Source organism: Phaseolus vulgaris, chromosome 3, assembly GCF_000499845.2.
Source record: "Phaseolus vulgaris cultivar G19833 chromosome 3, P. vulgaris v2.0, whole genome shotgun sequence".
Classification (NCBI taxonomy): Eukaryota; Viridiplantae; Streptophyta; class Magnoliopsida; order Fabales; family Fabaceae; genus Phaseolus; species Phaseolus vulgaris.
In genome coordinates this window covers 49,028,804-49,100,892 of record NC_023757.2, presented here as the reverse complement: position 1 = coordinate 49,100,892, position 72,089 = coordinate 49,028,804, and the positions used below count along the sequence as shown (strand labels likewise).

The 72,089-nt window shown below is 29.7% G+C and overlaps 5 protein-coding genes and 1 long non-coding RNA gene across 7 annotated transcripts; 2 read left to right on the top strand and 4 right to left on the bottom strand.

The window, feature by feature from the left end:
* Positions 1–1,289: 1,289 nt before the first annotated feature.
* Positions 1,290–4,837, bottom strand: LOC137805969 (uncharacterized). The gene is made up of 3 exons (XR_011080287.1): positions 4,704–4,837; positions 1,664–1,859; positions 1,290–1,530 (listed from the first exon to the last, which is right to left on the bottom strand). It is a non-coding gene; the product is annotated as an uncharacterized lncRNA (long non-coding RNA).
* A 12,815-nt stretch (positions 4,838–17,652) lies between these two features.
* Positions 17,653–19,434, bottom strand: LOC137805968 (homeobox-leucine zipper protein ATHB-40-like). The gene is made up of 3 exons (XM_068605844.1): positions 19,272–19,434; positions 18,896–19,188; positions 17,653–17,973 (listed from the first exon to the last, which is right to left on the bottom strand). Exons 1-3 carry the CDS (start codon positions 19,357–19,359, stop codon positions 17,764–17,766), a joined length of 591 nt encoding a protein of 196 aa, XP_068461945.1. The 5' UTR covers positions 19,360–19,434; the 3' UTR covers positions 17,653–17,763.
* A 6,932-nt stretch (positions 19,435–26,366) lies between these two features.
* Positions 26,367–26,861, top strand: LOC137805693 (uncharacterized). Its single transcript, XM_068605632.1, has one exon. It carries the CDS (start codon positions 26,367–26,369, stop codon positions 26,859–26,861), a length of 495 nt encoding a protein of 164 aa, XP_068461733.1.
* Positions 26,862–33,238: 6,377 nt separating this feature from the next.
* LOC137805692 (uncharacterized) lies at positions 33,239–36,808 on the bottom strand. Its single transcript, XM_068605630.1, has one exon. The coding sequence runs from the start codon at positions 36,806–36,808 to the stop codon at positions 33,239–33,241; it is 3,570 nt and encodes a 1,189-aa protein (XP_068461731.1).
* Positions 36,809–44,219: 7,411 nt separating this feature from the next.
* LOC137808374 (NEDD8-conjugating enzyme Ubc12) lies at positions 44,220–47,690 on the bottom strand. Of its 2 annotated transcripts, XM_068609450.1 has the most exons (7): positions 47,428–47,559; positions 47,259–47,334; positions 46,940–47,052; positions 45,297–45,405; positions 44,991–45,069; positions 44,719–44,835; positions 44,220–44,641 (listed from the first exon to the last, which is right to left on the bottom strand). In XM_068609450.1, exons 3-7 carry the CDS (start codon positions 47,046–47,048, stop codon positions 44,504–44,506), a joined length of 552 nt encoding a protein of 183 aa, XP_068465551.1. In that variant the 5' UTR covers positions 47,049–47,052; positions 47,259–47,334; positions 47,428–47,559; the 3' UTR covers positions 44,220–44,503. The 2 variants fall into 2 exon arrangements, with proteins under 2 accessions (XP_068465551.1, XP_068465549.1); XM_068609448.1 differs by lacking the exon at positions 47,259–47,334 and having other exon boundaries at positions 47,428–47,690.
* Positions 47,691–54,332: 6,642 nt separating this feature from the next.
* On the top strand, positions 54,333–56,039 carry LOC137808373 (geranylgeranyl pyrophosphate synthase, chloroplastic-like). The gene has a single exon (XM_068609447.1). It carries the CDS (start codon positions 54,863–54,865, stop codon positions 55,955–55,957), a length of 1,095 nt encoding a protein of 364 aa, XP_068465548.1. The 5' UTR covers positions 54,333–54,862; the 3' UTR covers positions 55,958–56,039.
* The last annotated feature ends 16,050 nt before the right edge of the window (positions 56,040–72,089 follow it).

Here is a 72,089-nt window from a genome sequence, read left to right as displayed (position 1 = left end):
AGATTAAGACAATTTTGACAAAACTAAACATCACACAACCGAAATATAAGTTATATAAGTTTATTACATACCACCAAAATAAAGAGTATCCAAAGTTCAGAGTATTAATTTGGACAATACAACCAAAGCATTACTAAAGTCTTTCAACAAATGTGTGCAATTCACCAAATATATATATAGGTATTTCAACAAATGTGAAAGCATTTACTAAAAAATAATAAACCCTTGCATTTCTTAGGAGTCTTTTTAGGCTTGGTTTGGGCTTCGACTGTTATGATCTCAGATTGTCCCTCTATGCAGACACTGGTATTCAGACTCTGAGCCTCATCTACATGTTCTGATTTGTCTTCAACATAATTAGGGATAGGTTCCTCCACGCTTGTAATTGGACACTCCTCTATCTCAGGTGATATACTTGTTGAGTGATGGAGAAGTTTTTCAAGAATTTGGGTGATCTCTGAGAATTCAGGTCGTAGATTTGGGTCTTCTTCCCAACAAGACTGCATTAATGGAAGTAGAACTTCTGGAAAACCCTCCAAACTAGGCCTCATGTTCTGCACGCACCAATAACAACATAAACATACCAATGTTTAAATAATATCAGTCTCAAAATCTATGTAACGTGACACTATGTTGGTAAAGCTAAAACCTATATTTGAATCACTAAGGCTGGTATATTTTACCTTGCTATGTTTTTCGACAGTAGCCAAACATACTTTTTTTGGTTAAAAAATGATGTAAGAACATATACTTGTTGAATAAGTGCGCATTGTGGTTATTTAAACATATAAAACATTATATTCATACGACATGTTAAAGGACTAATTTGGTAAACACAAGATTAGTATGTCTATCTGAAAATAAACATTTCTCCAATGCACCATAGCATGTAACAATGATTAAATTGAAAAGTAAAAAAAGAAAGAATGATAAGAGAACAAAGTACAAAAAATTAGCTAATTAGAACAAAGTACAACTTTTATATGAGCACCTCATTTAAAAGGGATAAAAATTTATTTAAAGATGAAAACATTTATGAAACATTCTAAAGAAGACTATATTAAAAATGGAAAGGAAGAAAATTAATACTATTATCATTAAAATTAGAACTAAGAGTAACTGGTATGACTTACTTTTGCAGTAGCATATGCAGCTAACAAGTCACACCTTCCTTTAAATGGAGTTTGATTTTTAATTATGGCCCACATAGCCATAGCAAAGCTATGAATGTCTACCCTGTGGTCATAGCATTTCTTTTCTCCTTTCGAAAGTGGATCCTTACTGAATAACTAGTGCATATAATGGAAGGATTAGACATCAAAACACATGAAGAAAATTCTAGTAAGTGGACATATAGATAGTGATGATAGATACTTTTATGCAGAGACAAATATAGCAGAACATGTACCTCAGGAGCCATATATCGATATGTACCAGCCTCAGAAGTCATTTCACCAGATATCTCCTCTCTAGCTGTCTCGAAATTTGTAAGTAAAATTTGCATTTTGTCGTTGCGAAGAAGCAAATTACCTAAATAAGTCATGGATAACTTGTAAGTGAAATTACTCACCTCTTGTACTCCAAAAAAGATATATGAAAATATACAACAAAACTTATAAAAACATTCAAATCATAGTTATTAAGAATAAGAAAAAAAGATTACCAGGTTTTAAATCGCGGTGAATAATGCCATTTGCATGCAAATACTCCATAGCTTGAGAAATATCCAAAGCAAAACTTATGGATTGCTCTAAACTTAGAGTATTTGGATAAATACTCTCTAGGTATTTAGGAAGGGAACAACCTTCCAAAAGTTCAGTAATTATCATCATTCTTGGCTCAACAGAGGCGCCAATAAACTGCAAAATGAGTTTAAATTACATGATACTTGTAGCTAAATTACCTCTCACTAGTCAGTCATCTAGTTAAGCAAAAATGTGTTTAGGATTCGATCAATCTAATATCATTATGACTAACCATACATAAGTAAATCATAAGAAGCAAATAGTATATATGAAGGTCTGTAGTATAGTGGAACAATATATATGTTTTTTTGTAGCAAAATATTTTCTGCAGCATGTTGTTTGGGATTTGACGTATACGAAGATATTTTGAGGAATGTGTTGTAAACTAAACAGGGAACAGTCAGAGTGCCTACACTTCTATCGTGTCTTTGCCTATTAGTGTTTTTGTGGTTAATGCTCCTTTATTCTTAGTGTATGTAATTAGGCCTCTGTTTGTACCAGCTGTTGGGTACTACTGGTGTCATTGATGTCATTTCTATATATACTTTGCTAATTAAAAATAAAAAGCAAACAGTTTTGGGATGGCTAATAATTAGTTAACTATTGAAAAATAAAAACAATTAAATTTGTAAGTAAATGAAAATAAAAAGCAAAAGCTGCATTTTTTTAACTTGGATAGTCTGTTACCACAATGAACTGGTGGAATAAGTCTTATCAGTAAATCTATTACTATATAAAATGGACCATTCTAACCAGAAATATGAAAAGAAATTGGGGCAACGATTATCCATCTAAATGTTTATGCTGAATTTTGTGATTCCTAAAAACTGCTGCTTTGTAGATATCTACAGTCCTATGGCAGGTGAATACATCAAACAGCAAAATTATCAACAAGGTCAAGTGCTGAGGGACTCAGCAAGAATGGCTGCTGTGAATTTTGGGATAATGAACCTACAATACCAGATGAATGCATTCATAGTCTGTGACTTTTTAAAGTATGTAGGAGGAGAGTGCAGGGCTATGATAATATACATAACATGATTGGAAATAATTTTTATGTCCTAGCTTATAAATGAGTTGTTAGTATCCTGTTAATTGTGGTGTTATGTAATTTCTGGCCCTTGAATGTAAATAAGAAGTTTTGTTTGAACTCTTTGTAAATGGATTGGTGCACTCAAATACACGGGTGTATATATTGCTAATAAAGAAAAAGAAATTAAAATAAATGTGAGTCAAATCCAGTGTACATTTAGATAATTTGTTGTGTGTGGTGGAGTGGATGAATCTCTTCCTAATATGTGAAGTGACTTTAGTAGTGTGGAACTTATGCTATATGTGGATTGAGAAATACACTATTCAGCATAACAATATTCAGCATAACAATGGAAAAAATCACTTAAGTCAATTCAAGTTATTAAAGTTATCAGAATTCAGAAATAAAACTTGGGGTGTATGTGGGTAGCAAGTGTGGGGAGATTTGGAACAGATAAATAATATCATTTTTAATGAAAGTAGACTTGATCCAATAGAAATTTTTACTATGATACAATTGAAATCTTGATCTTGAATTACCGGAAATGAAAATGGGATCTCCTTTGTGTGTTGTAATTGTTGTTTGGACCTTGTAAGCTGTTTGAAACTATTAAAAATAAATCCAATTATACTTAAAATTACATCTTGTTAGGTCATTACAATGAGGTAACATTTTTATGGTTGGCTAGAACTATATATGATTGTTATGTTTGTGTCTTTGTACATGGTAATTTGGTTGCGAAAAGTATGTGATATGATGTTTGCAAGTGGAAAACAACATGTGGATTTAGCATGAGGATGAAAGTTGTTATACAAGTACTGGAAAGTGAACAAAATGACAAGGAACACAACAACATAAAAGCAAGGAAAATGCGGTTTGGCCAAATAAAGTTGTAACAATTTGCGTAAGGCATTGCATTGGTGGATCACATGAAGTTATCAAATGATAAATAGAATGTTGTAATAGATAGACTATACAATGGAGGAATTTCCTTAGTTTATGTTCTATATATGTTTGATAAAATCATTATGATAAGAAAGAATATCTTGGGGGTAGTGGTAGTTATGGTAGACGTAGATATGTATTTTTGGTATGGATGATAGATGATATATAATTGATCGGAATATCTTTAAAATACTCTTATTTATTAATTCTTTACTTATTGATAAAAAAAATGTGAGAGGTTGGATGAGATGATTGCTGCTCTAAGGTAAAATGGAAGAATGGTGAGAATGAGAATATTGATTATGAAAGGTCATGCGCTATCTGTGGAGTCTAAGTGAAGGAGAAAGGGTTCAAGGAGATATAAGATAGGTGAAGAGGACGATCAAAATCACGTCCACAAATAAATGAGTAAAGTCCTATGTTATTTTTACAGGGAGGTCACGTGCAAGCAAGATTCACACAAATAATAAAAGACTTGAAAAAAAATTTAAAAGTTATGACTAAAGATTATGAAACATCTTCGGTTAACCTGGTAAAAACTTATTACTTTTTTATGTTTTAGCATCTCTTTTCCAACAACTACATAATTCTTTGTAATTAAATTTGTTTTTTATAAATTTTTTTAAAATAATTAAGGTAAAGAGTTTTTTTTTATCTTAATAAAAATAATAAATAAATATGAAACATTTGACCTATACACATTATGATTTTTGCATAATTCAAATAAATTAGCAAAAAAAAATATCATTCAAATTACAATCAACATATTTTTTATTCAACTTAACAAATTATATCTATTATTGTTTAGATGGACATAAACAGATAATATGGACTGAACTTAGTAACTAAAATAAATAAAAAATTATCTAAGAAAACATTCCTAACAACTGTAGCAGGAGTATTGTGACTCATGTCCTCATTAGGACAAAGAGTACATAGAAGAAGACAGCACTAAAATAAGAAAAGACATTGAAAAGTACCTTTACTATATTTTGATGTTTGATTCTGGATATCAAGTTAACCTCCCGCTGAAATTTTGCTTTACAAGCAGAACTAGCATTTGATGTTTGCATTGGAAGCACAACCTTTATAGATACAGGATTGAATTCATACCTAAACCACAAGCAAACAACAAAACCTAATGAAAAACACACGGTATTTGAAAAAAAATTGTGAATTCAAGTTAATTATGCTTATTGTGCACTTAAATTTTTATAACTCAACTTAAACATGATAAAAGACACCTACACTTTTATAGTTTTATCAGTCAATTTGGTTAGCAGGATAAAAATTTATCCTAATATTTTGCTGGCTTAAATAACATAATACTGGAGAGAAAAAACCTGACACTTAAAACTCTGCAAATTGTCACTTATCTATTGCAATAAAATAGAAAGAATATACAAGGGTTACTTCGTTTCTGCAGTATTAAACAAACGTAAATCAATGACATAAAGACTAAATGCAACAATTGAGTTATAAATGAAGTCAATCAATCTATAATAAATAAACAAGTAAATTTTATAAAAGCTAATGAGTGTGCTCTCACAAGTGCTTAAACCATATAATTCACATCAATCAATTATCATAAAAAAAATTGAAGACGCATGGATGCTAAATATCCATCTCATCTCATTCTCGATACACACAAAATTTAGTGTTAACTTGCTGAACTCTAATCTGCATAAGAATTTACGACCTAATAAAATTGCTCATGATGAAAAAGCAAAACAAATTACACTTAAAAATGTAAAAGCAAAAGCACAAAAGATATAGGTGAGTCTCTATGAAATTTTGAAGAAGTCCCTTATATTTCATTGCATTTAGATACAGTCCAACTCAAATGCATACTAATGACTAGTTTAAAATCCTTCATACCCTACTGGTATCAAATTATATATTTATAATTGAAATTGACTATTTTTTTATCAGCAAAATTGACTATTTGTGATGATATGCAGTGTGTGTTATTAATAGAAGATCAAGAAGCATAACTAATAAGACACCTAACAAAAAAATTTATGGTAACTGATGAGCTATATCATACACAAAATTGGAAAAGAAACCTCGAGGAAACATAAATCCCTGGTTTAAAGAGATTTTCCCTGATACAGAGTTTGCCAATGAGTACAGATAAAAATACATATAACATACATCAATGCTTTATGAATTCTACAAGTTTTACAATGTTAAATAAAATCGCAATATTATTCTCATATTTCGCAAAATTAATCAACTTAGCAAAACCAAACCATGAAAGAAGGTAAAAACCAATTAAACCAGCTAAAATGGGTTAATACCAATGGTTCCCATTGATGGGTCTTACTTAGTAGGCATGATTTCTGATAAGAGTTGTTACCAGTATCCATTGCTCTTTCACACACCTTCATCAGGTGATGGTGAAGCTTATTGACATCTTCAGTAGCCATGGTGTTTAATCATGCTTCTGCAGATGCGTAGACCCTTCAATTTCAAGTCATCGCACATGTATAGAAAGAGAGAAGAGACGAAGAGTTTTTCCTTCATTCCTTCTTAATGAACTGGTTGAGGGATAGGGTTATGACAACAATATTTTCTAATCTATTTTAGCATTATAAAATATATTAAAACCTTTAAAACTCATTATATAAAAAGTAAGAATTACTTAATTCAATTTTTTTATTAAACTCTGATTAATAATAAGAAATATATATAAATGAATATCACAAAATACTATCATGTGAAGGTATTGCATTTGGAATGTTATTAATAAAGAACTTGTTTTAAAAAAGTTTTACATATATAGGTAGGACCGACCCAGGATTCTATAGATTTAAACTATATAATCAAAAGGAACAAATTTAGGAGCAATTATATTGTTTAAGCATTAATAAATTTTACTTTAAAAAAATTAATTATTCGTCTCTTATATAGTAAGTATTAAATATTTTATACAACCTGAAATGTATTTTCTTTTTTATTTAATACTGTCATGATAAAGATACAATATTCTTTGAATAATATATTTAATACTTTTTTATAAAGATGCAATACTCTTTAATTATAATTTTTCTTACAATATCTTTCTATGAAATACAATAAAGGCAAATTCAATTCATCCATGTTACCTCACCATGGATTATTTAAAAAAGTGAATTAAAACAACCCGTTCACTTTTTGGTAAACCAAAAAATAATCAATCTTGTTTAACTCAGTGATTTGAATAGTCTGTTCACTTGAAAATGCAAGTTAAAACTATTTTTTAAAAACAAAATATTAAAATAATTAAACATTTAAATATAAAGCTTTAAATTAATGTTTTTATTACGTTTGCAATTGTATAAGGTAATTTTTAAAAAATTTATAATAGTGATTTTTTTGAGTGAACTCTCTAACTTCATGCTAACTCTACAGTGGATCAATTGACTTTCTAGATATTATCCAATTTCCCTGCTCTATTCTTATCTTCTACTTCCTTACATGATATACTATTTAATATGACTTATATTTGTAAAATATTAAATTTATTTACTTTTCAATAATATTTTCTCATAAGAGAATAAAAAAAGGTAATAATATTTGTAGGAAGGAAGTAATGCTATGCAACAAGATCTATTCTAAGGCAAATGTTTAATTGATAATCACATTCACCAATACAATAGAACAAATTTTTAACGATATCTATTATATATGTTATACATACTAATTTTTAGCTTAACTGCAATTTATTTATTACTAAATTAATTTATCTTAAATTAATATTTATATAAATATTAATTAAATAACTAGTTTGATCTTAAAAGTATTACGGAAAAAGAAAACTATCATCATTGAAAAGGTATATAATAATATTTTTAAAAATATTTGAGAAAAATGAAAACGATTATATATTGATACGTCAGCATAAAAATATCACTTATGCCTTGAAATCATGAAATATAAATTTCTAATCTGCCATATTTGCAACATAAAATAAAACTGAGCTAATTAATAACAGCACCACACACATCCAAGTCAAAATCACTAGCATTAAAGCTAAAAAACAAGTGTCACAGATCAATAAATGAAAATTAAAAAGCTAATTATTCTGGGCATTTTTCAAGGAAAAAGTTGATGAAATGCGTAACGCTTGAATAAGATGGTAGGAACAATATGCAGATAAAAAATATCAACCAAAGAACATGCAGAAACACAAACACAAACACAAAGTGCATATATCTTAGATTTTGCAATTGGAATACCCACCACCCTTTGTAGACGATTGAATTTAACCCTTCTGCGATGGGTTCATCAATTATAAGCTTACGAGTATCCACTAAGACGGTAGGATCTATCTCAAAGACAAAATCATCATCTTCTTTGGTAGCATCATCATCGTCACTTTCAGTGTAAGCGGCACCAAGCATTGATAACGAGAGATGGAGGATGAGATGAGGGTCGGAGAGAGCGACGAATCGACGCTCTTGCGCCATTGAAGCCCCTCTTGTGTTGAGCCACAGAACTGAATTGAAGAGGTAACAGCAACACCAACTTCTGATTTATAGATGAATGACGCAGAGACTATTAAGAAAAACGTGAGCAGCATATAAGGCTTTTGGAAGCATCTGCGGAAACAGCGTAATCATTTGTTTCCAAAAATTGAATACGCTGTAAATCATGATCCTCGAGTTAACTTATAACTGCCCTTTTTTAATGACTACACTTCAACTTACACGTAAAATAAGAGCAACACTGTTCATAACGCTCCATCAACTCACACGCATCTGTGCCCAATTAACCACTGCTTCTGAACTAAAACTCTGAATATGTGTTTTCTTAAATATTCCAGATTAAAGAACATCATAGGTCCAAGACTATAAATTTTATCTTCACTTGTACATATTTAAACCAAAAGAAAGTCATTAAATAAAAAAAAGTGAGATCCACTAAAATTTTAATCAATTTAGAGAAACTGTTGAAAAAAATTGGGTGTGTTTTCATTTTTCTCTAAATGAGTGAGATCAATCAATCTTAGTTTGTTTATTCAATTGAAAAGATGAGTTTATTTATCGACCATTTAATGAAATCAAGTTTTAAATAGTTCATAAATTACTTCGAAGCTTATATAAATCCCCACTTGAGATGTGAAGTTTCGTTTTCCATACTCTCTTAAAATAAGATTGTCTCTTGTGGAAAAAAAATATACACGTCGCACAAAAAAAAGAAGGAATCTATTGTGAAAATAAATGAATATATATTAATAATTATGTATGGTATAGTTAAAAGTAAAAGTAAGTTTATGAGAATTTTCAGCAACATTTAATTGTGATCAATTTATAGGTATAAATAATAAATATCAAATCATATTGCTTTTAAATATTTTATTAAAAACTTACCATGATATAAAATTTAATGTTGAAATAAGACAACAATCTTTTATATAAATTGAGTGAGATTATATTCGATACAAATTGAGTGAGGATTTATTCATTGTTTTTATTAGTATAATAAGCTTTTATCTAATATTTTCTTAGACTTCTTTATTAATAGGTATAGATTATCTATCTATCGTTATCGTTTTTGTTAATTTATGTGATGTCAGATGATTATTGTTACTTGAGGTGTCAACTTAACTGAGAGGTCAAGTTTTATAGTGTGCTTAACCTGAGAACTTTTATAAAAAAGAAAATTAATGAGAATTTTTAAGATTAAAATTTTTACTCTAACTAAAAAATCATAAATAACAAAAGGTTTTTATGCTTCAATTAAATCACACAATCATATTCAACTAATGATTAAATTATATATTATTTTAAATACTAACAAAATATTGGTATTTAAAGTAATTTTTATGATTAATAAAAATTATAAATTAATTTTTAAAATGATATAAATTTTTATTAATAATAAAAACTACTTTATCTTTTTAATTTCTAAAATAATATAATTTAGTTAATATATTAATTTATTATTTATGATCTTTAAAATTAGTTTTTATTTAATAATTTTTTTTATAATCTTGTTTTGAAAAGAAGAACAAACAAGTATAGTGAATCTCCTTGCTACTAACTCACTCCCCACTTTCATTTTTCTTGTAACCTTCACATGTTAGCTCGATCAAAACATAAAAGCAAAGCCACCAAACTTGCTAATTATTTTCTCATACTTATTTATGATATGAAAACATAAGTCCTTAAATAGAGTACAGAAAAAATTAAACTCAGTTTAAATACTTCAAATATAAATACAATATTCTAAATTAATCGATTTTAGTTATGTAAACATTAAATTTGTGTTTGGATTGAGGAGGGGAAATGTGAAAATTTGCGTGCATGGATATGTAAGGAGTTGAGAGGAAAGTGTGAAGAAAGTGAGTGTGTTTTGATTGGGATGTGTTAAACTGTATTTTTGATGAAAGTTAATTGAGATTTGTGAGTGATGTGATGATTGTGAGAGTATTTTGATTTTTTTAAAGGTGAAAAATATAAGATTACAAATTTATCCTTGTCTTTTTAAAAATTGAATAATCAAATATTAGGTATTTTTGTGTAGATTTGGATGAATTAAAATTATGTAAGTTATTTTCAATATCATTGAATAATTAATTTCGAAAAAAAGAAATACGAGGTACTTGACGAAAAATAATTTACATTAAACTTACTAATATATATATAAAAATTGTAAATTTTTATATAAAAATAAATAATTTAAATATTCATAAATTTAAAAATTATAAATAGAAAATAATTTTATATTAAATGTAAATAATATTATTATATTTATAATTATTATTATTATTATTATTATTATAAATAACTATATATTTTTGTATTACAATTTTATTTTATTAATTTATTTCATTTTATTAAAATATTTGTGTCAGCTAAACTTATGTAATAATTAATATATGCATAAAGGATAAAATTGGAAAAACCACGCTGGTGAGCTGACTTTCCCTGACCTTCTCTACCTTTTAGGGGAAGATGATATTTACTGTTCATAAATATATTTTCTCATTCTTTTCTGTGAAAATAACTGGTTCCAAATGAATGATATACCCCACAATTTTTGCTTGTAAATAGTACATCAAACAAACATGCCTTAAGTGTGTATCAATACTCATTATTTAATTCATAAATGATTACTATTCATTATAAGAAAATCATTAAATAGAAACTAGTTTTAAAAGAAACAAAATAATTAGTTATTATATTGAATAAATTAGATACTATTTTATAAACTAAAAAAAATTATTTAAAGTAGAATTTATTATTAATAAAAATCATAAACTAGTTTATAAATTAGTATCAAATTAGCCACCAACTTTAGAATCTAAGTTAATTGATAGCTAAAACATGTGTAACTAACTTTTTCTATTTGGATGATATGGCGTATGAGGAATTATGCTCGTTTTCAGGATAAAATTGAGGTTTTTAGGACTATTTTGGTTATTAAAGATTTAACTTGTCTAGTGGGTAATTCGTCTAAAGCTTCAATGAAGAATGATATGTTCGATTTCAATGTGCTCAAGTTTTTTGGTATTAACACTCGTACTAGTAAAGTTCTACGTCCTCTTCCTATTAGATGGGAGTTTCCTTCATCAGGCTGGGTTAAAATTAACACTAATGGGGCTGCTAGGGGTTATCCAGGTCTTGCCGCTTGTGGAAGTATTTTTCGTGAAAGTATGGGGGAGTTTATTGGAGCTTTCTCTGCGTTTGACGTTCAGACTGCTTTGGTTGCTGAATTTTATGGAGTTATATATGTTTTGGAGGAAGTTCAAAAGTTGGGTCTTACTAATGTTTGGTTGGAATGTGATTCTGCTTTGGTTTGTGCTGTGTTTACTACTAGGACAAATGTTCCTTGAATGTTTCGTAATCGATTGAATACTTGTCTTAATTACTGTGGAAAAATCAGGTTTAGGATTACTCATATTTTTCATGAAGGGAATGCGTGTGCTGATAAGTTGACTAATTTAGGATTTATTCATAAAGAATCTTTTCATTGGTATAATAGACTTCCATCTAGTATGTTCTTAGAATTCTTTATTAATAGGTATAGTCTACCTATGTATCATTTTTGTTAACATATGAATTTTGGTCTAGTCCCCCATATTTTTGTATTTTTTTTCTTTTTCTTTTTTTTAATAATACTTTTTTCATGTGATGACAGATGATTGTTGTTACTTGATGTGTCTAGCTGAGATATCAAGTAGCATAATGATGCCTAACATGAAAACTTTTTATAAAAAAAAAAAAAAACATGTGACATGATTAATTTTTATTAATGTTTTTATTCATTAATTTTTGTTTGTAGTGATCATTGTAACGCTTCCATGATTTAATAAGAAATTTAGAAGATATTAATGCTATTAATTACTATACCATTTAATGAAGATATAAATTGTATTTAATAGTAAGAATAGTTGACGTGAAATTGTATTAATCATAGCCGAGGTATTATTAAATGTAATTATATCATTTAATTTTAAAACAAATAGTCATATTTATTGAGCTTTTAATAAAATATGCTTATTGTTCTCAGGTTTTAAATGGATATTTACCTTTCATAACCTTTTATACCTAAAACTCACTTCACTTATATTTTAATAAACACATACTCCCTTATTCAGGTGATAAAGTGGGGGCAGGTGCAGGGTTTGGTTATATTTTGTTATGGTTTTTAAATTATAAATTTATATTATTTCTATTAGATATTACATTTGTGTCTAATCTCTCCTCCATTGAGTAGAGTAGTATACCGTATCCTTCTCGTTACAGTCAACTATTAATTAAATATTTTTTTTATAAAAAATAGAAATTATATAAAAAAAATTAATGATAGATATTATCTAGGATTTTATATTAAAAGGATATACATATTAAAAAAAATTATAATTATATAAATCTTAAAATAAATTATCAAGATAAAAATTATATAAACATTAATTAATTATATAAATGAGTAAACAATTATAGATTATTGAGATTTAAGTGAATTTAATTGATATTATACAAGTTGAACCGTTGTTTAGAGAGAATAAAGAATTGTGTGAAAAAAAAAAAGAGTTCTTTAAATAAATGAAACTAAAAACCAAATAGAAAAAATAAGATAAATTTTTTAAGTTATCTAATAAATTAAAAGTTTACACTATTAAACACTCAAAATTAATAGTCAAATATTTTCGTGTAACAAAATTAATAGAGTTGTTTTAAGAGTGTTTGAAAATGAATGTTATTTTATTTTATATGTGAGATTTAGTGTAGAAAGGGTGAGAGTATATTCTCTTTTTATTCTCTCTCTTTCTTTTTATTGTCTTAAAGTAAGAAATTAAGGAAAGAGTAGAAAAGTTAGTTTGCATATAAAAAATGACTATTAATATTAATTTAAAAAATTTAAAATAAATTCTTTTTAAAGTAAGTGATATGAAATAACAAAATATTTCATTATACTAATAAAATAAGATATATTAAACAAGTTTAGAATCAGAAAAAAATTATATACACCAACTAACCGTTATTTAAAGGAATAATCTTTATATAAGTATTGATGAAAAAATTGCTTTTGTATTTATTTTCCCACTCATGATAAGGGAATAAACAGTAAATGCATTTGTTATGTATACATAAATACTTAATATTAAGAAAATATTTTAATACGATTTTCGCAAACAACCTTAATTAAATGTTAAATTCATTAAAAACAACAACATATCTCTTTGTTATTACCTACAATACAAAATTGCTCTCAATTTCATTAAAATTATCACACGAATATACTAGATAAAAAAATAAGAATGAAATATTTGTTGAGATAAATTAGCTTATATAAATTAAAATTAAATTTTTAAAACATAAATAAAAAATTCTATAAAATGATAATTTTATTTATATAATGATTTTCTTCTTCTATTAATAATTATGGAAAAGAGAAATCTTTAAACGAATCCTCCATCCTTACTCCCAAAGAAAAAACTTTTAACTTATAAGGTATGGGCCTAAAGCACCGAAAAGCATATTACAATTACAATTCGCAAGGCCCAAATACACATTAAAGGTAACACCTCTAAGTAGACTTATCTTGCACCCTTTTTCCATTCAATAATACCTTTTCCAAAATGAAAAAAAGGTCACATTGATTAGAGTATACATGTTTAGACCTAAATTTTATAACTTTACCGGGACTAAAATAATGTTTAGACCTAAATAATGTTATCTAAAATTAAATCAGAAAACCAATCAAACACGCTTATATTTTTCATAAGGTTTTTTCAGTCATTTAAATGGTAACATAAATATGGATTATTTTTAATAAGTTATTGTACACATGAATAAATTTATCATATGAATAAGATATTATAAACTGGACTTTAAGCCTAACTCAACTCCATGAAATCGGCTTATAGAGTTAAGATTTGCACCAACTTATATACAATGAAAAACTCTAATCTCTAGTCGACGTGAAATCTCCAACATAAGATTGGATCACGACCTAAAAGTTATTTATATTATGGGTATATGAATTTTGTTTGTGAATTAGGAAATTTTGAAGTTAAACTAATAAGACGGAAGCTGTGAGTAAAATACTCTATGTTTTTTGTAGTAAAATACTACATGTTTATATACAGGGATAAATATTATTTTTCTCCATAGTCATTAATATTCTTGTGATTTTGTTTTATGCCTTTTGGTAAGTATTTTCTCCACTGTCAAAAAGAAGTAGAAAACCTCTTGAAATAAGCAACTTAATTTAATCCAAAACTCTAAATATTTATTAAATTTGGTAATAAGGAGCATCATTTTGAAGAAAAACTGAGAAAAAGAACACATACCAAATAAGGAATTGCTTAATCATTACATTCCGGGAAGAAAAATTGAACAGATAAGGTGAGGAAATGAAGTTCGAATTCAATGAACTGAATAGCTATGAGTAGCCCAATAGCATAAAGATCAAACGATTTTTTTTTTCTTTGACTTTGTGCTTCTTTTTTTCTCCTAAAAGGAGGGGTCCTATCATACTAGGATAGGGTAGGTGTCACAAAACACAAAGCATTATTGAAGATAAAATCCCTATATTATTTGAATAATAACCCCTTGCTTCTAACGCTTTGTTATGCATGATTTATTATGTGCGAGGATTGTGTGCATTTAATTAAAGTAATTTGTGATCATTCGTAAAAAATATTTTTGAAAGAGATAATGAAGTGTGAGTTGAGTAGAAAAAAATGGATTTGTGGGATCATGTGATAAATTACTGATTTAGTCTTATATTTAATATTTTTTTTATTTTTTTTATTATTTTACTTTTTTATAGTTATTATTAAAAATTAATAAATGATATTTTAAAATAATTAATATTTTAAAGAAACAATTTATTTTCATTTACTCAACTAGTTTTTTAACCAAAAACATTATATTTTAGAAAATAAATCTAAGATTTTTTTTGACAATACACTAAAAACAATTACCAATATTCATTAATTCAATCAAATAATAAGTTTTCTATTAAAATTTATTATCTTTTCATTAAATTAAATCACCTCATCCATTTTTTCTCTAAATTAATCTTCCACAATTCACTCGTCAATCAAAGAAAGTATAAGAAAAGTTATGAATAAAATAGACACATATGCTTATGAATTGTGTTCCATTTATTAGATATTAATACTTTTGAAACATAATCTACGTATTATCGATAGCCAAATAAACTAGTTAATCTTTTTCAACAGGATGATTATGAGTGATTCAAACTTGATCCATTTGAGGAAACATTCATTACTTACAACTAAGAAGTGTATATAGTTGGCCTCATGATTGGAGGAATGATCCTAAAATGTTTATCCCCATTTGTGGAAAAATGTTAAGGAATAACTATGAAATAAAATTGTGTAGTAAGTGCCGACACAAAGTCTTCTTGCCCATAACACCTCAATTGTCCTGTCTCTGATGTGACTTTTTATATCCTCTTATGTACATCATCAATATGTGTGAAATGTTACTTTCTTCGACCCTTCAAAACAAAGGTGTTGAAAATCCTCGACAAAAAAAATGGTTCTCCAACAACATATATTAATGCAACATTTTGTCAAACTACGACTACCTAAGTTGGATCCTCAAGCTTTTCATTATCAACTAATGGGTGTGTGTATGTGTCAACCTAAGATTGATACTTGTGTTGTATAGTTAAGATGACATTCACTAAGGTCACACTTGAGGTATTTAAGCTTTCTAATATGACAGATCGTCGATTTCCCAAATTGGTACTTGCAAGTTTTGAAAAAGATATGTTTGTGCGTTTTGATCTCTTGGAACATATACCAAAGAAAAATCTTTGAATACGGTGATTAACCTTTCACCATTTTCAAATATCTTGACATGAATGGATCTTTTGCTTGAATTTTTCATATTGCTTGCTCTGTGGCTAATTGTGAGTCACTTCCAACTCCCAAGCCATTTTCAACTCTATGATCAAAGTCTTATACGTCTTATTATTGTTAGCCTTGAAAGCAAAATGCAAATACTTTTCAATTAAAACTCTATATGCTTCATTGACCAAGTTGTAGGAGAGGTGTTACTTATGCCATTAAATCAAAGAAATGTTCTGACTGGGGCTCTTGGTTCAAAAGCGAAACTGTATTATGATAATTCGATCTTCCATTTGATCGTTCTTTTTGGACAAGTCTATTCTTTGTAACCCTTATTTTATGAGATTTTTTTTAATTATTATATTGAAGCTTTGAAAGTAACACCTCAAGTTTGCTCTATCTTTTGATACTTAAGTTTCAATATGTACAATACCATACACAAAGTATATAGATTTGTGTGTGTCTAACATTTATTGAATAATGATTGAATAAATTCATGGATTTGTTAGTAAATGTATATAGGAAGCTCTCTAGGGGGCCGTTGTTAGAATCATGGGTGAGAAAGTGCCTCTTTGAATTTGGCGAAGACTTTCTCACATTCATTAGTCCACACAAATATTTGTTGTTCTTGAAATAATGAAAATACGGGAAGCCTTTATCCGCCACCATTAAAAGTAACATGTACAACGATGACAGTCACCTAATCAATTGTTGTACCTCCTTTATACTCATCAGACACCTCATGCTTATGATCGTTGAACATTTATCTAGATTTTCTCTTGTAATGCACACTTTTTTAGGTTTAAGATCAAATGATATTTATCAATTATTCTGAATAACTTGTCCAAGTCTTCCATATATATATATATATATGTGTGTCTTGTATCATATAATTTTCATAACTGAAAATGGAGAAATACTATCACTCCCATGCTATGTCAGCTAAAAAAACAAAAAAAATACTACCTAGAATTTGTTCCCTTGAAACCAAATTCTAGTGGGAAAAATGAAAATTTCAAACCAAAATTAAGGTAATTCGACTTTTCAAGGACTCAATATTCACTATGAAGAATAAAGAGTGCTACTTCAGGAAATAAATTGGACATGGGTCTACTTGCACTAAAAAAAAAATATTAAGTAGTAATTAAATTTAGAGACAAAAAGTACTTGGTTACTATATTAACTAAATTAGATACTATTTTAAAGACTAAAAAAAAGTATTTGTATCAAAACTGGTTTCTATTATTAAATAAAAATTTATAAAATAATTTCTAAATTGGTATCTAAATTAGCTACTAAGATTTAACTACTGATATTTTAAATTCTAATTTAGTCTCAATTAGTTTTTAAGAGACTAATTTAGAATCTAAAATATTAATAGTTAAAAATTTAGTAACTAATGGTTAAATTATAATTTAAAAACTAATTTATAAATTTTTATTAATAATATAAACGAATTTAGATATCATTAATTTTTTTAGTCTATAAAATAATTTCTGATTTAATATAATAGTAATCAATTATTTTCTTCTCTACTATTAACATATATGCCCTTTCCAAATCATAGTTAGACATGTGCACAATATCTTGCAAGCTACCGGATGAAACAATTTACATGAGATAAGTGAAATTATTTTTACAAAATGATAATTCAAATTATGTACAAAATGATTATTGAAACTATTGACAAAATGGTAATATTAAGGTTGTTGAGGTTGACATTAGAAATTAATCCACTCCATTCCACTGATGTAATGAGTCTCCGGAATGTAAAAGACATCAGCATAATCATAGTCTTCCTCCCTAAACTCTCCAAGAAATGGTGGGTTCACAGCTTCCAGTAAGTGTTTGGTTGAAGCTCTTTCACCACGCTCTTGTAGCTGCTGAATCTCCTTCTTTGCTTCCAAAAGCTGCTCCTCCAGATTCAACACCTATATTTGAATTATCACATTACTTTTCTTATCTTGTTGTGATGTCCTGATATGGAAAAGCTTAATCTCCTACCAACATCATAGTTGGATCATATTCCATAAAGTTTTTGTTTTGTTTTTTTCATCAAGATGCAGTGTATTTGAGCACGTCACGTGGCTCTTATAAGTGCGCATTAAGCATTGCCCAATCTCAGCTCACAAAATATTGTACGTACTTAATCCAAGGCCGAAAGACACTGGCTTTTATTGTACACTAAGGATGCCTTTTGGTGTTTCATGTCAAATCATTTCTCAATGTCTTCTTCTAAAATACTCTCCATTTAATTTCTTTAGAGTAGTGTTTTCCAGTATAATTTTACACAAAATTTTATTTTATTTTGTGGAATTAATATTTTTAATAAAAATATGTGATTGTTCTAGTGTGATGATTGGGGTCTAGAGAAGCTATTAAGAGGATTCTTTTATCTCTTTCTATCGATCGATCGTCTGTCCTTTAAATCCCTTCTTTCCTGGTTTTGACTCTCAGTTAGACTCGAAGATACCTGCAGAAGACACTCCGATGCTCAAGTCAGTAAAAACGTTCGGTATTTGATTCTCATAACACTGTATATGATGACGTACCCGATTATTGGAATATGTACTATTTATATTACCTTTGGTGAACTTTTCTTATTGGATAATGTTAAAAAGTTGGACTATGATTAGAACTGCATTGCTTAACTCCTAATCATGAATTAACTTCGTTAATCTTAATTGAACGTAATTGAACTTTAACTATCGGTCGACTCACTGAGGCGTGACATCATTCCTACTACGATCCATGTAGTGATAAATAAAAATGATTATATACTCCTATTATTTGAACTCTTTAACTTATGGTATGATCTATAGTATTGAAAAGCTATATAGTAATGTTACTTACCCGAGTCTGAAGGTGGCATTTCTGGAGAAGGGTGGTTTCATGAAGATTCTTAAGATTGGAGTACTCTTCCTCCAACTTTTTAGTCTTCCAACGAAAACGTCGATTTTGAAACCATACCGCAACTTGTCGAGGGTCCATACCAAGCTCAAATGCGAGTTGGTCTTTCCTTTCAGATTGAAGTTTATGTTGAATGCAGAAATTTTTCTCAAGAAGATTAACTTGCTCAGCACTGAGCTTTCTCTTCTTGGTGGAGCCCATAACTCCATTTTTGTTTCTCTTGCGTCTTGGCTTGGCTTCGTGAGCAAATTAATCCAATATCATATAATGAATATATATTAGAAAAATGTGAAGCGTTGTAATATGAATGAATAGATACCTTGTTGAGGAGGAGTTAGTTGAGTGAATGCAGTAGGATATTGGTGAGAGAAGAGCCTCATATGGGCTTCAACAGCTCGATGATTCATGATCTCAAAGATGAGTGAGAGATCTTCTTCTTCAAACACTTAAATGTCTACTGAGACACAACAAACAATCCAAGATAACCTTCTATTTATAACCAAATCAAAACCACCTTCTTCCAAATTGCTCCCAACTTCAGTTAAAATTGCAAGTCGGTGCCATTGTACGTTTTTTTTTTCTTATTTATTAAATTCTAAAAAATTGTATTTGTACAATTTCTTGTATAACTAAAATAAAAAGTTAATAATGGGAAACATGTAATTAGATGGCTCGTGTAAAAGAGACAAATTAACTGTGAAAAAAAAAATATGGTATGTACATTATCATTCTTTAATATCAATTATCACAGAAAAGGACAAGTAGGACTAGTTGAGATTGTTTGGATTGAAAGGGAGAGTTAAAAATATATAAAAGAGTGAGAATTATTTTGATTTATGTTATAAAAATAAATAAATCATAATATTTTTCATTTAATTTTAATAAAAATGAATATAAATTAAGAACGATAGATAATTATTAATTGTGAATTAATTAGTTTATAAAATTAAAATAATATTTAAGTTTATTTGGTTAATAACGTTTCATGAATTTAAAGAATAATTAAATTTTTAATATAATTTTATATGAATTTAATTTATTTTATTAGTAAAATAATTAAAATCATTAATATAAAATTAATATTTAATTTATTTATAACATGAAAATTTCATGTAATAAAAAGTTGTTGAATTTTTTTATCACCGTGTTTTGGTTTGGATGAGACGAGGAATACAAGAAGAAAAAATATTTTTAAAATATTGAAATTTATAGAAACGGTTAATATTTATAAGTTGAAAATTTCAAGTAATAAAAAGTTATTGATTTTTTTTATTACGTGTTTTGGTTCGGATGAGACGAAGAATAAAAGAAGAAAAATATATTAAAAACTGAGATTGTTTGAATTAAAAGAAAATAAAAAAAAATTAAATGATATAAGTGAAAAGTTTAAGTTGATTTGATTAATTTAATAAATTAAATTTTTTCATTGGTTATTTTTATTTTTTTTATCCATAAAGAATAATTGGCTGTTTTTATTATTATAGTATAAAGTATATACTAATAAAATATTTACATTATATTTATTAAAATATTTTTTTACTGTAATGAATGTAAAGGTTCAAAATTATTATAAATATCATTTATTATAATTTCAATAGAATTGATTATACTATAAATATTGTATTGTTGGGTTATGCTAAAAGCATATTCGTATTTCTCGGTAAATCCTAGCTACAAAACATAATAAAATTAATGATAAATATCCTACATAGTTTTACTTTTATTTTTCACACTTTCTTCTCTTTTTAATATTTATATATATAATTAGAGAGGCAAGAGGCATTGCAGTGTGTTGGACAGTAGGAGGCACCAAAGTACCAATAAATAATTATGAATCTCACTCAACTTGTTTCCTTGTGATTTAATAATTTTGAAATGGAATGAAGAGAACATGGATAAATATTGCAAGATAAACTAATCGATAATGCTGGGCGTGTTTGTATGGAAGTGGTAACAATATCTCTGTTCTTTCTCAAATAAGTAATTCATAAAGAAAGATATTATCATGTATAATGCAACAAAACCACCCATAACCATATTTCTTTTTTTTACATGTGTCATGGTGTTGGGATCCCAATGATAAACAACCAAGTGCAATTAGCCTTTGGGTTTTTTATATTTAAGAATTTGTATGCATATAATTTCTTTAAACAACTAAGAGAATGGGACAAGGATAAAAAAAAAACTTTGGTAAGCGTTTTAAGGTATATATCACTACAAGAAAAATATAAATCCTAGCGTGATATCTAATTAGCAATCAAAGTTTTTTCTATTAATTATTTAGATTCTAAATTTGGCAGAAAAACTTTGGTGGCTAATTAAACACCAATTTAAAAACCATTTAACAATAATATAAACTAATTTAGAAACCAACATTTTTCTAATCTCTAAAATGATCTCTAATTTAGTCACTATAACAACTAAATATTTTTTATATTTAAAAATTGGTTTTTATTTCATAATTTTCTTATAGTGTATATTATACAAAATAAAGTAAAAAGAATTTTTTTAGAAGGATTATATAAAATAAAGTAAAAAGAATTTTTTTAGAAGGATTTTCTTTTAAAGCTTTTCAAATTTTTAGAGAAGGTAATTCGAGTATTGATAAGTTTATTAACTTAAATTTTTTTTATAGACATAATTTTCTATTGTACAATATAATAGACTACCTTATAGTTGAATTTTAGATTTTTTTTCATATAGATTATTTATGTTTTGTTTTATTTAATTGTTATTTTTTATATAAATTTTAGCTCAATTTTATATACTTATTTTTATATTTTTTCTTTTTTTATATAATGACAAATAATTATTGAAACTGCATTATTATCAGTTTAGCTAATGTGAGGTTTTGTAATGATACATAGCATGAATTTTTTTAAGAAAAAAAGTAAGAAAGAATTGGAGAGATAAGAAAATGAGAAGATGATGGGAAAGTAGTTAATTAAGAAAGAAGTAAAGAAAATAAAAGGGAGAGATGGTGGATCCAACACAAAGTTTATTCTCCTCAACGCATTTGGAAAGAAAGCAGAAGAGGGTAGAGAGCTTTGTTTTTTGTGTTCCAGACCTTTATTTCAGCAAACGCAACATGGACAACATGTGCTAGACTACTACCAGACAAGTGCCAACACGTGATAAAGCTAAGGTTGTCTTTTTTATGTTCAGATATAACCATAATAACAATAATAATAATAATTTCGTGTTCTTTTAAGAGATCTAGTTATTTACTTAACTTTTTCAGTGTTCTTTTTGTCTACGGTGGAAAGATAAATTTTTTTCTTCCATTTTCTTATATGGGTTAGCTTGAAATTTTCTGAATTTTGTTTTCATTTTATTTTCGTTTTCAAGGAAAGTTTATACACTTTTCTCTGGTCTTGAACCTAATTTTGTGGAGAAAGTTTATTATTGTTGACTTAGGGAACTACTACGTATTCCTTCAACTGGGAAGGTACGTCAGGTTACAACTCAAGTAATAAATAAATTAAAACTAAAAGTTAATATGTAAGTAAATAATCAAAATAAAATTATTACCTTTAATTTGAAATGGTAGTATATTATAGAGGATGGAGTGATAATATGCATAAAGTTTCACGTATTGGAAAACTTTACCAGTATTACAATAATGGAGCTTGCGCACTTACCTGTTTAATATTTGTAAACAAAGATACAACAAAAAGATTATGTTATATTATAAAGATAATAACAAAATCTACAATACAATTTCCACGGAACTAATAATAACAATAATAATAATAATAATAATAATAATAATAAATCTCATAAAAGATTAACGACCTGAAAGAAATAAAATTATCATCATTATATAAGTAAAATAAAAAACTTAAAAAGACACAGATTACACATATTCTTTACTACTATAATTTTATATAATAACTTCGTCACTCCATTGAAAAAAATTAATAAACACAGATTACACATTCTTTATTATTATAAATTTTGGATTTTTTAAATTTTAGAAACATCCTTAAGTTCAATATTAATTACTTAACTTCCAAATTTTATTCCAAAAGGTTCTTTTGTTAGTTTGACTTGATTTTTTCGTGACAATTTTACAACATATCATTATATTGTAGTGATATTTTTCTGAAAATACCGTTTTGTTTCTAGATTAAATTTAGTGAACTATAGTGAAATATAAAATTCGCAATTCCTTCAAATCTAATTTATATAAAAGATTTATGATTAAAAAAAGTAATCATGAAATTAATATAATTAGGTTATAATTACAACTAATGTATTTTAACTTAAAAAATATATTTTCTTCCAATCTAACCTGGTATTATATCTAAATATACTTCTAGTCTTTATACTTTCACCAAAAAGTTCAATTTTACTTCTTCTTAACATTTAGTTGTACATTTAATCTTTCCAATTTCTAAAATTATTTTTTTTAGTTCATTAATCTATATCTAATCACTAATGTTAACATACTTATCAAGATAACAAGTGATAAAACTTGTTAAACATTATTATTAATATATTATGTGAATATGTAATTAACATTTATTATTGGCAGACACCTGATATTTTAGCTAGCAATTTGATAACAAATTAACAATATATCGAAATTATTTAGTTTTAAAAATTAAAAGATTAAATTTATATTTAAATTTAAATTTTTATAAACATCAACATTTCATATTTATAAAACTACAAGAGGGGGATTTAAACCTAACACTACAAGAAAATCATGAAATAGAAAAGAAAATCATGAAATAAAAACCAATGTTTAGATACCAAAATAATTAGTTACAATAGTAACTAAATTAGAGACCATTTTAGAAACTAAAAACAATTTTGGTTTCTAAATGAGTTTCTATAATTGTTAAATAGTTTCTAAAATGGTATCTAATTAGCAACCAATGTTTTAACTATCAATTATTTAGTTTCTAAATTTGGTAACAAAAACTTTGGTTGCTAATTATATACCAATTTAGAAACTATTTAATAATAATATAAATTAATTTAGAAACCAATTTTTTTTTAGTTTTTAAAATGTTCTCTAATTTAGTTACTATTACAACTAATTATTTTGGTATCTAAAAATTGGTTTCTATTTCACGATTTTCTTGTAGTGTAAACTTTATTAACATAACTCCTTCATGGTCCAAAGACACCAAAATGCAACCAATCTTCAAATTTTCATTGTGTCAATTTTGTGTCTTAAGAAAAAGGATAAATACTTGGGTATTTTTTTCATAAATACTTTAAAAAAAAAGTTAAAAAATGGTATAAGGTGTGGCCACAATCTAGTCAACCTTTTATAGAATATTTGAAATTGTGAATGCTGGACAAGAAATGAAAACATGTCTCCTTTGTCGGTTCTCCTTTGTGTAAGTGTTCTCAATGACTATCCTAACATGTTGTGATGTGGGTGAACTACTTACTAGCTTAAAGCTATAGCTAGATAGTGGAATTGAACTGAACTTGCGAGAAATGTGGAAAGTTCTCATATTCTCTTCTTTTTCAATATCCATAATAACCTTTTTTCATAATCCACTTTTTGAGGTTCTAATTAAGCTCTTATAAATTCTTCGAATAATGCAAGGATCCAATTAGCTTATCTTTCAAGTTCCCCACTGTGTGTAGTTTTTGGAGGCTTGTTAGTACTACTCTATTCATCACCTTTCTATCCATTAGCCCAAAGAATAAAACAAAATGCTCTTTAAAGTACTCAATTTCAGAGCTTTGCAATGTTTCTTGAGAGATTTTTCTTGTGTTCTTAGTATTCAATTTTAAATATTTCATCTATTAATATAAATTTCCAAACTTTACATTGGCTGCTTTACTATTTTTTTATCAAGGTTAAATGTCTTTAATTTCAATAAAACTATTTTCTTTTGATTTTGGTTCTTATATTTTTTATTCTTATAAAATTTAAAAAAAATTCCAGTTTCTACAAAAAATAGTGAATCTTTCTTTTTTTCACTATAAAAAATGAATCCATCTAAAATATGAAATACAGATTTTCATCCTTAAATTTTTTTTGAAAATGGATAAATAATATTTATTTTAAGGATTTAAAAAAGAATTTGGGCATTATATATTATTTGATATTATGATATAGACACTAACATACATGTTACTTGGGACAATTATTTAACTTTTTGCTTAACACATTAGCAATTAACGGGTCTCACATTATTAAGGTCAAAGCAAAAAAATAATTTTTTTTTATTGAAAAAAATAATATATTTTATAAAACTAAAATTTGAAATTATTAAGCTAAAAATAAACACACAATGCTCTTTATAGTCTTAATTTTTTTGCTTAAATTTGAATTTTTTTTCACAGAGACTCGGTCTATTTTAAAAAATTAACCATTGTCCTAAAGACATGATTAAAAAGTGTTACTTTTAGACAAAATAATAGTAAAATTAATTTGAAATGGGGGCCTTTCTTGATTAAAATCTAATAAAAAGTATAAAGTTAGAGAGAGTGGTGAAGTAATAAATTTAAAATTTGAAACAAATTTAAGCAACAATGAAAATGTGTTGCAAAAAGTGTTTTATGAATAAAGAAAATAGTGTTTTGTAATATAAAGTAAAAAGTTTTGGACAGGGAATTGAGAGGCAGAGAGTGTGGTAATGGCTATATAGGTGAAATCTAAAGATATGTCTCTCGTGAAGTTGCATTCACAACTTATTCTATCCAAAAATCCCCACGCGTAAGCTTCTTATTCATTCATACCCTATTGCGTGTTCATCTGTGAGAACCCTTCAACTTTTGAAATAGTATATTTTATATTGTTATAACTTTTGTAGGTTGAGGTATCTCTAGTTCTAAAGATATTATTTGGTTAACTACAAGGTCATTAATGGTAGTGGTATGTCTTCCAAAGTACGTTAAGTAGCATCGTTAGATTAATCATTATATTGTATAAGAATTTTTAAACTTTGTAACGATATTGTTCTTAAAAAAATATTTTGATAATAGATTAAGATAAAAATATGTATTTATACTTATCTTGATCCCAATTATTAAATGATGTGAAATTATACTGAAGATATTGAAAAGTATGATTTTTAAAACTAATCATTCAAAGACTGAGGAGGATGATTTCATCCTTTTTTATTTTTTTTTCTTTTCGAAACATACTAGAATGATCTCTTGGTGTGTACAAAGATTATTAAAAAAATTCTATTTTGTGTGAAATTAAGGACATGTGTTAGGTTAGTATCGGATTGAATGTTATATTATCCAAAAAGAACTAACTTTACATAGTTGTTATGCACAATAAAAAAAAATAAAAATATATATATATATATATATATAATTACCACTAACTTTTAGAATAAAATTATACAACATAAATGTTAACAAAAAACAATTTTATTAATACTCGGATAAAAACTAAAATACCATTGCTAGAATATACCCATATGTTTAGATCATGCTTTCTAAGATTGTTGGATTTGGAAGGCTGGGATTCAAAACTTTTACGGTTAACTCAGCCTATGTTCAAGTTAGGAAGGATACAGTTGGGGAGGTCCCTCCAGTTTACAGTAAGTTGTGGAGGTGCAAAGCCTTGCCTTCTGCTTTGTTCACAGCTTGGATGGTGATAGAGAATAAGGTTGCTACTAGGGTAAATCTGGAAAGACGCGGGGTGGTGATTGAGAATCCTTTGTGTTGTCTATGTGGGATGGTGGAAGAGTCGTCCAGTCATCTGTTTTCCGCCTGCGATTTCGCTTGGCGTGTTTGGTGTCTTTGTTTTAAGTGGCTAGGCGTATCCTTCGTTATTCATAAGGATCCTTTGGCAAACTTTCTACAGTTCAGGTTAAGTCAGGCTTCAGATTCGGTTAATGACGTTTGGGGTGCAATTTGGGTTGGAGTTGTGAGTGGTATTTGGAATCATAGGAATTGTGTGTCCTTTGATAGGGGGTGGTAGATGTGCTCGAAGTATTCGCCTTGGTACAGGTAAAGGTTTGATCATAGATTTACGCAAAGTCTCATTGTGCTTCCTTCGGGTACTCTAATTGGGTTTTGAACCCAGTGGATTGTATGAGGATGATAATTTAATGTTTTCCTATAGTTAGTTTGGTTGTTCCTTAGATATTCAGGTAGGTGTTTCGTGGTAGGAGTATGGTAAGGTGTTTTGCTCTTTATGTATAAGGGTTGAACCACCCCTGAGGTGGTTCCCATTTATTTATTTTTTATTGTCGATAAAAAAAAAATTATAAAGTTCAGTTTAAAATTAAAATAATTTTTTAATATATAAAAATACTATCATTTACTATGCATTAAGTCTCACATCTTTATGAATGTTGAAGTTATAGAAATTATTGAACTCATATTAAAATTTAATATAACAAGTTTAACTAAATTTTGACAAATAAAAAAATAAACATAAACAATTGGTGGAGAACATATGCAAGGAGTCAAAGGTAGAATGATAATAAGTTTTGTTTGTTCTTTTGTATATTAATTAATAAATATCTGAATAAATAAGAAATATATTACATTATACGGTTTTCTATAAGTTGATTTTCAATTCTCAAATCATCAATGAAATCAAACGGTATGGTTTGGGGAAAAAATAAAATCAAACATGATTCGATAAATTTTGGTTTTTCATAATTTATAATTTTCCACTTAAAGTTTAAATTGATTTCATTTATTTTGAAATACTTTAACTCTACCTCTCACTTTTTCTATATATAATACAAACATTTATTAAATTTAAATACTTATTATTACAAAGTCAACTTTAAACCTAACTCAATCCCAATCAATTTCATAAAACCGGCTCATGAGATGAGATTTGCAACCACTTATATATAATGAAATATTTTCATCTCTGGTCGATGTGGCATCTCCTTTATATCTAGTTGATGTGTGGAATCTCAAACACACATGTTCTTACAACAAGGACCAAGAACACTTGAAATGGGTTAATCAAGACTAATCCTTCAATCTTGGGCTGAATACTATCTTGGGCCGGGTACTCCTTGATGGAAACTCTTTGCTTCTCCTCTCGGCTGGTGCTCTCGGCTTCTCCTCTCGGCTGGTGCCCTCGGCTTCTCCTCTCGGCTGGTGCTCTCGGCTTCTCCTCACAACAGGTGGGGGGTACCTGCAAGTCGCTCCGATGCCAAAGTCAGAAAAGGTTTTACGTTCATCAGATAAAATCACTCTTACCTCTTTCTATCTCTGAACTCCTATTTATAGAGTTTCTTTAATGGGCTTTCCTTTTACTCTTGGGCTTTCTTTCTGCACCTTTTTTTATTATTTGTGCACCCCTCTTGCAAGTTTTTATCTAATTGGGCTTTTACAACTTTTATATTTGTTTTATTCTTGTCTTTATTGCTTTCGGTCAAAACCTCTCGGTTTTAACTTAATCATCTTAATTGTTATACTATGTAGTTCTCGGCATGAACCTCTCGGTTTTACCCCTATCAGTACACTAGCCCCCCAAGACAGAAATATTTTAAGGTCTTGTAAAATATTCATGTCTTAATAAATTATAGTATATTTGACATTTGATTTGATATTGAATGCCTCGGTTTTTGTGCCTTAACTTGCTGAGTTAAAGTTGATTTGACGTGAACTTCTTGTTGCAACCGTTAGATTATACCTTTTTGAACGGTTTCAGATTGCTTGCAACGTTTCAAATTCTAGGGTGTAACTTTGGGTTATAAATAGGGTCTTCTTCTAAATTTTTACGAATGTGTTTCGTTGTGTATTGAGAAAAGCAGCTTTCTTTCAATCTGTAACCAGTTCGTGCAAAGGTAATGTCTCTTTCAAGTTTTTCTGCTTCTGATGATTTTTCAAGCGCGGGTGGTGAATCAACTGGGCGAGTGGTGCGAGAAGAGGATCGCCAAGACTCGAAGTCTTCATCTGCTACCCCTTCTTGTATGAATGATTCAAGTGGAGCACTGGCTGTTGATGCTCCTCAAGAATTCGGCATTGTATTGCCTCAGAGAAATCTTCGTCCAGGTTACCAATGGGTTAATCCTAAAGTCCGAGAGTATTTGTCCAAATATCGTTCTGCTATCGAACTTCGTAGTTTCCTTTCCCATTCCCAAATTTATTATTCTGACATTGAAAATGATATTATTTCTTTTCGGCGTGTTGGAGATGCCGACAATGTTTGTCATGGTCGAGAGGGTGATAGTCATGAGTTTTTTTTATTTTTATGCTTGCTATTTTAGAGATCTTCATATTCGGTTGCCTTTGAACAACTTTCAAATAGGTGTCCTTAAGTTCCTTAATGTCGCGCCTACTCAGCTTCATCCGAATGGTTGGGCTGCGATGCAAGCATTTAGTATTTTGTGTAAATTATTGTCGCTTTCTCCTAGTCCTGCTTCCTTCTTGTATTATTATAGCTCTCGGCCTGGGAAGCGGCCAGGGTGGTTATCCCTTATTAGTAAATCCAATGTTTGTTTTCTTAAACCTTTTACATCGTCATATAAAGATTTTAAGGGCAGTTTTTTTAAGATTCTAATAGAGCCTGTAGGAAGAGAGTATTTTTTTGATGGAGATTCTCCAAGGTTCCCCCTGTATTGGACAAAAGATCCTGTGAAGTTTAACTCTATTTCATTTCATTCAATGGGTGTTGCCGATCGTCATGTTATTGAGGTTTTTAGTCGGCTCTCGTACCAGGTTCCCACTCGCGCCTTGCTACAACTGTATACTTCACCAAATCCTCGAGAAAATCTGATTGGTACGTGGTTGTTCCACATTTTTGCTCTTTTTAGGATAAAACTTTTAACTTAGCTAAATGTTTTATTGATTTTCAGCTTTGATGGCGAGCACTAATCCGAAAGCTCGCTCGTATTTTTCGAAATTGCTGAACAAGGTGGGTGATGTAACTCCCTGTCGTGAAAATGTGGTGAACCCTGTGGTGGAAGAAGTCGTGGAACCTATTGTGAATGTGGAAGCAGTTGATCCGGTAAGCCATGTTGAGGCTGCTGGTCCTTCAAAGAAATCAAAAAAGCGTGATAGGAATAGCAAGATGTCGCATTCGTCTTCTCGGCGCCATCGTCAGAGTGAACATGTTTCTTCCGAACCTCTCTCGGAAATGATATTTAGTGCTACAACGAAGTATGCGAAGTTTGTTCAGACATCTTTTGGTGAATCGTCTTATAACATGCTGAAGACTATGGATGCTGCTTCTTTGGCAGATTCTGTTATTGAATTGTCAAGCAGAAATCTTTTGATTGGAAAGATGTTGAAGGAGAAGAATGGGAACTGTGTGGCGTTATCTGAGTTTGACAAATTGAAGAATGATTTTGCTGAGTATAAAGAAAAAATGAGCTCTTTATCGGTGCAGTTAGAAGAGATTAAAAAGCAGAAAATGGAATGAGAAGTTGAAATAGAAGGTCTTGAGAAGAAAATTTCTGATTTGGAGAACGAGAACTTTAAATTTGTTGAAGAGAATGTTCGACTGTGTAAAGAAAATCAAGGTTTGAATGATAAGGTATCGGTTTTATCTTCTGCAAATGATTCCGACAAAAACACCATCAAAGCTATGGATGAGGAGATACATCAGCTGAGGACCAATGTTTTTGAGGCCGAAAGCTTTATCTTTGAACAACATAAGCTGGGCTTCGAAAAGGCTCTTCAACAAGCAAAATATTTCTATAAGATTCCTATTGATGAAGGGAATTTTGATGTTAAAAAGGATTTTTATAATGGTGAACTAATTCCTGCGAATGAAATTCCGGATAATGATGCCGAAGATATCAATATCGAAAACTAGGCAGATGTAGATGTTTAATGTTTTGTTTATAGTGCCTTAGTTTATATGAGGAGGCTGTTTTGGTGTTGAAATGTCGAACGTATATATGGAAGTTTTGAATCCTTTTTGTAATGTCTCCATGGAATCTTATCAGAAACTAACAAATATTATTCCTTAAGTTATTTGTTATTTACTTGGTATTATTTGTTGATTCCTTCGTTCGGCTCTGTGCTAAATGTTTAGAACTTATCGATTTGGTCTTCTCGGTTGTATGATAAACCTTTTGGTCGAACGATGTGAGGATTGTACTTTGAACTATTTTAGTTAAACGCTGTTAAATGTTTAATTTAGAAACGTGACGAGTATTATTTGGTTTTTATTATTAACCATTTAAGGTTTATTTTTCGGTTTTGTATTGCCTTGGTATTGTTGCTACTTTTCGGTTTGTATTACTTTTAAAGTAACCAAAAACGTAGACGTGCGTGGATAGATGTAACTTTTGCCTTTAGTTGCCAACGTTTGAGTGAAAACGCCATGAACCTCTCGGTTTTACCTCTATTGCTTGGAGATGTCTTGTGAACCAATTGAAAAAAAAGAATCGAAGACCACCTTTTTCGGGAGGGATTTCACCTGGAGTGAAAGCATCCAAGACCGAAAAGAATTATGTCTAATTTTGTCGGGAGGGATTTCACCAGGGATTTCACCTGAAGTGAAATCATCCAAGCCCAAAAAGAATGGTGTAAATTTTTTTTTTTTTTTTTTTTTTTCGGGAGGGATTTCACCTGAAGTGAAAAGCGTCCAAGACCGAAAAGAAAAGCATGAGTCTAATAAGATGATGTTACTGGATAATTCTTCTTGATTAGATAATCGATATGTATACAAGTTTCTGGCTTACATCTGTTTCAACTAAAATAAAACTTTAAGTGACTCGCATTCCATGTATTCGGTATCACTTTTTCTTCTAGAGTTTCTAATCTATAAGCTCCGTTGTGTAAGTTTTCCATTATCCTGAATGGTCCTTCCCAGTTGGCTGCCAACTTTCCATGTCGTGGATCTTTTCGAGCATCAGTACGCATTCTCCAGACCAAATCTCCTTCCTTAAAATCCCTGAACTTTACTTTCGCATTAAACCTTTTCATTGCTCTTCTTTTTACTGTTGCTTCCTTTATTTTTGCTCGTTCTCTGAGTTCTTCAATAAGATCAAGGTCAGTTTTTAAGCATTCATTATTGATATTCCAATCTTCCATTTGCCTTCGTAATGTTGGTTCGGTAACTTCTACTGGTAACATTGCATCTGTTCCGTATGTAAGATTGAATGGTGTTTCTCCTGTTGATTTTTGTGGTGTGCATCTGTATGCCCATAATATTTCTGGCAACTTCTCAGCCCATAGTCCTTTAGCACTTCCTAACCTCTTCTTTAACTGTCCGAGAATAACTTTGTTCGCGGCTTCAGCTTGTCCATTTGTTTGTGGGTGCTCAACTGACGTGCTTGTTGCTTTGATCCCCAAATCTGCATAAAATTCCATAAGTTTTTTGTCAATGAATTGTCTGCCATTGTCAGTTATAATGGTGTGCGGGATTTCGAATCGACATATTATATTTTTCCATACAAACGATTGGACCTGTTGGGCTGTTATCTTAGTTAACGCTTCTGCTTCTATCCACTTTGTAAAGTAGTCGACAGCTACTATCATGAACTTAGTTTGTCCTCGTCCAAGTGGGAATGGTCCAAGTATATCCATTCCCCATTTTGCAAATGGCCATGGGGAAACGATTTCGTGCAACTCTTGTGCTGGTATGTGATTTAGACTTCCAAATTCTTGACATTTTTTGCATGCCTTGACATAAAATTCACAATCTTCTCGGATTGTCGGCCAATAGTAACCGGCTCTACAAACCTTTGTTGCCATTGTTCGAGCTCCGCAATGTAGCCCACAAATTCCTTCATGAAGCTCTTTAATTACATATTCAGCTTGTTCATTTGAAAGACATTTTAACAAAGGCACACAGTATCCTCTTTTGTATAATTCTTCACCAATCAACACAAAACTAGCTGCTTTCTTTGCCATTCTTGCATCCGGTTCAACACCTTGTTCTTGGCTCTTTATTACTTCTATGTAAGTCTTCATCCATTCATCTTTTGAGGTTGCAATGTTCAAGCATTCTTCCACACTCACTGTTGGCTGACTAAGAGTTTGCTGTATGATGGAGTTGTGTTGGCCCTATCGTTGTTGACTTGCTAACTTGGATAATGAGTCTGCTTTCATGTTTAGTTCTCTTGGAATATATTTCATTTCGGCCTTATTAAAACATTGCATAATATTTAACACTTTATGACAATATTTCATCAGTAATGGATCTTTTACCTGATACTGTCCCTGCACCTGTCCCACCGAAAGTTGAGAGTCACTTTTGCAAATGACGTCTTCAACTCCCATGTCTCTGGCTAATAGTAACCCTGCAACAAGAGCTTCATATTCGGCTTGGTTGTTGGATGTTCTGAACTCAAATCTTAGCGCCATCTCCACCTGGAAGTTGTCTGGTCCTTCAAGCACTATTCCTGCTCCGCTGCCTCTTTTGCTTGATGCTCAATCTACATACAATGTCCAGTGCTCCTGCTGTGTTTCTGTCGGCATTTGAATAATGAAATCCGCAAGGGATTGGGCTTTGATAGGTCCTCTTGGCTCGTACTTGATTCCATATTCTGATAGCTCCATCGTCCACGTCACCATCCTACCTGCAAGTTCGGGTTTTCTCAAAATTTTGGATATTGGGTAATCTGTTCTCACAATTATCTGATGATTCTGAAAATATGGTCGAAGACGTCTCGCAGTATACACCAGGGTTAAGGCTACTTTTTCAATTTTGGGATATCTAGTTTCGGCACTCTGTAGGGAGCTACTCACAAAATATATTGGTTTTTGCTCTGGGGTTTCTTGAATCAAGGCTGCTCCTATGGCTTCAGCTGAGGTGGCTAGGTAGACTATGATGGGTTGGGTTGACACTGGTTTAACCAAGATTGGTGGTTCGGCCACTATAGTTTTGATTTGAGAAAAGGCTTGCTCACACCGCTCATCCCACTCAAAGGTTTCAGATTTTTTTAGCAAGTTTACTATTGGTTTGGTTTTTTCGGCAAGAATTGGTAGAAATCTTGATAATGAGTTGAGTTTTCCCACTAGTCTTTGTACCTCCTTCAAATTCTTTGGGCTTCCCATCTTCATTATTGCTTCGCACTTGTCGGGGTTTGCTTCAATGCCTCTGTTTGTCAACATAAAACCTATAAATTTTCCACCTCTTACCCCAAAAACGCATTTTTCTGGATTAAGCCGAATTTCGTATTTTCTTATCTGTGCAAACACCTCCTCAAGGTCTTCCAAGTGTTTCTCTATCTCCCCTGATTTCACAACCATATCATCAACATACACCTCCATATTTTTTCCAATCTGATCCTTAAACACCTTGTCCATCAACCTTTGATATGTTGCTCCAGCATTCTTCAAACCAAAAGGCATGACTTTATAACAATAATTCGCAGTGTCTGTGGTGAAAGCCGTTTTTGGAACATCTGGCTCATACATTTGTATTTGATTATACCCTGAATAGGCATCAAGAAAGCTCATCATCTCTTGTCCAGACGCCCCATCCACTAGCCGGTCTATGTTGGGTAGTGGGTATGTATCTTTCGGGCAAGCTTTGTTTAAGTCTGTATAGTCTGTGCACATTCTCCACTTTCCATTTGGTTTTTTGACAAGCACTACATTGGATAACCATGTTGTGTATTGAGCCTCTTTTATGAAACCAGCTTGCATTAACTTCTCGGTTTCTTCTATTGCTGCTTTTCGTCTTTCTTCTCCTAACTTTCTTCTCTTTTGAGAGACCGGTCTTGCTTCTTGACATACAGACAATTTATGACAAACTACTTTCGGATCAATGCCAGGTATATCAGATGGTTTCCAAGCAAACAAATCCTTGTTGTTACGTAACACTGTGATGAATTTACTTAACAACTCTTTTGGCAAACTTCCACTTACATAAGTGCATTGCTTCTCGTCTTGACCCAATACCACAACTGTGGTCTCTTCTTTTGGCTCTATCCTTTCGTCATTTATTCTTGGGTCCAAGTCGGCCATTGCCACCATTCTTTCAGTATCATGGTTTGCTCTTAAATTCATCTTTAAGCCTGCTGCATAACACTCCCGAGCATCCTTTTGATTGACATAAACCGTTGTTATCTCACATTTTTCTGTTGGGAACTTCATAGCCAAATGCGGTGTTGAAACTATTGCTCCCAGTTTATTCAAAGAGGATCGTCCTAATAACACATTATATGATGTAGTAGCATCCACCACCAAATATCTGATTTTGATTTTTTTAGTTTTATTGCCTCTTCCAAACGTGGTCATCAAATCAATGTACCCCTTAGTGTTAACTCTTTCTCCCGAAAAGCCAATGATCTGGTCTCGGAAAGGTACTATATCTTCTTCTCTTAAATGTAATCTTTTGAAAGTATCCCAAAACAAGATATCAACTGAACTCCCCTGATCAACTAAGGTTTTCATAACAGCATATTCGGCTATTTCTACCGTTATCACCATAGGGTCATCGTGATCGGGATCAATCTCTTGAAAATCTTCATCTGTGAAAAGCATTGGTGGCAAGGTTCTTCTTTTGAAAATATGATTAATTGTTCTGATGCTTCTCCAATGTTGTTTTCTTGCTGATGAGGATTCCTTTCCTGAAAAACCTCCTGAAATTGTGTTTATAAATCCTCTGACCGGCCTACCCAGACTTCGTTCTCTACTCCGCCTTACTGACTGAGTGTTTTGATGATCCCTATCACTTCTTCTTTCTAGCCTTCCATCTCTTCTATCACTTCTTTTTTCAACTCTTTTTTCATCTCTTCTTTCAAATCTTTCAACTCTTCTCTGGCCCATTTCTCCCCCTTTCGATCCTCTCTCAGGACTTAACCTTATTCTCACATTTCCTCCTTGGACGAAGCGTTTCAACTGTCCAGCTTGAATTAATTCTTCTATTCTATCCTTCAACCCGATGCATTCTTCTGTATGATGGCCATGATTTTTATGATACTCGCAATGCTTGGTATGATCTGCTCTTTCTGGTGTTCGTGCTTTTCGTAGTGGTGGTATTATTTCTGTTGCCATAGCTTCTTGTAAAACTCTAGCTCTGTTTGCATTCAAAGGTGTGTATTGTTGGAATTTTCGGCTTCTGAATTCTTCTCGGGCTCTTCTTGCAACAGGCGGGTGTTCTTTTTCTGTCACCCTCTTCTCGCCTCCATCAACCCTTACTTGATTTCGAAACTCCCTTAATTCTTCCATTTGCATAAATTTTGATGCCCGTTGCCTTAGTTCATCCAGATTGATCGCAGGTTTCTTGCAAAGACTATCGGCAAATGGTCCCGGTTTTAATGTCGTTATCATATGATGCATGGTGACCTCTGGACTAAGATTTCGGATTCCCAAAGCAACCTTCCCAAAACGTTCCATGAACATTCTTAAAGACTCTCCTTTCTCTTGTCTTATGTTTACTAAGGCGATTGACGTTAAATGATGGGGACGACTAGTTGCAAATTGAGCACCGAACTTTTCTATCAACGTATCAAAACAATTTATACTCAAAGGTGGGAGGCGTGTAAACCAGCTCAATGCTGCCCCTTTCAGAGTTGTAGGAAATACTCTGCACATAACAGCATCATTCCATGTATACAAGCTGATTTGAGTAGTATATATTGCAATATGCTCATCAGGATCCGTACTTCCATCATATTTGTCAATGGTTAAGTTCTTCCAGTTGTCAGGCAACGGAGTATCGACTATAACATCATAAAACGGATGTTTTCTGGAAGATATTCCTGCACAAACCCCAGAGTTTTCAAGCCATCTTCTTCTGGTTTGAGAATTTTCATTATATATCCTCTCGTTCACCTGTATCCCCGGTTGGACAGTTTCGAAAGATGAATTCACAACCGTTTCCTCTTGTAACTTTCTCCTCATGTGTGCGTTTTCGGCCCTTAACATACTCAATTCTTCTTCATTATTCTTTTTTAACATTTCGAATTCTTTTTGTAATTGGACCAACATTGCCATTGGCATGTTAACATTGTCTTCCCGATCTCCACCTTGTTCTCCTCCTTGACTCATCTTGTCTTTAACCCTTCTCAATTGACCCTCGGCCCCACGGTGGGCGCCAAAATGTTCTTACAACAAGGACCAAGAACACTTGAAATGGGTTAATCAAGACTAATCCTTCAATCTTGGGCTGAATACTATCTTGGGTCGGGTACTCCTTGATGGAAACTCTTTGCTTCTCCTCTCGGCTGGTGCTCTCGGCTTCTCCTCTCGGCTGGTGCCCTCGGCTTCTCCTCTCGGCTGGTGCTCTCGGCTTCTCCTCACAACAGGTGGGGGGTACCTGCAAGTCGCTCCGATGCCAAAGTCAGAAAAGGTTTTACGTTCATCAGATAAAATCACTCTTACCTCTTTCTATCTCTGAACTCCTATTTATAGAGTTTCTTTAATGGGCTTTCCTTTTACTCTTGGGCTTTCTTTCTGCACCTTTTTTTATTATTTGTGCACCCCTCTTGCAAGTTTTTATCTAATTGGGCTTTTACAACTTTTATATTTGTTTTATTCTTGTCTTTATTGCTTTCGGTCAAAACCTCTCGGTTTTAACTTAATCATCTTAATTGTTATACTATGTAGTTCTCAGCATGAACCTCTCGGTTTTACCCCTATCAGTACAACACCCTCTCACGTCGAGAGTAACAACTTATGCGTGGGACAACATATTATGGGTGGTCTGATAATAGCCCGATAGCGAGTGACACGATAGGCTTTAAATGACTCTGATACCATTTTACAAAGTGGACTAACCTTAACTCAACCCATAAAACCGACTCATGAGATGAAATTTGCACTCACTATACAATGAAATATTCTCATCTCTAGTCGATGTGAGATCTCCAAGACTGCAACACTTATTTTATTTTTTAATTTTTTTATGATAAAAGTATTTTATTTTATTTATTAATAATTAAAAAAATAATTTTTTTTATCCCGTGCGTAATGTTAATAGTAAAGTAACAAAGTCAAGTGTTTTTGTCCAAGAAAAAAAATAAACAAAAAACAATAGCATGAATCCCATCATTATATAAAATTATTTCTTTTCTTTTTTACTCCTGTCAATTATATATATATATATATATATATATAAACCCTAAACTAAACAATAATAATTTAGAAATTAAAGAAAAGTGAAAAATAAAATAAAAAAATATTTAGTTGAAAATTAATAAAAATAGTGGGTAAATAAAAATGAAATAAAAAATAATAAGATTCACTGACTTTTTAAATCTTTCCCTTTTTTATCATTACAAACAAATCCAATTAAATTCATCACTTATATTTTTGAGTCTCTCCCTCCCATCAAAGACACAGTTAGACATGTTCTGCCTATGCAATGAATATTGCTTTTTTTTAGCAAGAAAACAAAAGAAAAAAAATATTATAACAAGTGTATATATATCAAAATAAAGTACACAACTATTATGCGCAAGAAACAATGTTTAACAAGTATCATATTTTTATTTATTTTTTATGCTTGAACATGCCCCAATGTTCTTTGTTAAACGTTTAATCCAAACTATTAAGTCTCAGTTAAATTTTGGTGGCCATGCGTGTAAATTTTAGTTAGTTACTAATTAGAAATTAATCTGACATATAGGATTTTTGAATTAATCATTAGTTATTATGCAATTACTATACATTTGATAAGAAAACAATCACTATATTCTAAAGCATTCAGGGTTAGAAAATCACTACATAAAAACAAATTTAAGTATTAAAAATAATTAATTATTATACTTACTAAATTAGATATTATTTTAAAATTTAAATAATTGGTAGCTAAAATTTAGGTAGATAGCTAATTAGATATCAATATAGACATTATTTATCAATCATATAAACTAATTTAAATACCAATAATTTTAGTAATTTTTAAAATAATATATAATTTAATTAATATAAAAATTAATTATTTTTTATTTTAAAATTAAATTTTATTTAATAATTTTCTTGTAGTAGTGATTATATTTCATTTTAGAATTGAATGGATAAATACTGCTAGTAGGCATTGTAATTGCAATTATTAAATATATACGTAGTAATGAATTAATACTTGTGTTATAACCTTGTATTTGTACATTTTCTTAGGTTTGAGCTGCGATGATGATCAATAAGGTTCTAACTTATGTTAGATATTAATGAGATTTTCTTTTTCTTAATTCTTGATTTTTTAGGTATGCATGCCTTCTTATTCTATTATCAGTCACATATTTGCATTTGTTATGCAAAGTATTGTGATGAGAGTAAGTTAGCATGATGCTTAAAATATTTTGAAAGAGTCAGTAGTAATTAAAGGCAATAGTTATAAAAGAGGTAATACATGTGTTATGGGTTAATCTTGTATTTTATATACCTTTCCTTTTGGGTTTTGATTGTAATATGATGAACAATAATGTTTTAATCCGTGTTTTAGGCAGACATATCTCCTTAGTTGGATGTTAAGTGTTATCTACCTGGTGTCTATAAGATAAGCTTCCCCTGGACAATTTCTTGAAACATTTAAGATATTCCAACATGAATGAATAAAGTTGAAATGGAAAGCAGAATTTGGATTCGCGTATAAACGAGCCTGCATTTTTTTTTAATTTGGATTCGTATATGAAAATTTACCTATTATGGTGAAAGTTCCTTTTTCTGTTCTTCACAGACCGGGTACAATGCACCACATGAAGAAAGCTAGAAAGTGAGGGAGAAGAATATATATGTCAAGGGAGTCAAAAGGAGCACTGATTAGAATGGATTTTAGTATACATCTTCCTCAACCCAAAAGCCAATTCTTTTCATTTTATTTTTTTTTCATTTCTAAGAGGTAAAAGCTAGGAACCAAACAGCGTTATTTTAAGCGAAATAGTTAAGAGCTCGGAAAACATGATATGCATATTTCATTAAGTTTTCTAATAGATAAAGATGTATATATAATTAATAGTTTGATTGGGTTTCCTGGCATACACCAATTCATGGGTTGGAAGGAGTTAAACAATAATGTTAATCTTGAATTGAATTAGTTTGAGGACGAAGCAAAACTATGATTCGAGTAGTGTTAACTACAATCCAACATAGAGATCCTACTACTTTTTGGTGAATAGTCTATCAGGTTACTTTTTGGTGAATTTTCTATCAGGTTTGTTAGATTAGTAGTGTATTTTGCATATGAACTTACTATACTACATAGTGCCAACAATATCTAAGTTTTTCTAAGAAGTTATAAGTATATCACAAGAAAATTATGAAATAAAAATCAATTTTAGAGACAAAAAATAAGTAGTTATTATAGTAATTTAGAAACCATTTAACAATAATAGAAATTAATTTAAAAACCAAATTTTTTTAGTCTCTAAAATGTTCCTAGTGGTAGTTTAGAGATTGTTGCTAGGTGATAGAGTGGTTTACTTTTTGAAATTATACACAAGTCATAATTTTTTAGATGCAATAGAGTTGAAACATCTCTAAAATACTTGTTCCTCGAAGTGTGAAGAGAGAAGGGAATATATAAACTGTCATCGATTCCTGAACGATGTGAAACTATATTGACATACGAGAACAATACTCTATACTTATTTTTACTTTTTACTAATAAAAAATAATTAACAAATGAATAGTAATATTTTGAAGAGATTTTTGAGTCACATGACAGACATCATTTTCAAGTGAAAAGTAAATGTTTTGGCAATTTGTCCATTTAAGGGGGAAAGCTATTGTTAGGTATAGTAGAAATAGAGATGGTTAATTGAAGGAAAATAAGATAAGGTGAGAGTTGAGGAGCGAAGATATGTATACCTCTTATAGTTGAATGGAGTTAAATGTATTAAAGTAAAGATAAAAGTAGTGGTAGAATCAGGGTGAATAATAAGACAAAGGAGTTATTGGAGTGAAGTTATTTATGCCTCCAACGGAGGTTCTTCCGTGCTTACTTTAAATTTCTTAGAATGGAAACCAAAGAAGATGCGCGTGCCACACATCAGATTCCTTGTATTATATGATTTTGGTTTTACTTGTTTCTCACTCTAACCTTAACTTTGAGTAAACTAAATCAATCAAGTAAACAAATTAAACAAAAACTCATGTTTATCCCCATGCCTCCTTCACTTGTTTCCGATCTTCCAACTTTCATTTACTTCAGATATTCACTCACACACCACCACAACTCAAATTAAGTGCACTTCCTTTCATTATTGTTTAATCATATACATGAAATGTCTAAATCTAATCACAAAATTGAACCTTTCATTCTCTCATAATTTTATAATCAAATTGAGGCACTAGACAATAACAAAAATCAAAACCAAAGATAGTTCTCAGCGTTTACCGTCTGCGTCCATCGTCTTCTCACAGCGTCTATCTTCTTCCCTCGTCTTTTCACTGAATCAAACATAGTTTTTTCAGTTTTTGGTTTTCCTTTTTCTGTTCTATAAAACCTATCTTCTCAGGTTTTGTAGCTTTTTTTTTTTTCACGTCAATGAAAGATATTCTTTTGTTTTCTCTTCTCTCTCAGTCTTTCTTTCTTAAAGCTTTTCTTACAATTTTTTCTTTTATTTATACTATTTTGTGAAGCTTATTGTCTTGAGAAACTTCCAAGACATCCATTTTTCTTCGACAATTATTTTCTTAAGACATCCATTTATTTGGATTTGTGGAATAAGATACAATGGAGCTAAATGGAATGGTCTTTTCTATTGTTTTAAAACCTGCAAAGGGATTTGGATATATATTGTCTAACTAAATGGACCTCTTCACATCATTCATCTAATCTTTTAATTTTTGTATTTTTCTCGATTAGGGAGTATGTGATGGAGTCCAATGCTAATCAGCAGTATAAGAAAAGTATATTAATTAGGGTGTAAACGATGCTGATAAAGTAGACAAGTATGTTAATTAGAAAAGGTTTAATAGTTCTATTGCAAGAAAGAAATTCTGTCTAACCTTTCAAATAAACTTCTTCTATTCAAGTTCAAATTAGATTCAATCACCAACTAATGAAGATTTATAGTCAAACGCTCAATGTGATAAAGTTATACAGCAAAAAACTTAACACTATTATCTAAGGTCACTTGCTTTGCAATTGAAGAATGATTGTGCACAATTAAAGAATGATTGGTAATTGTTTATAATTAATTACCAAAAGTCTTTGCAACACAATATATTGCATCATTTTAAATATTTAACACAATAAATTAGTAGAATTGCACCACTCATGTAAATTTCTCATCTATTCAACATTAATTAATGAATTTCTCAAAAAATTAGGATTGTTACTTGAGGGGGGATTTTATAATTCTAAAGAATTTAAATTCTAAAAATATTAATTTCTTTAATTAAAATTCTTTTATTTTCAATTTTTCTTGTTTGAATAAAGAAATGAAATTGAATTTCTTCAATTTCAAAATACTTTGGAAAGAATAATTAAATTTCATCATTTAAAATATCTTACTTTTTATTTTTCATGTTGAACATTGTTGAATTGTTATTGATATTTGTCACGTTGAACAATTATGTTGAACAATTATGATGTTATTTAATATTAAGATTTTCATGATAGTTTTAATGGTATTTAAATGATGATATTGTTTTGAATGCAACTTTTTTAACATTTAATTTACATTATGTATAAATCAAATTTTGGCTCATTTTTATTGGAGAATTAGAGCATTACTATATATATTAAAATTATCTAAAATTATATTTAAATTTTATGTTTTTATTTATTTATTTGAATTATACATTATTTTATTCTTTTATTTATAATTAAAATTTTAAATTATTTTAATTAAATAAAATATGCACAAAATTAATTATCATTTATTTTATTTTTTTTATATAAAAGGGTAAATTTGTAATCTTACAATTTACACAGTTAAAAAGTAATTTAAAATATTCTTACAACCATCATATCACTCACATATTTTAATAAACTTTCCTCACACATCTATTCTAACATATCTCAATCCAAACACCCTCAACTTTCCACTCTCCTACACCATCGATTTTTCACTCTCCCACACCCTCTAATCAAAACATAACATAACATATCTCAATCTAAACACTCTCAACTTTCTTCACACTTTCTTCTCAAATCTTCACATTTTCACTCTCCCACACCCTCAACTTTCTACTCCTCAATCCAAACATAGCATAAATGTGGTCAAACAATTACAAAATGGCATAACGAACGAAATTCACAAAATCATCTTAAAGCACCTTAACTAAGCTTTACGAACAAAAACAGCCTAGTTCCTGGTAACGGATCTTAACTCACCAATTACACTAGTAAAGCAAGTACAAAAAACAAATTCCGTAGGAGTTCGAGGTTGGTACTTGCAAAAAAACTAAACTGTTAAGAAAACTTGATCACTTTGTTTTTCTATTATAGGAGGAACATCAAATTAAGGAAAATTGGAATTCAAATAGATTCGGAGGTTTAACTCAAGTTATAAGACAAGAGTAAGGCACGATAAGAATAACAAGATACACCATTCCATCCTAAATCAAACAATAGGAAAAAACCTTAATCCTAGGAAAGAGACAATCTAAAGATAAAGACAATCGTGAACGATCAAAGCGTGAGTGAGTGAAAAGAAAATTATCAAATTCTCTCATTATGCAAAAGAATTATCTATCATTTTAGCTGTTTATAGTCCTTTTTAGAATTACAAAAATTTAAAATTGACCTTTATCCCAACCTACTAACCCTTCTTTAATTATAACTGAAAATCTTACATCAACAAATAGACTAGAAATATGATTAAATTATAATATATATACATATATAAATATAAATATATATAAATACATAACTAAATTAATATATATATATAACCTCATTTAAAGTAAAATTGAGTTTGAATTACATTCCACTTTATTATGAATAATCCTAAATTATGACTGGTCTCCTTCATGTTCGAAGTTTCGACTGCATATGTGGAGAAGAGCAAAACGACCATCTATATCCACTAAGAAAAAGATGGAAGAGGCAGAGATCAATTGCAGATGGAGAAAGGGGGCTGTGGCAACAGATTAGTTTGAGGGAGGAGGGCGACATACGCGTGATCCCATCATTCAAACCTGAAAAAGAATCACACTGCTATGAGGGTCCCATAGAACCCCAATAAGAAAACAAAACATGTAAAATTAGTTAGACTTGTCTTGTACATTACAATCATCAATTCATATTTATAATCTTTTGGAGAAATTAGATGCAAAGATTTCTATATAACTCAAGATCTATATCTTTTATGAAAAATTGGATGCCTTTGTTCCCAACAATTGGTGACCCTTGTAATAACATAGTAGTGATCTCAGACTGAGCCCACAGGCCAACCAGAAATATTCAAATTGCTGTACCATGTTTAATCAATGTTGCATTTGATAGAAACGCAGCAAGAGTTATTAAAACGATCAGTCAAAGAACAAGTAATAGACATACCAACTGCAATGGGAGCAAGCAGAAAGTATCTATATATATTTGACCACTGAATCCCTTTTTGTTTGGTCCACTTTAAATATCAAGTCACATTACAAAAGCAAGCACAAAAGTTACGGTAACGAATTGCTAGGCTTTCTGATGCTTGGTCTTGTTTGGGCTTATCATCTTGCTCCACCAGGACAAATAACAGCAAGCGTTTTGAAATAAAATGCAATTTTCGCAAGTAAATTTTACAAACCATGGGCCTTTTAAGCAATGATATAATATTCCAACCGCGGACTATGGAGCAAAGATTACATACAACGAGTGAAATAGGTTTGCCCCACATACCCACCAGCCATAGCCCTCCTCACATTAGACTCAAACAACTTCGGGTTCTCTCTCAAGACCGCAGCAGCGTCATGATTCAGCGGATCCTCATAATTTGGTTCCTGCCACGATAATTCAGAGATTATAATGTAAAAGTTCCAAGGATAATAACCAAAATTGGCTAAAACAAGAGTCATACCGTGAAGAGATGATACAATCCGTAGATGACTGTGTTTATATTGAGAACAGGTTTCCAATCTTCTCGTAGGATGTTAAGGCAAACATTTCCTTCCAAGTCTATATTTGGATGGTAGACCTACGTGTACAACATGACAAATTAAATTGTGAGTTTCAAACAGACAAGGAAAATCAAAAATATGTCACAAGCAAGATTAAACACGTAAGAATCTACATAAGTAAAGCATGACTTAATAATACCACCAAAGATAACCATTGTCTCCGAATTCCTACCTTTGTCTTGCACTTAACCTTTGGTGCCTCGTGTGGATAGATGGGAGATACTTGGAATGTAAACAAAAATGTGCCACCCCTGTAAAGAACAAACAAAAAATAGTGGAGAAAGGGAAGTTCTCAGTTCACTTTCCTTTTACTTCTGGGGTGGAGAACGGGGATGTAAATCCAATGAGATTATATATTATTATTAAGAATTTCAAAAAACTAAAAAGTATATAATGAGAAGGACATGAGGAGTAGGTGCATCCAATTCTCCAAATTAAACACAAAAGAGATGGGCAGATAATTTAGGAAGCTCCATACATGTAATATCCATCATCAGGTTGGATTGAAACTTCAAAGTTCATCAGGTCATCTTTGCCATTGGGAAATCGTATGACACAAGATGTTGGCAGATTCAACTCACTTATGTCTGCAAGAAGTGACACTCCAATGTAACCAAAAGCTCATTTAACAGAATAAGATGGCAGAAAACTACATCCTCAAGTAATGTAAAAAACAAGATCAGTAATAACAACAAAAGCCTTATCCCACTTGGTAAGGTTAGCACCATTAGCTACATGAATGGCACATTGTCATTCAATATGGTTATAGACCAGATCTCAGAGTATCTTTACCATGAGACTCCTATTAACAATTTCCCCCAATGTCTTTCTTGGTCTCCCTCTCTCCCTTTTCATAGGAATAAAAACCATACAATCAACTCTTGTTACCTGAGCTTCCAAAAGTCTTTTTTGTATAAAATCAAACCAACTTACACCCCAAAACAATATCATACTTGTACTACTGGACACATACTCGTTTTAAGAAATACCAGTTTACAGCTTCACATCACCACAAACCATAGGAGAGTACACAAAAACCAGAGTATGTTAAAACAGAAAATATCCAGATTAAATTCCTGCTTACCACATGCAGAAAAGAAATAATTGATCCAGAAAAATCAATAATAAATTCAAAACCAAAAAGCTTCCATGAATATAGATGGAAGTGATATAACCACCGAACAGCAGCACAAACGATCACCAGATGATTTTTTCCCCAGTCAATTCACATAAAATCCACACTACAGTGTACTCCTACTCCAAGCATGACAGCTACCAGAAACTGAAGAAATTGATATGAGAAACTATTGCAGTACGACAGTTGTACTTTCCAGTACCACAGTTTTCAAAAAATCAAACGGGTCCTTGTACTTACATCCATTAGAAACCTCTAATTGCCATTTCCCTCAAAGTTTGTGCAATTCTTACTTGAGAGTTAAAGCAATATCTAATCCTGACAATGCACGTAAGAGACTCTTACACAAAAACTTTAATTATTACACTGCATAATGCCTAAAAACAAAATAAAATTATGCAATCCTGACTATTAGAATCAAACACTAAAGTTTTTACACAACATAATGCCTTAAAACAAAATAAAACCACTTACATAAAGAAAGTAAATTAGCCAATAATGTAGATCTTGTAACTCACTAAGCCAAAAGCGCCAACAAGTGGCAAGCAATTCATCTTCCGAAACAAACTTCAGACATCATAAAACGCAAATTGTGCGATATTCACTATTTTCCCTTAAAAAAGTAATAACCTTTCTTCTTCGGTCCAAAGTCATTCAAACAATACAAAACAAAACACTTCGAAAAAAATATTCTGCATATCGTTGATTTTTTCTATCCCTTGTAATGGAAATCCTAGAGCAAAACATATCAAACATTCTATTCCCACAATCAAATAGATCAACTCAAACTATGCGAATCGACAAACTCCTTTTAACAAATCCTCCCTCGTATGCCTCAAAAACCCCCACAAAAATCCCTGCTCTGGTAATTAAAAGCTACAAAAACTCTTTAGACAAATCAATTTTGGGTAGCACATGTATGATCGAATTGACTTGTGCACATAAAGCTTAGCGCCATTTACAAAACAGAAATCATCGAGGTTAACCTTTGTGAAGACGCAACTCCCCAGCTGATTGCTTCTTAACAGGTGGTCCTCCACTTGCATTCTCTGCTTGTTCTCTCTGCTTCTCCTTGACTTTAAATAGTTTAATCATCGTCCTGCAACGGTGACATTAACTCTATCATGCACAACATTCAATTCATTATAATCCAGCAAATTAAAAAGCACAACTTCAATCCAAAACCAAAAAGCAAGCAGATCAGAATATTGAACCGTGACAAAAAAATGAAAAGGGGGGAGCGGGCACAGATCGAAATTTTGGCCTAAGCCCAATATTTATTAATCCCAGGGATGATAAACCTACACGTCTTGTTTTGAAAAAAAGGAATTACGAAAGCATGAAACCCTAAGAAACGAAGGAGGGTGAAGGAGAGGGAAATCTGAGGCAGAGGAAAAAGGGTGAGGGAGCTGCAATAGAAATGAAAGGCGATGCGATGAGGGAGAGAGGAAGCGGAATTTGAATTGAGAGGAACCTGTGTTAAGAAAAGTGCAGAGATGGAAAAGAGGAGAAGAGGAAGAAGGAAGAGATTTGGGAGGGGTTTCGCAGCTGGCAGGCACCGCAAACACCACTGCACTCGCAAGCCGCAACTGCTAACCTTTTTTCTAGCGCTATTTTCCCATAAAAAGCCTTTCATTCTTTGGATAATTTTTTCTGACGTCACCAACATGCTCCATTCTATTTTTACATCTTCTCTCTCAAATAAGTGGAATCGATGGTGATTTATGTTTTCAACATTAAAATATGTTACAAAGTTTTTATTATCAATTGTTACATTTAAATTATATTATAAAATGTGATGTTATTTATCATTACAAAAATTACAACATATAATCGTTTTATCATTCTTTCTCTTCTCAACTCTCGTTTTAAAACGCTTTACTTTTTTAAAAAACCACCTTACTTTTTTTTAAGCTTCAAAGTAACGTGTGGTGACCCGAACATAAGACCATTAAAGAAGAGTTATAAATCAACATCAACCTATGTTATATATTTAATATTTAGATTTAGGAAATCTATTGAAACATTTCCAATATTTCTAGACGTACAAAGTTGCTCTATTTTCACTTGGTTGATGTTTCCGACAAGGTGGGTTTTAGTTTGCCAAACACATGAAAAGTTGGTTGGAGTGGTGGCTATGGTGGGGAGAAAAAAATACACAATACAAGAGATCCATTTCATATAGACACCTTACAATGTGCATCTCATGTGTGAAAAAAAGTGATAGAAAAATAAATAAATATATAAGATTATATTTAAATTGGTTTTACTAACCTATATATACATAAGATAAACAAGATTATAGTTCTTAAATACCTTTTTAATGAGAAATCTTTAAAAATAACAAATATTAAGTTACCCATTCATTATAATTGAAGTTAATTTTAATGCTGTTTTTTTTTAAACTAAAACCGTTTTTTTTTTCTTAAACTCTTCACGTCTCTATTTGTTATATTAGTAACGAGTTTTTATTTCTTGAATTTTCGGACAGTGTCATAGTGGATGAAAATAGGTGTTGAAACTTATAGTTAAACTGAATGCATAAAGTACAATTTAAGTAAACAAAAACGGATTTAATGGTCATTCTTCAAAATCGAGTTATCTCCACGTGAAACAAATTCAAATGAATAAATAATAACACATCTTTTTATTTGGTTTATAAAAATAGTTTCAGCCAAAATATAATTTTTTAAATTAAGTTATATGAATGTTAAAATGGTGAGAAGTTCTTCTCTTTGTCCAAAAGACCATGTGCAATCTCACAACCTTATGGTCTCAGACAAAAAAAATATCACCACCAACCATACATTCCACAAAAATCATGGAAAATTGGTTAATAGAGAAACAGAGTGAATTACTAATGAAGCACGAAATATTATGTTTCTTTAAATTTTTTCCTAAATTATTAAAATAAATAAATTCAGAAGTAATTCTCGAAATTTTGTACATTTTTTTAATTAGATCTAATCTAAAAAAAATTATTCTTTAAAATAAACCACATTATAGCGTTTATATTGAAAAAAAAAATACAACTAGTTATAAAGATAAGAATGGCGTATGACAGAGTATAAAGAAAAACAAAAAAATAATAATTGAGCATCGTACTTCATAGAATTTATCCATTCTGGATTTTCACATTTATTTTAAAAATATAATGAATAAGTTACTTAAAAATCATAATTTTTTCAAATATGATTTCAAAACCTTATTACAATATTTAGGAAGAAAATATGTATATAAATTATCTATCCACTAATTTAATTAGAGTAATACAAATGTTACTTTATGAACCATACGCAAGAAAATCATGAAATAGAAATCAATTTTTAGAAATCAAAATAATTAGTTGCAATAATAACTAAATTAGAGACCATTTTAGAAACTAAAACAATTTTGCTTTCTAAATTAGTTTATATTATTGTTAAATAGTTTCTAAATTGGTATCTAATTAGCAACCAAGGTTTTAACTACCAATTATTTAGTTTCTAAATTTGATAACAAAAACTTTGGTTGCTAATTAGATACCAATTTAGAAACTATTTAACAATAATAGAAATTAATTTAGAAATCAATTTTTTTTTAATTTTTAAAATAGTATCTAATTTAGTTATTATTGCAATTAATTATTTTGATGGGGTTAAAATGGTTACTTATCTTTGTTGATTGAATACATGCATAGAAAGATGTAATCTCAAGTTCATTAAATACATGCATAGAAAGATGTAATCTCAAGTAAGTATATACTTATATCAAATATAAAAATACTCTTTTTAAAACACAAGAATATATAAGAAAAAAATCTAGAATTTATATAATTTTCTTGACACATTAATTTTATCTCAAATTATAACCACTTTTTTTAACTGGATTTTCATTCTCTCTAGATCCATGTTTTTTCCTTTTGGGAAACGATTGAGATACACACATCATTGTTAATAATCATCCTTCAAATTTGAATTATATTAACATGAGTGGATAATATATATTTAAAAACATCTACTCTCACACCAATCCTAAAATGTTTAATAATTGTTAGAGTAGTTAGCTGACAAATATTTCTGCATTGTACTTTTCTAATATAATTATTGCACTTATTCACAATTAGGAGTATAATTTAATTAGATAATTTTCGAATCTCATTTATCATATAATTATTTTAAGGCACAATTATCTCATCAGAGATATCTCTAGTTTCATCATTTCTTAGCGCCAATACTTTTTCCATAAATCTCAAACTCTCATTCTAAAGATAAAGTTGATTTTAACATTGTTAAATATCAATTAGATCATTCATCTTTGGATTTCATTTACAAATATTCAAAATATTTATATATATAATAGTCTAATGTTATAATAACAATTATAAAGGATATGGACATAATATATATATTTAAAGGCTATTTTTAATAATAGAATCTTGTAATATTTTTAGGAGCTGTTGAACTTGTTTAAAGTGAATGGGTTGTTGCCCTAGTTAGAGTCTTGGCTTCCAAATTGCGTGGAATCATTTTCTTTCACATTTGTAGTATGCAATTAGTTATTTGTGACAATGTTATTCCTTGTATGTTCATTTCGTTCACTTGAGTCATATGTAAAATCATGTTTAAAGTAACATTTTTCTATGATTTGGTTTATATTAGGATAGAAAGTTACATCTTCTTCTTCTTTGAGCTTTCCTTCCTTTTGTATTTCTTTTACCTTGATATCTTCGCTTGTTTTGTCCTCATACAATGTTTATAAGGTATTAACATAAGTGAGACTATTAACAATTAATTGTTTTTCTTAATGAAGGAAAAAAAATGACATTATAAGAAAATGGTATATAAGAAGATAGTAAGAAAAATGGTAAGTGGTACCATTTTTTTTATCATCTTCTTATATACCATTTTCGTGTATGATATCAGAGCATCGATTTTAGTGTTATTCTCCATTTTTATCCGCTAAATGAGAGATATGTATCATATGTTTTCTTGGTACAAGACTTCACTGTCGAGCAAATTCAGCAATTGACAAAGGTTGTTTACTCGCTCAAGAATAATGGTAAAAGTGACGCGTTTATAAACGTTGGAGGCCTGTTTGCCCATAACTCGTCTATTCATTTTGCTTTTATGAAACCATGAATTTTGGATAGCGGAACAACCCATCACATTGCATCTGATTCACAATTTTTCACATACACTTCATCATCATTTATTCCAAATGTTAATCTGTCCACAGGCTCAACTACGACCATCTCATCTACGTGAACAATTAAATTCAATGACAATATCACTATTAAAGATGTTCTTTGCGTCCCTTCTTTTAATTTAAATCTCATGTCCGTTAGTAAGATAACTAGTTCACTAAATTGTTGTGTCGTTATTTTTCCACACGGTTGCGCTTTGCAGGACTTGGTTACGGGGAGGATGATTGACTTGGGTAAACAGTAAGCAGGCTTATACTACATGTCCCTCTTCCAAACCAAGCCCATGCATCTCAAATTTTGACTGACCTTGATTCGGTTTAACCTTTTTAAAAAATTTAAATAACCCTAAATGAAGCATAATGTCACATTTTTAAATAATCTTAGTTTCATCCCATACCTCCCTTCCAGTCACAACACTTTCATTCTTCTCCGTGGTATTTTGATAGAACAATTCCTTCATTTGAGCCCATGTAAAAGAGTTGACGAGAAGATTTGTTGTATTTAACGTTTCCCATATACAAAGATAATTTTTTTCAGTTTTGTACTACATTTTTTCACATCGCTGATTTTTTTTTTTTTGAGTTTTGTGGCTTCTGGTAAAATGACTAAAATTTTTAAAAAATAAAATGTTTATTTTGCTCAAACTAATAATCAAAGTAAATATACTTTTTAAATACCTTTATGTTTTATGATGCAAATTAACTCCATGACTTAATATTCTTATTTATATTTTCTTAGCATTTCAAAATAAATAACATCAAACATATTTTTAAAATAAAAAGAAATCAATTTAAACGTGACATTTTATTAATTTTATTTTTTTTTACAAAAAAATTTATTTGAAACATTTTGAATTTTTAGTTTTTTATTTATTTATATATTTTTTCATTAAAAGAAAATTAATGTAAATTAGATGTTTTATTGATTTTAGTTTATATTTTAATTAAATGTATTGTTGAAAAATTAAAAAAAAAATATTGAAGTGTAGGAGAACGTATGAAGGCCCAAGAAAGAATTTGCGGTGAGTTTTGGTGGCTTTAATATCATATGTTTTTGGTGAGTTTTGGTAGCTTTAATATCATATGTTTTTCATGTTGCATATAAGGGCTGAGGGATGTAATTGAATTGGACTTACGGAAACAAATATGTACAAGTTGTGAATTTTGGAGCTGTGAATAAGAAACAAGGTATTGTAAATAGAAACATACCAGGAGGTGTAATCAATATTTTAGAGGGGTGTAAACAGTAACATCAACAAAAATTTGCATTTAAGCTCAATTGGAATAAAGGGGTTGCAAGGGGGATTTTTTTCTGCACTTCCATGTATTTCTTACTGCACCTACATACTTCAAAAAATATTTAAATTACTCTTTAACATTTTTTATTAAATATTTTTTTAATTTTGAAATGTTAAATCAAGAGATTTCCTAAATTATAAAATTTAAAAGTTAAAATTTGTAATTTTTATATCCTGAAACAATTTTTTAAATATAAAAATTTATATTTTAAAATGTGTAATCTAAAATATAAATGTATTTTTTGTTCTGATTATAAAATCCAAAATATAAATGTTTTCTGGATTAAATCCAGAATTGATAGTTTTAATATTTTTGAAAGTAAGGGGTGAGGAAGAAATCATGGGGTCCATAAGGAAATCCCCGGTTGAAAGTAAGATAATCGTAAACTATTGGGCCCCGATCTATCTTCCGATTGGCCTTTTTACCACAAAAGCCCGTTCTTATTTCTTCCATTTCATTTCACTAGTTATTAGAAAAATAAATGAAATAGAAATATGAAAAAATAGTATTTGTTAGTGTTAAAAGTTTGGTAACGGAGGAAATGGGTGGAATAGAAAATTGAGAGAGAATGTTTGTTGTAAGAAGTTGAAAGAAAGTTTGAATACCCTTCTTCTTTAATTTTTTAAATATTAATGATAATATAAAAATTTTACTTTTGAAAATTTGGCACCCAATATTTTTTTTTTCAAGTTTCGTCTATATATATAATGATTTATTTATATTGGGGGAAAATTAGAAATAAATAAATAAATACTGAAAAGTAATATTATTTACATTAAGAGAAAGAAAATGAAAAATCAACAAAAATATGGTAGATTACTTGATTGATGTAATTGAATACTTTTGTCTGTACATTTAAAATATTTAAAAATCATGTAAAATAAAATTTTAAAAGTAATAATTAATTTTTAAAATTATAAATTAGAATTAAAATAAATTAAATAATAATATATCAAAATTTAAATTAATTATTTTTATTTACAATATTATTTTAATTAATTATTTTTATATTTAAAATATAACTATTAATAAAATATTATATTAATTAGTTTTTTTTAAAAGGTAATCAATGTATACAAATATAATAATCATATACATAAATATTATTTTATCATATTACTTATATAGTCTAATATAATCTTATATATAATAGTTTAGTTGAGATGTGAAATTTTACGATGATATTTATCATTATTTATTATTGTAAGATCTAACATAATGATGTTTAAACCGAGAACTTTTATAAAAAAAATAAAAATAAATCTTTTTAATAGTTAGTTAGTTAGATGGATAAGATCACATAAATTTTTATTCCAAAAAAATTATACTTGGAAGATGATAATAGGTTATAGAGTTGGAGTTAACTCTTTTTGAGGCTTTCTTGTTTTATGCCATGTGAGTTTGGGATACATATAAATATGTGTTTGGATGTGTTTCAATATCAATCTTAATTTGGCGCACAATGATGAATGAGCAATATTTTCTTACTGTAGCCAATGTATGTCAGTGACACAAATAGAGTGGTAGTTGTCATTATTATGGTGAAAACAATGTTTCAACTAGGTGACAATGGGGAATAACATTGACATTTTTATACTAACACATACAAAAAAAATATGTGAGTAAGAAAGAATACAAATATTTAAAGGAAAATAACAATGTACCCAATTGTTTTGTGATTCATGTCAACACAAGAGTGTTCAAAACTACCATTCACTTAAAAACATATAATTTTTTTCTAAAATTTATTACCTTTAGATTTACAATCCAATTTCTATATAACCCCTTAAATAAGGAGCCATCCAGTTTCACTTTAAAAAAAACATTATACATCACTATAAATAATTTTCAGCGGAAACAATTTAAAAATAAATAGGAAGATAACATATCATTTGGTTACTTTGGTTTATAATTATAATTATATATTTTAATCCAAACCATCTTATTTTACCGACACTTTTCTATCAAATCCAGTCTTAATTAAAAAAGAAAGCATTTAAGATGGAGGTAAAGTATTGATTCCTATGTTGTTGTGGTGTTTTGGCAGATGGGATAAGTGTTGTGAGAGGTGAAATAAAAGCATATAGATTGTTTAAAAAGGGTTGGAAAAGAAGTTGATGGAATTGACACGAGGCAGGCAAAGGAAGCGACAGAACATAAAGGAGGTGAAATGGAGGAAGTGCCCTCTGCTGTGTCCATCTCATCTCATCCCAAATCCTGAGATCCATATAATAAACAAATCCTCATAATAGACTCATTGGTGGAACTGAAATTCTCTGCTTATCCACTCACCACTCACCATCCCTTCTATTCATTCATTTTGCTTTTCCTCCAAACACTCACTAATCATGTAATGCCATAAACTCTCATTCATACACCTCTTACCTAAACCCCAAACCTTCCAATCTAACTTCCCAAATCCCACCATGAGTGCCCTTAATTTCAACCCATGGCTACAACCCAGCTTCACCAGATCCAGATCCCTAACTTTTCTATTTCATGGCCTAACAAACTTCCCCATTCCCATTCTCATTCCCAAACGCCCAAGAGATAAGCCTTATTCATCCGCCACGTCTTTCACGCTATCCGCACTCCTCACCAAACAGGAGACGGTTCAGACGGAGGAAAAGCCGGCGTTCGACTTCAACTCCTACATGCTCCACCAAGCCCACGCCGTCAACCAGGCGCTCCACGACGCCGTTCCGCTCCGCGAGCCGCTGCGGATCCACGAGGCCATGCGCTACTCCCTCCTCGCCGGCGGAAAGCGCGTGCGCCCCGTCCTCTGCGTCGCCGCCTGCGAGCTTGTGGGCGGCTCCGCCGCCACCGCGATGCCCGCTGCCTGCGCCGTCGAGATGATCCACACCATGTCCCTCATCCACGATGACCTCCCCTGCATGGACAACGACGACCTCCGCCGCGGCAAGCCTACCAACCACAAGGTCTTCGGAGAGGACGTGGCAGTCCTCGCCGGCGACGCGCTCCTCGCATTCGCCTTCGAGCACATCGCCTGCGCTACCGTTGGTGCCTCCCCGCCTCGCATCGTCCGCGCCCTCGGTGAGCTCGCGCGCGCCATCGGCGCTGAGGGACTCGTCGCCGGCCAGGTGGTCGACATCAAATCCGAGGGGCTTGACAACGTCGGCCTCGAACGCTTGGAGTTCATCCATATCCACAAGACCGCAGCCCTGCTGGAGGGCGCGGTGGTCCTCGGCGCCATCCTGGGCGGTGGAACCGACGAGGAGATTGAGAAATTGAGGAAGTTCGCGCGGTATATAGGATTGCTGTTTCAGGTGGTTGATGACATTCTGGATGTTACGAAGTCTTCCCAGGAATTGGGGAAAACTGCGGGGAAGGATCTTACCGCTGATAAGGTTACTTATCCCAAGCTTTTGGGGATTGAGAAGTCTATGGAGTTTGCTGCCAAATTGAACAAAGATGCTCAGGATCAGCTCTCTGGCTTTGACCCTGTCAAGGCTGCTCCTTTAGTTGCTTTATCAAATTACATTGCTCATAGGCAGAACTAGATTGTTGAGCTGTGTCACAAATTAACAATTGTTTACAAAATTTAGACTTATGAAACCATTCTATATGCTTATTGCAGTACAACCAGGGATATAAAATAATCCCCTTGCCCTTCTTCTTTCTGCCTCACTCGTCAATTTTTAATGATGAATAAGTATTATATACCCTTAATTTGTAATCAAATATTATATCCTTAAGCGTCTATAAAGTGTAAAGGATTTTTATACTAATCACACATTGCGAAGTTTGGTGACTTCCGAGTGATTTGCTTCAAAGTCAATATGGTTGAAAAGTTTTCACTTAGGGTCTGTATATAAATTAGACTCAGTCTGTTTTTCATTTTTACTGCTTCCGAAGAATTACTTCTGGATGTTGAATAGTTTGTCTCGGGTATTAGAGTGGTGACCTGAGTTTTACCAGATCATGTAAATGTTTCTCTGGTGCTGGCTTTTTAGTGTTCAACTGATATGTAATAAGATGGAGTTTTTATTTTTATTTTTTCCACTTTCTGTTCTCTTTGGCTTCTGGTGTTGAGTTTGAGTCTGAAAAATAATTGGTTTTGTGGATGCTGTGTTGGGGATAATCGAACACTTTTGTTTAATTCTATGTAGGCATATTCGAACATATTTCTTTCTGCTGTTTAACTTTCAGCAGAGAAGGAATAGTCAGCCATGTTATTGGAGGATGATGAAGCAATCAGTTTGAATTTAACCTTGGTTAGGCATTTTCTCGGGAGATGCCGTCACATTTTCTTGTTGACTCCTTAATTTTTTAGATTCTTTTAAGCAAAATGATCGCTTGAGATTTGCTATCCTAATGACAAGTTTTTTCTTCCTGCTGATACAATATAAACCCGTATCAGATACTCCACATTTGACTTTATTCAGATGTTGCAGAGCATAGAATATCAAATTTGTTAGTTTAAATTGTATTTTACAAATTTAGTAAACAGAGCACGATTTTTAAACCAAGGTCATCTGTTAATTGACTTTAGTCAATCTTATTTTTAGAGGGTGCTTTAGTCTCTGTGGCTGACTTTGAAGTTGGTTTCTCAGTTGATGTGGCTGGAATGTATTCTTTGGCTAACAAAATTGGTTAGTCTCTTCTAATATTACAATAAAAGATCTGAGTTTCTCTTGAAAGTGGTTATCAACACTTAGTTTCTGAGGTGTGCTTTTGTCGAACTGATGGTATCTTTTAAGAAAGAAGCTGATGCCGGAGTCCTTTTGACTCTGGAGTAGTGGTGGAACCTTGTGCTTTTGGAAGCTATTAATTTATTCTGCAATCCATCCATAAACATTGGATGCTGCCTGGCACTTGGAAGGGTTGTAGAAGGCCAATTATAAAGCAATTTTGTCACCTTATTTCTCATAATAATATAAAACTGGGGTATAATATATGTTGAGATGCTGACATCCAACTTAAATCATGTCTTTTATCTTGAATGTTAGGATTAATGGTGCCCTATATACAATTAATCAACTTTATACCAATGTTAACCTTCTCGTTTAGTGCATTTAAGCATTTAATTCTGTCATGGTTCATTAATATATAATCCGGGTCTGCCTTGTCTATATGATAGTCTGATTCATGTACACAGCAAGAACAACACCCTCTTCATTGAATAGCACAGACACAAGCGTTTTCATGCAACACTGATTGGAGATTGCCATGAGACGCCATTAGACATTTTGATGTCTGAATTTTTCACAAATTTTGTTTTGCCAATAATTTCTTGTCAAAACTTTCAAAATTCCGGACCCCATATGTAGCAACCTTATTTTGGAGTTTACCTGGACATCAATCAAGACCACTGTTATGTTAAATGTTGGTTGGATGATGCATAATTTATCCTGTCATACATTTGACTAGACAAGAACTCCTATTTCTAAAAATGACAGACAAGTTCACACTAAACACGTTGAAAGCAATTAAGAATAGAATGCAAACTATGAATTACAATTTAAGAAGACTCGTTGACCAAAACTAATGGTATTAAAACGTGTACCTTTTGATAATTTTTTTTTTTATATTTTTTGATAAATTTTAATCAATCATAGTATATATGTTAAATAATACGATGTTAGATGGCAACAAAGATAAGTGGGGTTATATGGGGTGGGGGTGGTGTGGCGGCGGCGGCAGGTCTTCCAATCAATTGCATCATTAATTCTTCAACAAGATTGTTTATTGGGACAATTAGACAAGACAAAACAGAAGATTAATTTTCCAATTTCCGTTTTATTTTTTTTTAGTTTTCCATTTTCTCTTTTCAGTTTGTTAATTTTGCTGTTTAATTATTTTCCTTTAAATATTAATATGACTTGTATCCATAAAAATTACAAGATTTATTTTTAATAAAATTATATGTATATATTTTTTTTTTCAAGATATGATAACATGGTGTAAGTTTTTGAGTGATATACTTATAATATTATTTGGTTTCTCCAACATCTTAGTTGGAATTTTATGGAGTTGATATATAAGATTTATTTAAGTTAATAAAAAAACGAAAAAAGAAAAAGGGAGAGGAAAAATAAGATATTGGAATATGTTGTCCTATTGTCATGAATTTTGACATTTTTTTCTTGCGTTTACCAACAACTCTTTTTTTGTACTCTTACGTTAAATCATTGACCTCTCTCTCATTCCTCATATTCCTCATGTTTCTCCGTTGTTGCTTTCTTGACATTGTCCTTTGTTTTCATCTGATTCTTCACTGAGTTTCAAAGGATGCTTCTTTATGACTTTGTCGGTCCATCATAGGGGTTAATTGTTGCGTTGTATTTATTTAAATTGAAGATTTTTTTTCCAAAATTTATAAATTTTAGACTCAAGTAAAATTTAGTCTAAAGTTTGTACATAGATATGTTTATGCATCACATATATTATTCTTTTTCATTCTAATTTCTAAAGTTTTTTTGGCATGGAGCTTGACAAATAAAGATATAAACACAGAGAGGTAAACAACAAGACTATTCAAATGTTGCCTTGTACGTGTGGCTGGCTGACCCAGAAAGGGTTTCTTCACTTCATGTTGCTGCAAATTATTGTTTGTACAAAAGGATGGTGCCTTTCACAAAGCTGATACTTACATACTTGACTCTCAAATAGCACTTGAGAGATACATTTGCCTAAACTTTGGTTCATTTCTTTATATAATTAAAATTTAATTCATTTTCAATATTATTTAAATTTAACTTTATTCTTATTATAATTAAATATTAAAAAAATTATATACATAATATATAATATTATATATATTATATAATTACGTATTCTGTATTATTATATTGTAGTATACCTGTTATAATTCAGTTTAATTGTTATTTTTTAATATTATTAATTAATTAATGATGTACTTGAAATGAAAGAGACACTGAACAAACCAAAGGTCATAACATTTTGGTGTTTTTTATTATTCACAACCGTACTCATTTCTACTTAAATCTTCTATAAAATATCCTCCTCTGCTACTTTCTTTCTGGTGCTCTACTACTTTCTTTCTGGTGGTTTCTCTATTATTCTTTTTTATTCCTACTGAGTTCTTGGTGTTTTCTTCATTACTCATTTAATGGCACCCAGTGCTGAAGAAATCATTAGACTTCAAACAAGAGGAGTCTTTTGGTGCATGAATAGTCGTGGTAAAGTATGTATATTTATCTTTTTTTCCAAAATTTCTTCTTTTCAACATTTTCTTCATTTCCTGAATTTTATTTTTTTTTATTTCAAAAACAATAGCTTGGTTATGTAGATCGGGCTTTCGCCATCGAGTTTCAAAAAGAACTGGGAAAGGAGTGGACCCTGGCTGATTCAGAAGGAAACGTCCATATAGTGGAATATAATGAAAATTTATTGTTGCCGGAAATATTGAGTGGATGGTTTAATTTGTTTGATTTTTATGGTTTCATAGATGATAACTACATTTTATTCCGTTATGTGGGTCACAACACCTTCCATATAACTGTTTATATGGATGACATCCCTCAGAGTGGAGTAAATCGTTATTTGGAAGAAATTAAAGGGAAGGAACCCTTATGTATTGGTCCCTTCGATCATTTTTCCATAAAGTTGTCTCGATTAAGTATCAAACTCAGTTATTTGGTTAGTATAAAATTGATTTATTTAAAAATGCAATGTATTATATTCTACTTCATTTCTATTTTCTTATTATTTCTATATTGTTGTAGGATCTTCCTGCTAAATTTTCACAATATATTCGACAAGGGAGATTCAATAAGGTTACTCTGCATGGTCTACTAATGGATGTGGAATGCAAGGTCTTGAAAGGGAAGCCTCCTTCTAGACGGATTAAACTTGGCAAAGGGTGGAAGAATTTCTGTAGTCTTCATTCTTTTTGTGAAGGAGACAAGATTATCTTTGAATGTGATACGAGAAATCCTTCTTCTCATATCAGGATTTTGTTACTTACTTCTATTCACAGTTTAAGCTATCCTGCATAATTTCTTTTATTATTCTCATAGCATAATAGTTACCAGTGATTAGAAAGCTTAGACATATTTATGTTTCTGCTTGGACTTTTTTGGAAAATTGAACAGTTAGGTATTCTTTATGTTTATATTATATTCACTATATGTTTCTGTTTAGTAGTGTTCATATTCTATTTGTTCATCCATTTCTTGCAATGTGAATACATAAATTATTAATTACAATTTTGTTTCATTATATGGTAATTTTATAATAGGTTGGCATTATTACATATGTTTAACGCTATAACAATTGTCAGTATATTAAAGTCATAAAAATCTTTGATCATATTTTTTATTATATATATTTTGTGTTAATATTAGAAAATGCTTATATTCGTTTTATTCTTTGTATATTGTTTATTATTAATTAGTCATTCAAGTATTAATTGTTGCTTTTTTTTATCTAGAAACCTGATGATGTGTATATGTTTATTATTGTTGTATGGTTTTTAAGATCTTTAGTTATTTATATAATACTATTTCATTGTACTTATATTCCATTATGTTTTATTTGTATTATATTACATTACATTTTAATTTAATTTATATCATAAAAGGTGAATTCATAATTTAATATGATTTTGCCTACAATCTGTTTATGGAAGAAACACACATTTACTGATAGTTTTTTGTAATAATTGTACTTGGTATAATCTACTGAATTTTTTTTTTTAATTGCAATAATTTTTTGGAGAGTTTTTTTTGCAGATTAAACTACAGTATGAAGATAACATGAGGTTGGTGAAGAGGACTTCACCATAAATACGTAATGGATACATAATATTAGATAATTGGTTATATAATAATGTATTTGTTCAAATTATTTTATTGTATTGTAATGTATTTATTATGGCAAAAATATATTCATGAATTTTTAATTATTTATGTTATATTATATTAAATTCATTAATATACTAAAAGTACGTAAACTTATACTATTGTAATATATTTAATTTCATTTCATCGACTTAATAATTTATATATATCTAAATAAATTTATTATTTTTAATATTAATATTTAAATATAAAATATTAGAAAAATTCATGTGTGTTACACGGTCAACGTACTAGTTGTTTGTACAAAAGGATGGTGCCTTTCACAAAGCTGATACTTACAATACTTGACTCTCAAATAGCACTTGAGAGATCCATTTGCCTAAACTTTGGTTCATGCCTCGCACTTGGAAGGGTTGCATAGGATCCACAACTATAAAGCATTTTGTTACCATATTTCTAACAATATTATTATTGATTGTTGCATATAAATTCCTCCTCAAAATACTCATAAATTATATATCATAATTTAATTCTATCATTGATGATGTATTTTTAAAAAGAATTATAATCATTTTATAAGTTATTTTATACCTTGTATTAAATATTAATTTTTTTATCTTTAAACTAAATATTATGCGTATTTTTTTAATAGATTATGAAAAGACAATTCTAAAAGTTATTTATAATGAAAATAAATTTCATACATTGATAATATTATTTTAAAATATTAACAAAATTAACTATTTTTTAGTATGCAATTTTATTAAAAAAAATTATATTAATATAAGGTAGGATATATAATATTGATTTATAAAAAAATATTAAATACTTAAAATCAATTACTATGTATTATAACTATTATCTCACACGAGATCCATTTGCCTTTTTCTTTTAGGGTTTTTAACTTTTTTAATACTCAGTTAAAGATTATATTCCCAATTCTTAATATTAAGGAGAAGCGGACCTATTACATATACTAGTAAAAAATGTCCAGAAAAACAACTGTAAATAACAATATCTTATAAGCAACTGTCGTAGGTAGTAGTATTTTTATAAATATATGAGAACTTTTATTGACGATTGTGCCTTAAATGTCATAAAAAGTGCATTTAAGAAGAAACGCTGACAGTTTCTTTACGAGCAGTCGTTAAGAGTATGTCAAATATATTAAAAAAAAAAAAACAATGGCAGACTTTACGAGCCCTCGTTAAAAGTGTGGTCAAAAAATATTTTCCTCCTAGTGGACCACCATTTTCTAGAGCTGTCAATGCAGGTTGGCTCGCTGGCATAAGGCCGTCTGCACTTGGCCCGCAAAAAGTGGGTTGGATTGGCCCATTTCGCATAAAATCTGTAGGTTGATTTTTGTAGTCTATCACGTATAAGAGTTGCTTCAAGGATTAGCTTGCATAAAACATATTTATTTTTAAAATATTTTATTAAATAAAATTTTGAATTTTTATTATTTAGATGTTTTAGGTAAATAGTCTTATAATATTATTTTTATGAGAGATGTGTAGTATGATGTTATTAAAATTTTTGAAATGTGAAATATGATAATACATGAAGAAAATATGGAGGTGCGGAAAAAAAATCTACATTTTAAAGTTATGTAGATTATGTGGGTTATGCGGGTCAACCCGTCTCGCCCCGCACTTGGCCCACACGGACTGCTGGTTATTCAAGACGTGCTAGTGGGTTGAAATAAGCAACCTATCTTGCGTTTTTTTCAGCGTAGACCACGGACCAACCCACCCCACTTTACCACCCCTATCCTCTCCCCCTCCCTCCACGTGTTACCCTCTACCCCTACCCTAGGTAATCCGCGCCTCCCTCACTTTCGATCTCATCGGAACTGCACAACTTCAATGTTAAATCTGTATTTATTTGAAACTATAAATATTTTATTCATGGAAATAAAAATTATTGCTTGATTATTTGAAACCTAAAAATACCATCATTTACTATGCATCTCATCCACACTCAAAATTTTATTATTGCTTATTGTATTAATATATAATTTTAACTAATTTAAAAGAATTTATAAAAATAATTGTAACAACTTTAATAATTAACTAAATACCTTGGAATAAATCAAATATATATTATGTGACCACGAAAATTATTTATTATTAATTTAGTGAAAAAATTATTAATAATTTATAATATTTTAAATGAACTAAAATTTCATATTTTTTTTTATAAAAACTTTTATGTTAAGCATGCAACTTGACATCTTAACTAGACTGGTACCTCAAGTAACAATAATCATTTTTTCATTACATGAAAAAAATATTATTAAAAAAAAAAAACAAAACACAAAAAAATGAGGGGACTAAACCAAAACTCATATATTAATAAAAGTGATACATAGGTAGACTATATATGTTAATACAAAATTCTAAAAACAGACTAGATAGAAGTCTATTATACCAATGAAATGATTTTCTATGAATAAATCATAATTAAGACAAGTATTCTATGAAATATCCACAGAACATTAGTCCTAACAGTAGACGCAACACAAAGGAAGAATCACATTCAAGTCATACATTAGTAAGCCCCATCTTTTGAGTTTCTTCCATATAACTCCATAAAATCCAGCAATCATAGCAATATGAACTTCAAGAAATGTAGAGAAAACACCAATAAACTTTTTCATACTCCTATGAAAAATACTTCCACAAGTAGCAAGACTAAGATATCTTTAGCAGCCCATCAGTGTTAATTTTAATCCAGCCTAATGAAGGGAGAAAATTTCTTACTATTTCATAATTAAACAACATTATTGTAATAGTCTCTAACTAACATAATTTATAATAAAATTAAATAATAAATGTTTTAATAACTCATATTAATTAAATTAAAAAATTCTAGATTGTTTTTATCATAATATCTAACTAACCTAACATATATTAAAATGAAATGAAATAATAAAAATTTAATAATTAATTTGGATTTAAATTCTTCCATCAATGAACTTGTAACAGCAGCCATGGGATTGTAGTAATAGCAATGTTTAGTAATTTGCAACACCAATTAAGAAAAATTAAGTATCGATTTGAAGCAGAGTGATTGAATATTGATAGTGTAAATATGAGATTATATATCCTTTTGCACAATCACGAGGGAACATTTCCTTTCTTTTTATTATTTTTCACTAACTTGTCATTTCTGTCTAGAAAAATAAGTGCTTTTGAGTTTGGCAAAAGAATACCGAAGATGGAGATTAAGCAAAAGAGCACAAAAAATTTGTTGATAAACACATTTAATTAATTTATTTATTTAAATTTAGTGTATTTTTTATTTTTTTTTATCTGCATGCAATTCAGTCTCTATTTATGGACACTTTTACTCCTCTTTTAAATCAAATTTCCCAATCCAAATTCATTTTCAAGTTGTACTTTCTTTTTTTACAGTACTATATTAAAAAAAAAACTAATAAATATATAAAGTGAGACATGTATTTTTACATCACAAAACAAATGCTTAGCCAATAATGACCCTTACTACTGAAAAGTTTTTAAAGAATAGATATATTGTGTTGGTTAAGAAGTGAATTTTAAGTGTAACTCAATCTCATAACACTAATTTATGAGGTAAGATTTACACCTATAATCTTTAGACGATGTGGGATCTCCAACCATGTTTAACAAATCAAACAAAACAAAACAAAGAAACCATGTGTTTTCTTAAAGTATTCATTATTTAAAAATGGTTAAATATAAATCAATTTTATAAACAAAAAAGTTGTTATATTGACTAAATTAGAGATTAAAAAAATTACAGGTATTTAAATTAGTTTTTATTATTAATAATTATATTCTAAAGTTGGTAAATTAGTTTTTATTATTAATAATTATATTCTAAAGTTGGTAGTTAAAACCTTTGTAGTTAATTAAATATTAATTAAAAGGTTATTTATCAATAATAAAAATTAATTTAAATACCAATATTTTTTTAAACTCTAAAATATTATCTATTTTGATTAATATAATAACTAATTATTTTTTCTCTAAAATTATGTTTTATTTAATAATATTTTTGTAGTGATTCTTGTCATTTTAAAAGCATCCATTAGTATAAACTAAAAAGGAAGAGAGAGAGAGAAATTAAAAGAAATAATAATATTTAAGCATCTTTAATTTTAATTATTCATATTATGACATTAATTTTCTTCTTCTTCTTATTATTATAATTGGCTATAGATTTTTTTTTGTAAAAGTAGGGCCGAAAAGAGTATTAAAAAAAGGAGTAAGAAAAACAGTCTCCAATTTTTAGTAGATTTAGAAGTTCAGGTTCGTATTCTCTTTAGGCTTCTTCTTCCTGCACCCCTACATTTTTTTTCATGCACCCCCACAATTTTCTAAATCTCGAAATTGACCTTAATCTTTTATTTGAAAAAGGACACCGTGGTTATCAGAAATAAGATTCTGGGATTGTGCTACGGATTCATCAATCTGGAACTGAATATTTATTTTCCAGATGAGGGAGTGTTCCAGAAGCAATTTTTGTATAAATTATTGATTTATGGATTGCTGAATCTGAAAGCATAATTCTGTTACGGATTTGTGAATCTGGAATGTTTTTTTTTTTAATTACGGATTTCTGAATCCAGAATGCATATTTCTGTTACGGATTGATGGATCCCGAATGTTTTTTTTTGTGATGAATTTTTGAATGTGAAATGCATATTTTGAATTATGGATTGGTGGATCCGAAATTTTACCGAAAGTGTCAATCCGAAATTTTTCTGGATTCCATAATCCATATGCAAAAAAAAAAATACAGTTTAACTGCATTTTAGGGTTTTTAGAAAATAATTAGGACAATTTAGTCTTTGCATAACATTGTGGTGGTGCAGAAAGAAAAATGTAGGGGTGCAGGAAGAAACTACCTTCCCTTTATTGCCAATTTTTTGAATGGGCTGTTAGATTTATGAAACTGAGGCCTTGCAAAATTCAGCCTCAGACCGACCCATCTTCTCGTTTGGGCTATTCAGCCTTGCAAACTTGATTTGAATGCTGTACGGCTATATTTTAGGGTAGTCAAATTTTCGTATAAAAAAAAGTTATGCACCTCTACGTTTTTCTTCTGCTCTGCCCTTAATATTATACAAAGATAAAATTATCCTTATTACTTTCTAAAAACCTTAAATTACACTATCCACACTTTTTCTCATTATTCTTTACGAACACCAAAAACCTACATTTATTTGTCTTTCTTTGCACACAACAACTTCATCTCATTGCACAGGGAACTGAGGCGTTTTCGCTTGGTGGTGGTTCGGTGGTTTCTCCACTGACTTGGTAGTGGTTTGGTGGTGTTGGTGTCTCTTCATCTTATCCCTATTATTTTTGTTTTCCAGAATCTCGATTCCACAACATAGTCCCAAATTGAGTGATCCAAAAATTTCCCAAAAAAGTGTGTCTGAAACCTATCCATATTGAAATGCATTCCATATCCACCAATCCACAAGCTAAAAAAATCCATTATGGATCCACCAATCCATAACTGAAAAATTGCTTCTGAATAACGGAAACATAAAGCTTTACTTACAGAACGACCAATCCGTTGATCATATTTTCACTTCCAGATTGATCCATTTGTAGCACAATCCTGGATTCTGATTTTCAGGAACCTAAAAACACCATAACTACTCAACATCTTAAAAAGACTTAGTTTTTACCTATAAAAGCTAACCAACATTTTGGCAACGCAACTCATTCCTCCACCTTGCTCCATGCAGCTAAAATGAGCCTCCACCAGCGCCACCGATGAATGAAGAAGAAAAATGGTGGCAAAGCCACGATGCCCTTTTCAAATAAAAGGCCAAGACTAGTTTGAGAATTTTAAAAATTGTGATAGATTTGTTGAATGTATGTAAAATGATATATGTGGATTCAATTTTCCTTAATTTAGTTTAAGTTTTTGTATTTGGACTTAGACCTAATTAGAGTTCACATCTAGGTTTATGTTTACTTTAAATTTCAAAGCATTTATATAATATAAATGTGTTCTAAAGATGTACACGTAAATAATTTGTTTAATTTTTAGAATTTGTCTATTCATCTCCTTTCCTTTTCTTTTTTTCTAAAATTTCAAGTTAACTTTTCCTCTTATTCTCTCAATTCAGTTTTTGTTCTTCATCAACAAAAACTTAATAACTCTTGAAATCAAGATCAAATAATTCAAATTGATTTTTCCAACTATCGTTAAACACTTTTTGAATTCTCCAGCTATCGTTAAATATTTTGAACTTGTTCTTCTCTAAATTCGATTTTGCACTTTATGATTAAAATTTGTGTTATTAATTTTATAAATTAAATTAGGAATTGATTGCATCTTTATTTCAAAATTAGGTAAGGATTAGATTGAATGATAATTTAATTATCTTTTATAATTAGTTTAATCGATTGATTGAAACGGTTAATTGTTCAAACTTAAATATAAATCCTTAGAGAATTGCGATAAGAGAAATAGTTTGTTTCCTATGAATTGAGATTTTCTTCTTTATCAAATTTATTTTTGCAACTTGTTCATGTTTTCAATTTGTGTTATGGATTTTTAATCTTTAAACCCCTAATTTCAATTTTTACAGGAATAATACTAAAAGTTTGAATATAATCAAAATGTATACTATAAGAATCATATAAGTTATTTTCTATATTAAAAAAATTAAAGAAAATTTAGAATCTTTGATTTTAAAAATGACATTATATATATATATATAATTACTAAACAATAGTTAAAAAAATTAACTCAACATTCTTATCTAATTATAATTATTTAACTAGTATCGAGTGTAAGGATTTAGAAAATTACCTTAGAGTAAAACTGATACATTTTAAATGACATCTGAATGTTTTATTATTAAAATGAAAAGAACATATAAATAAAAAATTCAGTTATTCAGGTTTCATTTCAAAAGATTCACCATCTTTAATGATACATTGGTAAAGAATAAATGGTAATTGACTTGGTGATACATGTTACATGTATAACTAATTAGATCATTAATTAAGTAAATGAGATACCACATTAGGGTTAGAATTATGAAGGTTCATGCACTACTTATATGGTAAATGCAAACCTGACACGACTTAGTTTTTTTCATTGACAATGTTTTTTCTTCCGTAATCAAACCTAATTTTCTTTGAATCTGACAAGAAACACCAATTTCTGTGAAAGATAGGAATATTTCAACCGAAGGGTACTAATTTGTACGTGGTGATGACAGCCTAATGGCAGTTTGCAGGGTAAGAAATGCACAACACGAGTAAAATGTTTATGGTTAATGATGAATTCAATTAGTTGAAAATCAATATAAAACTGAATGGAACTATTTAGATAATGACACGTTCATAATACCATTAATGTTACAATCAAGGCTAGTTTGTAATGTTTAGAAAAAAGGGAGGGGAGGTGGAGACTTTCTCAATCAGTTGCATTACTTTGAAATAAGTATGAAAGTTGATTTGCTGAGAGTAAAACGCAACAAACACTTGGTTAATATATCAACACCAAATTTATAAATTAGGGAATAAATAAATTAACTAAATTAGCATTTTGGCTTATTTTGTCAACTCCATCGCCATATTCCATTCCATTTCATGTGAAAAATAAATGTTTAAAAGGGCTCTAAATTATAAATAAAAGACTCTGAATAATTGATAAGTTTCTTCATTATTTTGAAAAAATATTTACTCGGTATTGCTTTTCATTGTAAATTATTAGTTCATATTTTTAACTATGTCTCAATATTACTTTACCTTATAATCAAACTATATTAAATTGTATGGTTAAATATTTTTTTTTATGAAATACAATTTGATCTCACATCAACTAGAAATGAGAATATTTCATTGTATATAAGTGGAGTGGAGGTAAATCTCAGCTCATAAATTGATTTTATGGAGTTGAATTAAGCTTAAAGTGCTTTATAATAAAATTAATTTTTTTTTATCTTAATATCTGATATTTGTATTAAAAAAATGATATAATTAAATTTTCAACCGTTTTTTACATAACAAACAAATTTTCAACTATAACATTCACTTAAGTTAGCATCAAATAAATATTTTAACATGTAAATTTAAAATTTATTTATTATAAAAAAGACAATGACAAATTTTAATATAATTATTCAAAAGATTTAAAATTTATACTAAAGACGAAAATCAAATTTGAATAAAAGTACACACAAAAATATATTTAACCACAAAATTTATAAAAAATCTTATGTATTAACTTAAAAATAAATTAGCACTTAATGGATGAAATGGTGAATGCCTTGAAGATGATCACAAATGAATTATATTATTATTATTCATAGAAGACTACTCATATATGTCTTTCTTATAGTTTATTTCTTATGCAAAACCAAATATAATTTATCCTTACAGATATATTATACATCCATAATAACCTAACCCGATGCAACCCATCTAAAGGCAAGACTTCATCATTCTGATCTGGCACATTCTTGTGCAATACTCCTTTGAATACGTGTAGTAGGGAAATAACTAAAATAATTCTTAAATAAAATATCATTAGTATGAACAAAAAATTAACACATACTTGCATATAATTCCTTATCATATTTGTTGAGTGTGAATGAGTAGAATTTTTTATTTAGTTTTAAATTTTAGTGTGTGTGTTAAAATTTATCCATAGCCTTAAAACGTGTTTTCTGCTATGTAGTGCAGTACCTTATTTTCAATATTTTCCTTCTATAATAAATGGATGTACTCTCGCCACTACCTAACATCTGCCACAAATATGAGAATATCAAACTATAGAGTATAAAAGAGAGAGTCTTTACCAACCTAAACGTAAATTATTTCATATTATAACCACTAAAAATAAAAAAAAAGAAATAATATTTTATTAATTTGTGGTTCATTTAAAAAGATAGAAATTTTAAAAAAGTAAACGAATGTCTTTAACTATTCCGTTGTCAAAATGATATCAATCTAAAAGAAAATAAGTAAAACATGTTAATTATGACTCTTGAAAAAACACTTCTTAATTAGAAGACTAGTATATATTTAAACAAATAAATGAGTGGAAGAAATTTTAGTCAACTATATCTGGATACTAGTTAACTCGCATCTCTATGCCTTCATATTGTAAAAGATAATTCTTTTCTCATAAATGTATTTTATTTAGATATTTATTCTTATTTTGATTAAATTATCTTATTTAGTTGTTCTAATATACTCGGGGAGCAGGAAGGAAGTTCGCAAACAATAGTGATAAGAAAAAACCTCTATACATACATATAATATAAAATATTTTTTTAATATATGCATAATATACATATAATAAAAAATTTAATATTCAACATATTATATACATATATGAAGCACAAAAACAATATACATAATATATGTATATATACACAAAATAATCTATAATAAATATAATATATTGATAAGCATAATTTGTATATAATAATATTATTACTAATAATACTATTATTATTGGTCATGGCCAGAATCGGCTAAGTAGGATGAAAGTTTGTATAAGAATTGATACACCTATAAAGTATTTTATTTTATTTAATTAATTTATTGTTAAGAAAAAAAAAACTATTATTATTATGCATACATAAACATTATATACATAACAAAAAGAAATTCACAGAGACACTAAATTTACTTTAATTATCATTTAGTGTCTTTCTTTTAATCTTTATATGAATTTTTTTTAGAAGACTAACGTGTATATATATATATATTCATATATATATATATATTCATAAATAAATTTTACATGTAAATTGAACATATATTATTAATTTGAACAAAATAAGTACTACTATTGAAGTTTTTTTTAAAAAAAATTGTAAAAGATTTTAAATATGAACTATTTCATAAATGTATATCATATGATAAAAAAAATATACCAATTATTTAAAACGTGTTTTAGTAATATTATAATTTATCAAAAAATTGAATACTAATTAGTTGATTGATATTTTAGCTAATTTGTATACACCTTTTACAGTTTAAAAGGAAATAATGTATAAAATTCAAGAACAGGTATTAAAGATAAATTTTATAATTTAGAAATAGTTATAAAAGTTAGAAAACCATATTAAAAGTTGTTTTAAGAAAATGATTTGAGATTATAATAAAATAGTAATCTTGTCGGAAATCATGTATATATTATTATATTTTGATACTATTTAATTAACTTCAAACATAAATAGATAACATATATACTACTAGTATATATCTAAGAGATTATTTCTTCGTGCTTATTATTATCCGACTCACATATATTGATTAACAATCTAATCCTCGGGAGCTTAATGATAATGTAATTTAAGTATATCTTTGAAGGGAGATTAAGATATTAAAAGACAAAAGATTTTTTTTTTCCAACATACAGTCTCTCAATGCCTCTTATTTTAAGAACAAGACACATGGATGATGCAAAAAAAAAACATGGATGATGAAGATGAAGATGAATTGGTAGTATGATAAGGCTCCATCAATGTCAACGCCCTACTAATTAATGCCATCTGGTTGGTCTCTTTCCTCAAACGGCATAGCATCTAATATGACACGTACCAAAAAACATTTATTATTGCCAACATAAGTCATTCTCTTGTTTCACTGTTTAATTGAGGTGCCATTGCAGGTTACTTGAATGTTACTAAATGAATACATTGTTCAGTGTTTTCAGCCACAAATCTTTAGCAGAAATAAAACAGGACAACTAAAAGTCTTAGACAGCCTAAAAAACTATAAAACTGGTTTATAAAATGAAATTTATAATATTTTTATGAATCTTCATAAGAATATTACAAGATAAACTTGAGTGACAGCTGAAATTTAAATCCCACAAAAACCGTAGAAAT

Excerpts from the sequence above, each read along its gene's own strand:
- LOC137805968 (XM_068605844.1), bottom strand. The coding sequence starts at position 19,359 with ATGAATCATCGAGCTGTTGAAGCCCATATGAGGCTCTTCTCTCACCAA. Across the intron at positions 19,189-19,271 it reads ACTAACTCCTCCTCAACAAG|CCAAGCCAAGACGCAAGAGA; the intron begins GTATCTATTCAT and ends TTGCTCACGAAG. Across the intron at positions 17,974-18,895 it reads AATGCCACCTTCAGACTCGG|GTGTTGAATCTGGAGGAGCA; the intron begins GTAAGTAACATT and ends ATTCAAATATAG.
- LOC137805693 (XM_068605632.1), top strand. The coding sequence starts at position 26,367 with ATGCTTTCTAAGATTGTTGGATTTGGAAGGCTGGGATTCAAAACTTTT.
- LOC137805692 (XM_068605630.1), bottom strand. The coding sequence starts at position 36,808 with ATGAGTCAAGGAGGAGAACAAGGTGGAGATCGGGAAGACAATGTTAAC.
- LOC137808374 (XM_068609448.1), bottom strand. The coding sequence starts at position 47,048 with ATGATTAAACTATTTAAAGTCAAGGAGAAGCAGAGAGAACAAGCAGAG. Across the intron at positions 45,070-45,296 it reads CCTGATGATGGATATTACAT|GGGTGGCACATTTTTGTTTA; the intron begins GTATGGAGCTTC and ends TGTTCTTTACAG. Across the intron at positions 44,836-44,990 it reads AGGTTAAGTGCAAGACAAAG|GTCTACCATCCAAATATAGA; the intron begins GTAGGAATTCGG and ends TTGTACACGTAG.
- LOC137808373 (XM_068609447.1), top strand. The coding sequence starts at position 54,863 with ATGAGTGCCCTTAATTTCAACCCATGGCTACAACCCAGCTTCACCAGA.